Source organism: Lygodium microphyllum, chromosome 22 (genome assembly GCF_053477565.2).
Source record: "Lygodium microphyllum isolate KBCC chromosome 22, Lygodium_microphyllum_v1.1.10, whole genome shotgun sequence".
In the NCBI taxonomy this organism is placed as follows: Eukaryota; Viridiplantae; Streptophyta; class Polypodiopsida; order Schizaeales; family Lygodiaceae; genus Lygodium; species Lygodium microphyllum.
Genome location: NC_141156.1, coordinates 63162324 through 63234412, shown reverse-complemented (window position 1 = coordinate 63234412; position 72089 = coordinate 63162324). Strand labels below are relative to the sequence as shown.

At 40.1% G+C, this 72089-nt stretch overlaps 1 protein-coding gene across 2 annotated transcripts; it reads right to left on the bottom strand.

Annotated features, from left to right (window-relative positions):
- Window positions 1–17272: 17272 nt before the first annotated feature.
- LOC148017221 (ubiquitin fusion degradation protein 1 C-like) lies at window positions 17273–56618 on the bottom strand. Of its 2 annotated transcripts, XM_087662423.1 has the most exons (9): window positions 56417–56618; window positions 56084–56167; window positions 55969–55993; window positions 55863–55895; window positions 39888–40009; window positions 39637–39767; window positions 39050–39276; window positions 38663–38916; window positions 17273–17528 (listed from the first exon to the last, which is right to left on the bottom strand). In XM_087662423.1, exons 1-9 carry the CDS (start codon window positions 56417–56419, stop codon window positions 17433–17435), a joined length of 975 nt encoding a protein of 324 aa, XP_087518549.1. In that variant the 5' UTR covers window positions 56420–56618; the 3' UTR covers window positions 17273–17432. The 2 variants fall into 2 exon arrangements, with proteins under 2 accessions (XP_087518549.1, XP_087518550.1); XM_087662424.1 differs by lacking the exons at window positions 55863–55895; window positions 55969–55993; window positions 56084–56167; window positions 56417–56618 and adding an exon at window positions 55755–55774.
- Window positions 56619–72089: the final 15471 nt, after the last annotated feature.

Here is a 72089-nt window from a genome sequence, read left to right as displayed (position 1 = left end):
CATGGAAGAAGAAAAGCTCTAGGTATTATTGCATGAGGTCTATCAGATGACGTATTAGACCACATCTTTGGCGCATCAGGGATGCAAAGAAGGCATGGGAAGAGCTTGATAGGATCTTTGGTACACAAGTAAAGAACTCAAAGGTAAAATTACTCATGCAGTTTTATAAGTTGGATGTTAAAGATAGTTTCTCTATGACTATACACATCAATAAGTTCAAGAACCTTAAAACTCAGCTTGCAACTCTTAAAAAGAACATTGATGAGGATGAGGCAGTAGTAGTGCTACTTGCTAGTGTTAATCATGAACCATATGAGAATCTTGTGTCTACACTAAGTAATGTTCCCAATCTCTCACTCAAAGACATTGAGCACTCACTGCTTGACAGAGAAAGAAAATTTAAAAGCAAGGATGTAAAAGAAACTAGCTCAAGGGGCAACCTCTCATACACCAAGGGTAGTTCTACAACAAAAGGAAATGGTCGAGGATTCACCACCAATAGCAACAAGGACCGAATTATTTGTCATTATTGTGGCAAGATTGGCCATGCAACCAGTGAATGTTTCCACAAGAAGAGAGCACAACAAGTGCAAGAAGATCACCAACAAAGCCAATTTATCCATGAAGAAGAAGATGATGATAATGCTTCTGCCACCATCAAAAACTCTGACAGATTATTCTAAATAAATTTCCATTTTATTTTTTCCATAGTAGATCATGTTTTTCCCATAGTGTATGTTGTCTTTCCCTTAATGGATTTGTATTGAAAAAAAACCTTGCCAAAAATGTAAAATTTCAAGCTTGACTTGACTAGGCTGCCCATGAGCTAAGTCTCCTGGGCCATGTCATCATGTAGGGGGGGCGAAATCCAACAAGTGTAGGAATTCATCATTTGAGGGGGGGTGTTGGAAAATAGGTCAAATAATGTATGTTGCATGATGAGAAGACTTGTATCCCATAAGCACAGTGAGGAGTGTGGAGAAGCTAGAAAGCTATAAAGGCATGTACTTGGTTCACTTTTCAATATATGCTATTGTACTTTGTACTTCAATGTGAATCCTTGTCATGTCCTACTCGGGATTGTGTTTATGAGTGCAAGCATTCTATCTTGGAACCTAATTCAACCGAGTAATAGTTAGTGTCATTTGCATATGTTGTCATGGTTCTAGTTACTGCATTCCAACCTCCATAGCTACATCAATGCTCTAAATCCATATGTTTCTCATCAACTTGGAAATGAAGTTTTCTCATATGCTAAACTTGCATTATCTATACTTGGGGTTTTATGTCTCAATTCAGCCAAAATGTACATTGCTGACCATGCCTCCAAGTGCCCTTACAAGAAAGCTAAGGTCAAGGTTCATAGCATGTATGTCATGGAAGATTGGCACAATGATGAGAATTATCTACCCACTAACCATGTTGAGCATGTTGAGGATGTGGATCACGAGAAGTTTAATGACCCAGAGGATGGGTTTTGTTTTAACCTAGGCAGCTATCCATCACAAATGCTTGATCTAACATCCCACCCGCCTACCACTTCCCTTTTCTCCATCTCTTTGGATGATTGGACGGGTTCTCAGAGCCCTAGCACCCTACGCAATGAAGATAATATCCATGGGAAGCATGTCTTCATCCTTATGGGCAGTGGTAGCACTCACAGTTTTGTTAATAAATCATCCACTTAACTGTTGAAATGTACCCTTATGGAGTTACACCACCCCTTGAAAGTCCAAGTAGAAAATGGAGAAGAAGAAGTCAATACACATGTATGCCCCACAATCCCCTTATGCTTGGCTGAAAATTATGTGGCATTGGTTGATCTAATTGCCCTAGATATGGGCCCCATTGATGTTATCTTAGGCTATGATTGATTGAAACAATTGGGAAATTTTGCTATGGACTTCTCTCAGCTCTACATGGAGTTTGTGATGCATGGTAAGCTCATTTGCATAGAGGGAGTTCAAAATCATGCTGATTTTCAACTCACTATAGCAAAGCAACTCAAACGGGAGTTTAAGAAATGCTCACATATTTTTGTCTTGCAATTGAATAAGGACAATTCAGGTCAACCCTCTGAAGTATATAAGGATTCATCCTTGCATGCCCTACTTGAGGAGTACAGTGATCTATTTCAAATGCCTACAGCCCTTCCCTCTAAGAGGCAAGTGGACCACCCACTTGATTTAGAGCCCCATTCCAAGCCAGTAAACAAGCCACCTTACAAACTCTCCAAGTGTGAACGTGAAGAGGTTGCAAAGCAAGTCAAGGAGTTGTTAGAGATGGGTTTCATTGAATCGAGTTCTTCCCTTTATGCATCCCCTGTCTATTAGTCAAGAAGAAAGATGGCTCTTTTCGCATGTGCATTGACTATAGAGACTTGAAAAAAATCACAATGATGAACCGCTACCCCATCCCATGAATTGATGACTTGCTAGATGAGTTGAAAGGGGCATGCTTTTTCACTAAGATTGATTTACACTCGGGCTACCATCAGATTCATATGAGGGAGGGAGATGAGATCAAAATGGCCTTTAGGACCGATTGTGGGGTTTATCATTTTCTAATTATGCCTTTTGGGTTGACTAACGCCCCCACCACATTTCAAAGCCTCATGAACAAAATTCTTCAACTCTTTCTACTCAAATTTGTTCTCGTTTTCTTTAATGACATCCTCATTTACAGCAAGTCATCAAAGGAGCTCTTGGCACATGTTAGAAGGGTGTTTGACATATTGAGAGAGCATGATTCTTTGCTAAGGAGAGCAAATGTATCTTTATGCAGACATCTGTGGAGTACATTGTGAGCAAAAATGACATACAAGCTGACCTGAAGAAAGTGCAATGTGTTAGGGGCTAGCTCACTCTGTCCACCACCACTTCATTGCGTAACTTCCTTGGTCTCTCTTCATTATTCTATAGATGCTTCATTAAGCAATATGCCACCATTGCAGCACCTTTGACTGATCGATTCAAAAGGGAATCATTCTTTTGGGATGCCACTTTTGATCATAGCTTCAAGCAGTTAAAGGACGTGCTTACTTCCGCCCCCATCCTTGTCTTCCCTAATTTCTCTAAGATATTTACCATTCATTGTTGTGATGCCAGTGGTAGGGGTATTGGTGCACTATTGCTACAAGAGCATGGTGTGATTGCATTTGAGAGCTACAGGAGAGGTAGATGTAGGTGTATGACCAGGAGATATTGGCCATCCTCTCCATGCTATGAAAAGAAATGGTACCACAATTTGGGCAACCACTTCCAAGTAAAAAGTGACCCCCGCATCCTCTAGTACTTCTTAACTCGGTCCACTTTGACTCTTAAGAAAAGATGATGGGTGGCAACCGTACAAAACTATGACTTTGACATTTCTCACACTCGAGGCAAATATAATATAGTGGTTGATTCAGTCTCTCGGATGTGGGCATATAGAGTATCCTCTATTTCAGAGTTGCATAGTGATTGGATTGAAGAGCTTTAAAAAGCTTATTTGTTAGACAATAACTTCAACCACATCTTCTAGAAATTTTTATAGCATGGGGTCATGGCTGAAAACTCCCAATATCGGCTCAAACATGGCCGCATTTGGTCCCATGGCAAGATAGTCATCCCACACACTTCCCCCTTCACACAGAAGATAATGGAAGAGATGCATTCTTTTCCCACTATTGGTCATTTGGGTGTTTTCAAAACATATGATAGGAGTGCCAAGAGTTTTTATTGGAAAGGCTTATGAAGGGATGTGAAGGACTTGTGACCAAATGTGTCCCATGCCAACAGAACAAGGGTAGCACACTTAGGCCTAATGGCCTCTTACAACCCCTCCCTATCCTTGAAGGGAAATTGACTCATATCATAATGGACTTCATCATTGGCCTCCCCGTGAGGACCAAGAAAGGTTGGAACAGTATCTATGTGGTAGTTGATCGCCTCACCAAAGCTGTCCACTTTATCTCCACTAAGACCCAATATACTGTCTCTCATGTGGCCACTCAGTGTATGGAATATGTATTCAAGTTGCATGGCTTACCACAAGTCATAGTACACGATCCGGATGCTAAGTTTATGAGCAACTTTTGGTAGACAGTTTTCACATCTATGGGTACCAAGCTTGCCCCATCCACTTCATACCACCCTCAGACTGATGGCCAGACTGAAGGAGTAAACAAATGGCTTGAGACATATTTGCCACACTTTTGCCATGATGTACAACACAGTTGGGATACGTGGATCCACTTGGTTGAGTTTGCATATAATAACTCTACCCATTCTAGCATTGGAGTTTCTCCTTTTGAGGCCTTATATGGATATAACATCCCCCTCCCTGTAGTCATATTCAATGATAAGATCAAACTCACATGAAACTCTATGCTGATGAGAAAAGAAGGCATTTGGAATTCCATGAAGGGGAACTGGTCCTCTTGAAAGTGCCCAAGTCCTGCCATTCCACTCTCAAAGATGGTAGCACAGTAACAAGCTGGCCCACCGCTTCTATAGCCCCTATCGAATCCTAAAGAGAGTTAGTGACTTGGCCTACTGATTAGAGATTCCCCCCACTACCAAAATCCACAATGTGTTTCATGTCAACCAGCTGAAACCCTTCATGGGCACCTCAGTGAACTATGTGGAAGAACTTTCTCCCATAGATGAAGAAGGTATCATTCAGTATATCCGTGAGGCAATCATTGGGCAATGAGATAAGCACTTAAGATCTAGATCCATCAAGGAATACCTCATCAAATGGCAATGCCTACCCTTGGAAGAATCCTCCTAATGGCTCCCGGCCACCATTATCAATGAATTTCATCACTTCTCCAAGAGGCCCAATGGACAAAAGACTATAGGTAGTTATGCCTCCTTTGACCACCCCCTTCCTATAGATTGCACATTGTTTTAGAACAATTTTATACTTGCTCAAAACTCAAGAATGTGCATCCTACCTGGGCTGAAAGTACTTTTCATAAACTCCATTTTGACATGTGGCAAGACCCATTTGGTGCCAGCCTATCAAAAGTTATGACAATTTTACCTCATCAGGCATGTCATAGATAGCATACTATCCCTAGTCCTTACCCAACAATTTTCTTTGTAATGTGGCTTAGAATAGTACTTTTCACCCCACTCCCTAAGCTCTCCCATCACTCCCCTCCCAGTTCTCTTCATTTTTTAGGGCAAAAACCTTTTAGGTGGGGATGGATTGTAACAAGAGGGATACATAGAAACTAGGGGTTAGACACCCAGTCACACTAATCGGGGTATATAAGGTGTAAAAGTCTTAGATTAGGGTAACCAGTGATTATCAAGAACATACTCTTCACCCTCATCTTCAGCTTCCATGGATTACTCATTCTTCCTCCCCTCTTTTGTCTTTGTCTCTTCTCTTTTAGTCTTCCTTTCCCTTCTTCCTACTCTCTTTCTCTCTCTTCATCTCTTTCTCCTATTCTCTTAGCTTCATTCATTACAATAACAAATGAATTCCCAAATCTTCTCAATTTTCTCTAAATGCCAATAGTACAATCTTCCACTCTTGACTTAACCTACTCCATATTGGTAAAACATTCTAACATGTGAGTCAAGGTTTCCTCCTATTCAAAATCACCACATGAGGTGCACCTTCAATTAATCATAATTATTTAGCTGCATCCTCAAATTGAAACATCAAAATAAATAGAAATGATAGGAATATCATCAAGCTGAGGTTCAAGAGTTGCCAATGGAGGCCTCAAAAGGGTGTATCCACAATCCACACTGCCTAAGCTTCCATTTAAGTTGATCACAAAAATCAACTACCACCACCACAACATTAAATTAAACATCAATCTTCCTCATCCAACCAACTCATTGCATGGTTATCGAGTGTTAAAATCACTGATAAATAGGAGTTATCCATCAAACACACACTAAACACTCAAAATTGAAACATGTTGATTGAACAAAATACAATGATTGGAAAAGATATTTCATGGAACAAAGGAGACAGCAAGTGCCTACATTTCTAATGGCCAATACATACAAGTGCACATGGACAATAGTTGTCATATAAACACTTGTAACTCTAGAACATTGAAAAAGGAAATGCATTGTGTGGCAAATACACAACACTCCTATTACATGTATTTTTGGTATGGAACCCATCATACTAAGATACAACCTAGATTAGATACACTCCTATTAGATGTATTTTCAATATGGAACCCATCCTACTAAGATACAACCTGGACTAGGTCAAGCCAAGGAACGATTTGCTCATGAGAAATTTCAAGGGTAATTCACCTACACTTGTGCTGCCAACAGAATGGGCTAGACAATTGACATAGGTTGATATTGAATGTCTAGTTTCTCAATATCCACAACCCAATTGTCCACATTTCATGTGTAGGGACTCATTTCAACATTAATTGTATTCCATGCCTCTAACTTCCAAGTAATAATGACAATTGTTAACAAAGCCATGGGTTTGCTCAACACCTTAACTATGAGTATCACTACCTACAACAAATTCCAAACCCAAGAGCGCACACCTACTAATACAACCAGTTGCTATAAAACTTGAGAGATTTAGCCAAATTCACAACATCGTACACATGTATGGAATATGTTTAATGTTGCTTTTGCCACCATCTACATGTGTTGGATTATAAAACAAGAAAAGTACTAGATATTTCCTAAACAATCCAAATTGCTTGTTAACAAGAAATTTATCCATTATGACAACCCAATATCACTCTTCAAATCTATATAGATCACTACCTATGTAAAAGAGAAATTAGCTATTCATTCAAATAGAAACTACACATTCCCCTTTTGAAGGAAAGGATCATCTCAACATTGGGCCTAACCACATCTAAAGTGACAAGATCTTCATTCTCAATAGCTTGCATATTCTATTGCTTTAAGAACCACCACCATTCTCATTTTAAGAGTGCACAAATATGAGCCCACATTACACACCCACAGCATTAAAATCAAACATCAAACTCTCACGCCCAACTGGCTCATTACATTATTAGCAAGTCTTAAAAAACCTACTACCAATTATGAGCTATCCATCCAAGACACTATAAACTCAATGTGGGAACACATTAGATAGGCTAAATACTAAGATTGAAAGTCAAGATATACCATGAAACAAAATAGACAACAAAACTGCAAAAATTTGACATTTCTAATAAGTGCACATGGGAAATAAATAGTCATATAAGCACTAGTAACTCTAGAAATATGCAAAAGATAATGGATTTTGTGGTTGACACATATGCTCCTAAGAGAGTTGATATTTCTTTGCATGAAACCAACCCGACTAAAATACAAAAAAAGGTTAGATCAAACCAAGGATGATTTTGTGAACCTAATAAGAGCACAAGGGACTCTCAAATTGTCCACAAGAATGTTCCACCAGTAATTCACCTACACTTCCCACCAACAATCTATGGGCCAAACAATTGATCTAGGCTAGTTAAACTCAAAGCTCATGTAATAGAGTAAAAGTGCCTAAATGCCTTAGCCAATTTTTAGCCTACCTCCCACCATCTAAGAGAGTGTATACTTTTGGGCACCATAGCTTGGGGTGTATACCATGTTACAACCACTCATCATTTGATTCTCAGCCAACATTGGTAATATCATTTCATGCCTATCCACCTTAACTATGGTTTCTTGGCAATCTAGTCTATTTCTTGTATTTTCAATTTAATGGCTTCATTTAGGAATTAGCTTCTTTACATTGGTATCAGAGCACATCTTTGATCCAATGGGAAGGTCATTTTCATGGTAAATCTGATTACAGTTTAGGCATAGAGTAACTGGAGGACAAGAATTAGTCACAAGATTTGACTCAGTTAAAACCGTGACTAGTTAAGATTTCTGCAGTAAATCATGACTAAATTTGATAGACTTGAAGAATGTCTAAAGAAAGAATGGCGGATTCGTGGTCATTTTGGTGGTTCGTGGTCAATTTGGGACCATTTTGAAGGATCATGGAGTTAATTGAAGCCAAAACATGGTTTAGAGGGTTAAACCGTGGTTACTTTTTGAAGCAAGCTTCTATTTCCTCTTTTCAAGCTTCTTGCTGAAAACTACCATGGAGATCTCTTCTCATTTCTCTCTGCCATGATCATTTCTCTTCAAGTCACCTACTACTGGAGATGATTCCTGATACCCTGAGCAACCTATGGACTACTTATTTGATGGTTCTTCATCAGGATTATCATCGTGATACAGGAGAAGGACGTGGACAATTTGTGCCAATTTTCAGCATGTTGTCCATCTAAATTAGTTCACAACTTTATCCTGAAGATATGCCCTCTCTTGCATTATCAAATGCAGCCCTAACCTGAAGTACTAGTTATCTCTTACTTGATATTTCACTTTCCTTTAGCCCTAAAGCTTCCTTCACAACCCTAGCTATGGCTTAAAATGGATAGCATGAAGGTTTCAGCAGTTTCGTCAAGTTTTGAGTCAATCTTGGTGTCTTTTAGCTTCAAGAAGTGAAAAGCAAGCATCTACAACTAACATTGGGTAAACATTAGAGCTTCCAAGTAAGATTGAAGCATTTTCCTCATCTCAGATTGGGAAAAAATAGGACAGCCATCAATCTTCATCAAATTTTGCTTCCTTGAGGCTTCAATTCATGGGCTTTTGTTCTACATCCTGGGAAGGTCTGATTAAAGGTATTTCATAAAGATTGGTCTTACATTGAAGAATTTCTTCAAGATTGAATGCATTTTCAGCCTCTTGTACATGGCAATGTTTGAAAATTCTTGGAATCTTTGATTCTAACAAGAATTTGCACTCTTCAAAGCTCAAAGGATATTCTCCAACAAGCCATTGTAGACTCCTATCAAATTAGTGGATTCTCTTGATTGCATTGGAGCAATCTTATTGATTGGGAGTTGAAAATTATATGAGAGCATTCATATTGGACAAAGCTTTCTTGAAATTGGCCTTATGATCTTCAATCTTGGTCCATTGATGGTGGTTTATGCTGAATATTAATTGGTTGGATTCATCTACTACTTTTCATCAACATTAAAGAGGTAATTCTATTGCTTTCGGCTTAATCTCTCTTTTCATCCAATTGTTGAACCAGTCCCATTGTTCATAAGAGAGATTGAGTATAATAGAACCTCTTAATTCCCATTGAAGGGCATGCACAATTTAGCCTAGGACTGATTATGATTGCTTGATGAATTTCTTTCTTGCCCATTCAAATGTTAATGCTAAATTGATTGCATAAATGCTACTCACTACCTACTTAACTTGGATTTTTGTTAAATGATTGAACGTTGATGCTATAGGACTGAAATAATGATGAAAATGGTAAGTGGGAATATTGTAAAAGCAGTGACTCACTGCAAAAGGGTAATGCCCTTTCGATTCCGTCATTTTCCAATACCCACTTGCATTTCATTGAAGAATTTAAAGGCTTTGTCAATGCATAGCATCCTTGTTTAATTACCCATTAGAATGTGCTTGCCATGTTGATTTCCGTGAGGAAAAGAAAATTCCAAGCGAGTCAGGAGACAAAAGAGAGGTGACCCTCCCTTTTCGATTATGACCCTGAAGGCGTGCACAACCCAGCTTGACGTGGAACTTTGCACACCTTTCTTGTCTCGAAGCCCATATAATTCTCAAATTTAGATGCAAGTACATTTTCCATTATCAAAGTTTGGTAGTAGTACAATAGTAATCAGCCCTATTCAGGGTACTACTAGTGGTTGAAGGTTCCATTGGAACAAGATTGGAAGATGTGCAAGGTATCTCCTATTTTCAAGATACCTACAGGTGGTGGACAAAGTTTTTATAGGTCATACAGCAGGTACATACCAATATACATGTTATACTTGATCCCTACAAGTGCCCCATAATCCTCTTCTAGTTGCTACGATAGTTTACGAGGGTTTCTTCCACTCAAGGTACTGCCACAAGGTCAAATTGTGTACTTACAAGTGGTGGACAGGGTGTAGGAAACTCCTATTTAGACCTGAAGATTCAATTATAGAAAAAAATTTCTTGGTCCAAATTGAGAACTTGGTTGCATTTGAAGAGGGGATCCTAAGCTTTGATTTGAATCAAAAATTTTGGCGATCCGATATCGGGAGCTCAACTTATTGGTTGATTGTTTTACACTAAGTATAGTGAGACAGCACCTAGACAGCATACAAGGGGACACTATTTGACATTTTTCCACCCAAAGTATCCAACCCAAGTCTATATCTTTTGAAATCAAGTATATCCCCTTATAATAATCTTCCCATAGAGCTATTAAGCATTGGGGTTGGTGCTATATTCTGAGAGAAATAGGGGATTAATTGATCAATTGTCTACTATTACATCATTGTCTCCTAATGGCCAGGAATAAGAAGAAAGACCACATTATTGAAGCATTGAATAATGGTGTTAAGGAATTTCAAGAGGATCAAAATTACACAAATGAACCCCATAATTTTGAACAAATAGATGAAGATTTAAGCATTGAGATTACTTATAGCACACACCAAGAACGGCATGATATACATGAAGTGCATGCAGTGAACAATTACTTTTTATTGTCAAAAGAGTTGGGACGTGTCAATGAAGGCATTTCTAAGGATTTGAAGACTTTGAATGAAGGCTTAATACATATGAATCAAGGTTTGTTGCAAGCAATGGCACAAGTAAACAAGGGAATCTCTAATTTACAGCAAAGCACAACAAGTCTTTATTCCAAGAACTCATCTCAATCACGAAGGAAATTGGGAACAAGCCACAAAGGGAACCTCAAACTATTAAAGATCCACATGCAATTCCTTTTGTTGGTTATCCTTCCCATCCAAACAAAGAGAGTTCTCAACCAGTTATGCACACTTTTGAAAGGGGGAAACCATCTAGAGTGAGGGGCAACCATCACCCTTCACAAATCCATGGCATTCATACCCCAAGGCCCAGTTTAGTAGCCCAAAAGATAATCATAGACATGAAGGGAAACAAGACAACAATCAATGGGATAATGATTATCATGGATGTGACCCCTTCTATAAGACTTTTTATCATTAGGCCTCAAATATACAAAAAGGAAATGCAAACAACAATCAAGTTCATGGAGGTGGAAGGAATGATGAGCAAAGCTCAGCCCATGACATCCCAAACCAAAAGCATGTTTCAAATGGTCAACCCTCATCTCATGGTTTTGGGCCACCTACTTTTAGACAAAACTCATAGAACAAAGATTCATGGAGGCAACATTCTTATGGCCAGCCATCTTACAATGAAAAAGAATATAAGGAAAATATTAATATCACTCATTTCAAAGGGAATAACGCTTCACTTTCAAAATGGGAGGAGTGGATTAATAAGCTTGAATTATACTTCACCCTTTATCTATCCTAGAAGTGAAGAAGCCAAGATTTATTTCTTGGCTCTTCGTCTTGAAGGTTACACCCATACTTGGTGGCATTACATGCACAAGATTGGGCAAAATTTTGTCACTTGGGAGGAGTTTAAGCTAGCAATGATTGATGTCTTTGTTTCTCCTTTGGAAAAAGAAAAGCTCCAAAGAACATGGTATGTATGTGTTCAAAGAGAAATGTCAGTAAGAGACTATTCCAACACCTACTTGAATCTCTCCATATATATTGAAGGCATTTTAGATTTTGCTAAGCTAAATAAATACATTTTTTGTCTTGACCCTTCTCTATCATCGGAGGTAGGAGCTCAACAACCAAAAACACTACATAAGGCCATACAATTGGCTAGAAGATACTCCTTGAAGTACAAGAGAGACGCAAGAAATTTCCAACAAAGGAGTATGGGCAAAAATATTTCCAATCAACCTACAAAATATGGACAAGTTTTCAACCAATTAATAGACTCTTTTAAGCAAGAAAACAAGGGTTATAACGGTCAAAACAATTATAACAGCAGAGTGCCAACTTTTCCCACTATTTATGTCTCTAAATAGGATGGAAATTATGCATAGAAACAGGGGCAAACTTTCAAAAATGTGGTTGAGGTAAGAAGCACTTTTTCAAGAGCTAAAAATGCTCCTAAACTATCCCAAAACAATTCTAACATCAACTTCCTTTCTCATCATAAGCTTAGAGAAATGCATGCAAAAGGATTATACTTCAATTGTGGAGAAAAGTGGTCACAATATGATCAGATGAAGTGAAAAGCTAAGAACTCAAAAATCTGTATGGTGATCACTCAAGTTGTGGAAGTTGAAGAAGAAGAAGAAGATCAAGATGAAAATTTACTACATATTGATGCATACCCAATGGTTGAAGACATTCATGAAGAAGAGCATAAAGATGATGGTGGTTGAAATAAATCCTTATATTCCTCCAATAGATCTTCCAATCTTGGATCCTTTTTCTTTGCAAATATGACAGATTTGATGATTGCTCTTCACCTACTTTCATAAGCAAAATAGTGAAGATATATGACTTGGCATTGATTTCCTTTCACAATTTCTTCATGGAGATAAGTTCTATATATTTATGCCTTTCAATTCTATGTGTTGTCCTTGCCAATTAAATTCCATTTACATTTGCTTCAAGCCTAAAGTGAACTTACCAAGTGTCTTTAACCAATTACATTCAACAAAAATGTCAATAGACCCCATATCCAAAGTGATTAAGTCCACTTATATTCTGCAAGAGGACGATAGTTGAATTGAAGTACATGGACACACTTCTTTACTAGACTCATATGCACCATTGGCAACTTGTATCCGCAAGGAAGAATCCATATCAATGGGTAGCAACTTCAGTCCCTTCAAAGATTTGGTGTTGACAAAGCTATGAGTGTTGCCGTATCCACTAAAATATGTACAACCTTGTCATTAATGAAACCTTTGATTCTAAGTGTACCTTTCCCTTTGCAACTAGTCCATGTATCATGTGAGATGGCACACAAGGAAGCATGAGAATCATGAGTGCCACCCGGATCAAATGGAAATCCATCCATGGGATCATAGAATCCTTCATTAGTACTCCAAAGCGAGAGATTGACCATCCTATTGATTTATTACACAACACAAAGCCCATCAACAAACCTCCCTGTCTCTTGTCCAAGTTTGAAAGGGAAGAAGTGGAGCATCAAGTCAAAGAATTGTTGCAAATGGGTTTAATTTAGCAAAGTCAATCATAGTTTACCTCTCCCATGCTCTTAGTCAAGCTTAAAGATGCAAAGGTCTTCACCAAAATAGATCTTTGATCGGGTTATTATCAAATTCAAATGAAAGAATGAGATCAGTTCAAAACAGCTTTTAGGACTGAAAGAGGGCTATACCACTTCTTGGTTATGCCACTTGGACTTTCCATTGCACCCATTACTTTTCAAGCCCTCATGAATAAAATATTGTAGCCTTTCTTATTCAAAACAATCCTTGTTTTCTTTGATAATATCCTTATCGATAGCAAATCTAAGGATGAGCATTTGAAGCATATACGAGAGGTCTTTGACACATTACGAAGACACACACTCTTTGCCAAGATGACTAAGCGTTCTTTCATGGAAGATGAAGTTAAATACTTAGGTCATATTATGGGAAAGTAAGGCATTAGAGTGGATCCCAACAAGGTGAAATGTGTTAAAGAATAGCCTACTCCTACGAATGCAACTTCTTAGATTATCATCCTTTTATAGGAGGTTCATCAAGAATTATACTCATATGGTAGCACCATTAACAGATAGACTCAAAAAGGATGCTTTCTTTTGAAACTCCATCATCGATTAAAGTTTCAATGAGTTGAAATCTCTCATAATTTCAACACCTATCGTTATATGCCCAGATTTCTCTAAGGAGTTTAGCATATATACGAATGCTAGCAGAAGAGGAATTGGGATTGTTTTATGTCAAGATCATGGAGTCATAGCTTATGAGAGCCGAAAGCTCGTCAATTACATGTTTATAAGCAAGAGATGTTGGCAATATTGAAAAAGTGACATCATTACATCTATGGCAATCATTTCAAGGTCAAAAGCGATCATTGTGTACTGAAATACTTCCTTTTACAACCAAATTTGTCTCTCAAGCAACAAAAATGGGTTAGTTACTCTTCAAGAATATGACTTTGAGATATCTTATATGGCTAGAAAAGACAATATGGTGGCATATACATTATCAAGAATGTGGGCATGTTCTATCTCTACCATTTCAACCGTGCATAAGAATTGGATCCATGACATTCAAGAAGAGTATTTACTTGATGAGCAAGCATCCAAAATGATGAAGGAATTTCAACAAGACAAAGGAGAAGAGTATCCAAATTATAAATGGCATACGTCTTTTATGGTATCAAGGATGGGTTTTCTTGACTTCTCAATTCTCTTTCAAAGACCACATTTTGCAAGAGATGCACTCTTCACCTTAGTGGGACATCATGGTTGTTCAAAACATTTGATAATATTCATAAGAGCTTTTATTGGAAACGGATTTGGAGAGATGTTAAAGACTATGTCATGAGTTGTCTTTCATGTCAACAAAATAAGGATTCCATACTTCTACCCAGTGGTTTACTTCAACTACTACATATTCCTCATGGAAAGTGGACTGATATTAGTATGGATTTCATAATAGGATGCTCAATTTACAGCAAAGAAAGTGGCTCATGAGTTTATGGAATGTGTCTTTAAACTTCATAAAATATCAATGAAGATTATGTCCAATCATGACACCAAGTTTATGGGCAGCTTTTGGAGGAGTTTGTTCTCTTCTATCAGGACTATTTTGACTCCTAGTACAGCTTATCATCCACAAACGAATGGGCAAACTGAAAGAGTCAACAAATGGCTAGAAGTTTATTTGCATCATTATTGCCATGACACAGAAAGCGCATGGGAGCATTGGCTTCATCTTGCAGATTTTGTTATAATAATACTCATCACATGAGTAATGGAAAGTCTCCTTTTGAAGCATTATATAGTTACAAAGTTCAAGTGTCTTTCGCATTGTTTCATGATGATGTAAATCCTAATGATAATAAAGAGTTAGAGAAGATGGAGGCTCTTATGAAGCGATGCAAAGACAACATTGAAAAAGCTCAAGAGACAATGAAAGCCTATGCGGATGAGAAAAAAAAAACATGTGGAGTTTGATAAAGGTGAATGGGTTTTCTTGAAGGTTTCAAAATCTCGTAATGCTTCTCTTAAGGGAGGACATAATAAAGTAGCCCATAAGTACTATAGTCCATACCAAATAGTTAAGAGAGTTGGGAATCTTGCCTATCAACTTGATCTACCTTCAACTACACGCATCTACAATGTCTCTCATGTATCTCAACTCAATAAGTATGTTGGCCCTGAAATCCAAGTTTTTAAAGCATTACCTTCCCTTGATGAAGATGGTTTGATCATTTTTTAACCTAAAAAGATTATTGGTAAACGAGAGAAAGTTCTAAGAAACCGAGTTCTTGTGGAGTATCTTATTAAGTGGAAGGGTTTACCTATGAAAGAATCTTCTTGGCAACATGCTTCATATTTGAAACAGTTTCCATGGCTTCTTCAAGAGGATAGTTCATTCACTGAACAATAATCAACTTGTAATAAATTTTTGTTATAAAGTTAAATGCTTTATCTTTATCAAAACTTGATTTTGATAGCATGACTAGATACTATATATTGTCCTCTACATTTCTATACCTCACGTGAAAATTAAACACTTTTACTTCAAGATATGACCAAATGTATACTACAGTCTATTTTAGACAACCTACAACAATCTGTTCCATTTACATGATCTTTCTTCATTGACTTATTTAGTCTTTTTCAACATGAACTCCTATTTCAATATGACTTCATCTATTCCAAACTATCCATGTACTCATCCTTGTATCATGTTTCCAAATTCAAATTTCAAGACAGCTCTTCTAAGCCTAAATGGCTTATAATAGAGCAAAAGTGTCTAGATGTATTAGCTAATATTTAGCCTACTAGGGTTAAGTATTAAAAGCTAAGTTATAACTAGCCTAACATCTTTTTGTCATTTTACAACATTACATGTTTGAGATCTCAACTTCCCACCATCTAAGAGGGTGCATACTCTTGGCCACCATAGCTTGGGGTGCATACTATACTGCAGCCACTCATCCTTTGATTCTCAACCAACATTGGCAATATCATTTCATGCCTAACCACCTTAGCTATGGTTTCTTGGCAATCAAGTCTATTTCTTATATTTTCAGTTTAATGGCTTCCTGTGAGAATTAGCTTCTTTACACCTCATATGGAATGCGTAGTTTGTTGATACCCTACAAACCATTTGTTAAAGGTTCATATGTAGCAACCCATTTCAACATCAATTACAAGCACAAGTCAACTTCCTCCCTAGTCAAGGATGACCGTGTTTGACAAAGCCATGGGCTTGCTCAACACCTCAACTATAAGATCAGCATCACTTCCTACAACAATTTCCAAGTGCACCAGCCTACTCATACAACCAATGGCTAATAACCTCTAAGAGATTTAGGCAAAATCATAAACACGGTACGTATGTATGGATTTGTCTAATGTTGCTCTTGGCTCTAGTTTCTACATGTTCTAGACTTTAGAACAAGAAAAGTGAGATGGATATCCTAAACGTCCAACTTGCTTGTTAACATCAAGTTGATCCATTACCACAACCCAAGCTCACTCAAACCTTACATGGATCACAACCCAAGCTCACTCCTCGAATCTTACATGGATCACTACTAATGCAGAAGTGCAATTAGCTACTCAATTCAGATACAAAGTAAACAATGAAAACATAAATCCAATCATCAAACCATTGGGCATAAGGACATCATCGAAAGCCAACATGATCCTCATTCTCAATACCTTGCATATCATACTGCATCAACAACAGCCACCAATCTCATTGTTACGAGCACGGTTATGCTAACAAGAACCTAGAATCACATTCAAACCCTCTGCCGTGACCAAAAACAAGGAAGCATGCTGCACAGTAACTGCGTATAGTGTCCACAAGCTCAGGATTGAAATTGGGACTTGAGCCCCTAACCTATGTTGCAGACTGCATAGAAGTTCCACCAACACAATATGTTGCATTGTAACAAATAAATTGCATTGCAATACAGGCACAGAAGGTGTATGTCTAGAAGATTTAACAGAATAAAAAGAGCTTTGCAGGTCATACTATTCTATTATATATAATTGACATGCATATACCATCAAACCCATCAAAATCCAAAACACTGCTGGACAGTAGTTTCTAATCACGGGTGATTCAAAATTACAGTAGCCAATGAAACACCACAGATATACTTCAGAAATCAAATGCCAACCATTATGGGAAATCACTTTTTCGCAAGACCAAGAACTCCAGGTTGAATTGAACGTGCAAGCTTGCACCCATCAAAATTCTTACATTTTCGAGGATGTACATACAATTCTTAGGAGCCAAAAATTATGGTATAAATTTGCAGCTTGTTATATATACAACCATCAAAACAATTAGCCTCTCAATGAGTACTTCTTCCCAGTAAAAGCTTGAAATTTAGGCTGATCTTCTTTTGAAGCCTCCTTTTCGGGTTCTTTAGGTAGTACTGGCTGCATGACAACAAATAAGCATTTTATGGCATACTATCGATACGGTGATTGTTCACAGAATATTCTTATGTCTGAAAAGTAGTGAATGTGATATGCAAAACAGAAAACCGGACACTCATTTAACCCACCAGAAGTTGTGGACATTTAACAGAAACCTCCTAAACTGGAGCTTCCTATATCCCCTCTCCCAGTAATCCACATGGAACAATTTCCCTGTGATCGTTCTCATACAATGTCGAGAGATTCCATAGGACAAGGCATAAATGGCATTCTCCCTTGCATCAAAATGGGGAGATAGGAGATGAAAGCACACATTTATGGATGCTGTTACAAACTATAATGGCCTTGATCATTGCCTAGTGAAGCATGTGTTAGTTAAAACAACGACATTTAGTGTGATGCAGATACAAAAATCACAAATGTAAAGAAAGACTACTTCAAAATGATGTATGCAGCTGCAACAACAAGGAGAGCGCCTTTGATGTCAGGTCTCTTTAGAGGTTACTGCTTTCTTTTCTGTCACAAGCTCTGTGAGGTGCAAGTCTTGCTCAAGCAGCAGCTGCATCAACTCGCTACTTGCCATGAAAAAATCCCTGGACTCCTCTTGGCTGCTGCTGATGGAGCTGAATTTGTTTTCCAGATGATGTCCACAATCAATAAACACTTGTTCAAATGGCTACAATGGAGGGTTCCACACTAGTTTCCAGATAGTGTGCAAACTTCAGCCATTCAGAGAATGGTGTCATAGGGCAACAGGACTGGACTAAGTTGAAGATGGCCCATTCTGTGCTTGAGCACCGAGGGTTATCCCATATCCTTTGGGCTGGAGCAGTTTCTACTGTGGTTCATATGCACAGCAGGTCCCCAAACATTGCCTTGCAGGATATGACTCCATACAAGGCTTTCTTTGGATGAAAGCCTTCTGTTGCCCAGTGTTTTGTGCACATACTGACAAGAAAAAGAGGCAGAAGCTCGATGCAAAATCCAAGCAGCACATGTAGGTGAATCCTCAGGTACTCCTGTTCAAACCCCACCTTCCAAACCACCCGTTGCTTCCAGGTTATCTCTCTGCACTCTCCTTCTTGTATCACCATCCCCTCCCTGTCATCCCTTATCTCTCCCTCTTTCCCCAACTTCTTCCAACTCAGCGTCTTCTTTGAGTATCACTCGGCCTTCAAGGGGGTTCTCCCTTGCATTGATGAGGATCCATCATCAGCTACATGTGAACCACAAGTACCATAGGCTTCTCAACCTCCTTCGCAGGATCAGCAGCCTTATATCATCCCTCGGTGGTTTCAATGGCTGATGCAAGAAGCTGGGGCTACTTGTTTCCCAAAGACAACAGAGGAACCCCATGGATCAGCCAGCTTACAGCACCAGACTGGAATTTTTGGGGAAAATGGCACCTTGGACAAGCATAAGGAAAGGCTAGTTGTGAAGGGTTTCCGGCAAAACCCAGGACTGAACTACTTAAAGACTTTGCTCTGCTTGCCGAAATGTCTATCATTCAAACTATGTTTGCACTTGCAGCTCATCATCATTGGCCCTTGTATCAAATGGATGTGAAGTCCAGAGTCCTCAATAGTTTCTTGCAAAACAAGCTCTATGTTGATCAGCCTCTAGATTTCAGTGTGCCTGGCAAAAAGTATCGTGTATATCACTTGTATAAGTCTCTATGGCTCATAGGGCTTGGTATCATCAAATCAACCACTTCTTCCTCAAGCACAATCTCAAGAGGTCTAGTCATGACCCCAATCTCTACTTTCACTCATCCTCTATGTGGATGATCTTGAAAGGTAGCCATTACCGAGCAAGTGAACGTACATGGGGTGATTTTGAGCAAGGACAAGAGTTTGATATGACCGACCTTGGCCTCCACTTGGTCTATCAACTACCTCAAGGCATCTTCATATCCCTACACTAGTACATAGTCGAGCTTTTGACAGAGTTGGGCATGGCTTCATGTAAGCACATTTCATGCCCAATGGACTACATCAGGGCATCTTAATATCCCAGCATTGGTGCATGACCGAGCTATTGACAGAGTTAGACATGGCTTCATGTAAGCTCATTTCATGCCCCATGGACCCAAAATACAAACTTTCTATTGTAGGTGATTTGTTAGCAAATGCTACCCTTTATCAAAGCCTTGTTGGGTCTATTATATGGTTCAAACTTCACCCACACTCCACCCAACACTATTGTTGATCTTTCTTTGATAGAGGTAAAGTATCGAGCTTTGTGTTCTCCCACTTAGGAGGCAATATGGCTCTGCCACATGCTTGCAAAGATTGGATTCCCATAGGTATGACGACTCAACTAAAATAATATTATGTGCCCTACCATCAATGAAATGAAATAATCGTACAATGTCCTCAAAGTCTTATGGAATGGAAACTGCAATCTGAGCATATAATATCAAAATACAGGCAATTTAAATGAATCCTCCAAACAAAGATTAAACATTGGATAAGTAGGCTCATCAAGATGGCTTAAAAACTCTACAAGGACATCCTTTGAGTAAATGAAATCAGCTACCAACATTTGACTGATACAAGGAACCGCAACAAATGAAGAGCTCAATATTATCAATCACTAACGAATACATGCTGATTAGCCTCTTGAACAACCCCAAAAATGCTTATTTATTGTAAAAACCCTAAAACAGGGAGTAGTTTGAGAGAGTTAAAATGAGGAGAGATTCTAGGCTGTTGAGGCCCGAACTTTCTATAAATAGGCATGCTGCCCTCCATTCAACCCAATCTCGGTTTTGCAGGTCTTATGTGACCTAGCTCCACTGCCCACACCCTGCTCGTGGAGGACATCTCAGCCGAGGCTGCCTGACATTGTCTCTATCCATCTTGCACCTATTTCTAGCCTCCATCACGCAATCTACATTGATTTCTGCTGCATTTGCTGATCAGCCACATCGCCTATAGTTGGCGACCTGCTGAACTGCTACGTTTATGATCTGCTACTACTGTATGGACAGCCACATCATCAAACCTGCATTTTGCTGTCGTCAGCCTGCTGCGTTTGCGGTTTTCTCTCTCTTGCTGCATGTCTGAAACTGATCATGCATCTCCTTTGCTGCACACTTAGACACAGCATTACATTTCACACAGCATGCCAAGGGGTTCCCCACACTTAGGCACAGATTTTAGGATCTCTCATTTCTCTTATCCAACTAGTGTCTCCATGATGGAGGCTTGTCCTTCCACACACACTTTCAGGCTATGCCCCCACAGGGGCAGCATCAAGTATGGAGCATTTGATAGCATAGTTCGCCTCTATGGCTTTACCTAGTGGACCACCTGCTCATTCTATAGTGCTCCAGTCAACATTTGGATAGGGTTTACATATCCCAACGCCTCCACCTCCACTAGCACCTTATGGAAACATTCATATTCTAGTGCCTCTACATCAATTGGCACTCATTCGACGCCCACAACCTATTTCTACCTACCCTCCTCCTCCTCTTTCTTTATCTCCTCCACCTCCATCATTCTATAGTGCTCCAGTCGACATTTGGACAGGGTTTATATATCCCAATGCCTCCACCTCCACTAGCACCTTATGGAAACATTCATATTCTAGTGCCTCTACATCAATTGGCACTCATTCGAATCATGGAGGTGTTTTTTCTAATTTCTAATCCCAACCTCTCCATCATTTTCGAACTCATAATGTTGACAGTGAATCCTGTGTCCACAATAGCATGGTTTACTAATATTCCATGCTACCCTTGGACAATGCTTTTCAACATGTTCAAACCAATCATCTCCTACTCGCACTATTCCCAAGGGGTCAATGATATACCCAGTGTGAATAATCTTCTTAAATTCTTTACACACTCCTGGAGACAACTTAATTAACTATAGGAGGTTTACATCTGGCTTAACTTCATAAAGAGAACTTGCTAAATCCAATTCACGATAGCTAGCAAGAGCTCACTTTTCTCGCCAAACCATTCACTCCTTTGGTCTTTGAACTGGCTTTGGTACCTCTTTCTTGACTTTTGTTAAATCATGTTTCAACAAATCAAAATACTTTTGTTGATTGTCAGACCAATGATACACAACACCTTTCTTTAACAATTTCGTCAACGACAATGCAAGCAATGAAAATTTTCTCACAAATTTTCTATAAAAGCTAGCAAGACCTAAGAAAAAACGTAACTCATGCACATTTTTAGGGATTGGCCAATTCAAAATTGTCTCTATCTTTTTAGGATCAACAAGAATATCATCATAAGAAACTATGTGACCTATTCAATTTGGGTTTGAAAAAATTCACTCTTGTTAGGATTAGCATACAATTGATTCTCTTTCAACAATTGGAAAACTAAAGATAGATTTTCACAATGCTCATTCTCATTCTTACTGAAAACCAATATATCGTCAAAGAAAACAATCACACAATTCCCAAGCACGCATTTAATGATAAGACTAGCTTTAACACATCTAACTATACTACTTGGTCAAATCTAATGAGGCATGCCTTTGACTCCCATAATCTATGGAACATTGTGCAAGGGTTGAAACCCCACCAACCTAATCCCACCCTTGTTCCATACGAGGTTGTGCCCTCATGGAAGGCTAGAAACACCTCTGCTATTATTGAGCCAATGCAAGGCTTATTGCCTAAGTTTCACTCTTTACTTCAATACTTTGACTTAGCATCACAACACTGGGAACACTTGACCCGCTATGCGGCTTGGGATAGGACCCATCGCGTAAACTTGAACCATGAGGTTCAAAAATCATTGTTGGGGATGACCTACATGTCAAGTTGGTAGAGTATCGGAGAGTTCTTGCTGAATTCTCCACTAAGGTGGCTCCTAAGTCCCCCGATGACCATGTCACATTGTTCCTCACTAAGCTATCGAGGAAGTATTTTAACTTTGTGCAGCAGGTGATCTCACATCCCATTGTGCCCACGTTCTATGAATTTGAGTCTCAACTACTACATTACACTTGGCTATTCGATCAATTTCATAGACAGCAAGAGAAGGGTAAGAAAACTGAAAATTCCACTCAAACTCAAAATCAGTCTAGTAAGACCCAAGGGAACACCCAATCATCTCTCAAACTTGGGTGGCAAAATGTACCGAAGAAAATTTGGTATTGTCAACATTGTGAAAAGACTATCCATTTTGATGACGAGTGTCAATCAAAGGCTAGAGACATAACCAAAACCCAAGTCCCAAACCCGCGCTCCTCAATCAGATAAATCCCCAACAAGGGAGGAAGAATAGTCACAACCAATCTCAAGGACAATGGAGAGGTCAAACTCACACTGCCACTAGTCAACCATCACAATCAACAACATTCTCACCACTAGATGGGTTGTCTGATTAATGTGCAAAGGCTCACATCATCTCCAAAGAAACATTTGAGGATACGAGACTCGTCCATATACACAAGTTGTCTCCTAACGAGGTGATTACAAAGCCCCACTCATCACAACCAAGTAATTCAACTAATCCTTGGATTATGGATAGTGGAGCTACTCATCATATGACCCCCCTTTCGAACATTTTCACCTCCTAATCCCCTACAGTCAAGATCATTCGTATCAAGAACAACTTCTCCGTCAAGATTCACACTCACAATCGCATCAATTGTGCCACTGAACAGGGCTTGGATCGTGTTGTGCTAGATGATGTATGTTATGTCCCCCTACTAGGGGGTGAACTTGTTATCCATTCACCAACTTTAACAATTAGGACAAGCACTCTTCTCTACATTGACCAGAGTCAAGGTCATTGACTCTTAAACTGATTTAGTGATTACTCGTTATCAGGCACAACCTAGTGGCATGTAACCTTACAGTTTCTTTCCAAGCCAACAACCGAGGGCTTTTGGGAATGGCTCCCATTTCTTGGTCAAGCCATAAACAGGAAAAGATGGCATCTTCTATGGCCAAGACCGAGTATCATATGTTGTTTGTTGGTACCACTAAGGGCCATCTATCTTAGGAGTCTACTGTCGGTGCTTCATTTCCCATGCAAGTCTTCTACCATTATCTACTGCAACAACCAAATTGTCATTGCCCTTGCGGACAATCCTACCATAACACCAAGAATGTGGCATGTGGGAGTCCACTTCCACTTCACCAAAGAGCAAGGTGAGCTAGGCAGTATACGCCAATGTTACTATATATTCTACCCAAGATCATCTTGGATACACCCTCCCCTACTTTATGTTAACGAGGAGAGTGTACAGTCGTCCAGCTTTCCCTTTCAGTTTGAGAGGAGGTGACTTTCTTCTCTTGGTGGTAACAGGATGGTTTTACAATCTTTGCTTCATATATTTGATATTTTTTCTACTCTTATATTCTCATCTACACTATTAGGATGATGTGATTATAAACGGACATTAAACAATTGAACAATTTTCCTATGAGGACACTATCCAATGGAACTGTTGCGTAGCATTTTGCATAAGTATGATCACATTTGCATTGCCTCTTGCATAACTCCACTACATTGGCATTATGTTCTATAAACATGTATCTGTGCACATTTATCCCTTTTGGTCTTTTGAGTGTCATCAATCGACTCCGAATCTACCATTTTCATAGCATTCCACATGGCAGTTTCCGAGGCAGCCTCCATTGCTTACTTAGCTCATCTAGCTTGCTATCCACACATCTTTTTTGCCTCTCCACATACCCACCATATTTGCTTCACCCACTCTTGGTCCATTTCTTCATCATCAACATCCAATAATGATAGGGTTATATTGGGTCAAACTATTTTTGTTATTAGTCTCCTGTCAGTTTCTTAAGCGACCGCAACCTGTATTTCATAAACAAACACTCCCCAAAAAAAAAGTTCATCGTGGTTCCATTCGCCTTTGCAGGACTTGGTAGGCCACTGGGCAACCAACGTGCACCCTTTATCTGATGCGCTATCCTTGCTAGGATGACCACTTGAACTCCCGTGGTAAGATAACTATCGTCTCTATAGTCTTGGTAGACCATTGGTCAGCCAACGTGTACCCTTTGTTTAATGCCCTGGCTACTTTGGGATGGGAGGCCTTCCTTTCTAGCTCATTTTTGGGCTTGAGGGGGGATACTGAGCTAAAATATGCATTACATGCTGAATAGCCTCTTGAATAGCTCCAAAAACGCTTATATAATGTAAAACATTGAAACAAGAAACAATTTGAGAGAGTTGAAACGGGGAGAGATTTTAGATTGTTGAGGACCCAAAAGTTTCTATAAATAGAAATCCTACCCTCCATTCAGCCCAATCTCGTTTTTGCAAGTTTCAAGTAATCTAGCTTCACTGCCCACACCCCACTCGCAAAGGACATCTCAACCGAGGCTACCCGGCATTGTCTCCATCTCTCCGGCACCTGTTTCCAATATCCATCATGCAATCTACACCAATTTCTATTGTGTTTGCTGATCAGCCACATCCTCTACAACTAACGACCTGCTGAACTGCTGCATTTGTAATCTGGTGTTGTTGTATGGACTATCACATCATCATACCTGCGTTTTTGCTACCATCTGTCAAAAGATGGCGTACCAGCAAGACAGTAGGGTTTGCGGGAAGGAACACGCAGTGAACTCAACAAACATGGAGAGGAGAAGAGAAGAGAGAAGAAACTATGATGAATAGAATGATGAAGTTCTGAATCATGGAGTGAATGTGATACAAGGAAACAAGGGTGCCGTAGCACAAGGAAGATGATGAAGACAGCCACGAACCACGAACCGCAATGTCCTCCTGAAGGGGTGTGAGGGTAGTGGAGAGGCTGGAGAGAAGAGGTGACGGACTGAATGAATCAACCGTAAGGAATGAATGAGAGAGTGGCCTATAAATAAGCATAGTCAGTCTAGGGTGGAGCCTCTTTTTGGGGCTGCAAACCCTAAACGCAAAATGCAGAAACGCAAAAATGCAAACTTCGGGTGAAGGATAAAGGGTTTCTCAACACCCCCTCTCGGGTCCAAAAAGGGGAACAAGAGAAGAGTGAGATGGAGATGCAATGCTACATGCTGAAGAATGATCATACAGCAGGTGCCACTTGGACAGTGTCCCTCGTGGGGAAATTGTTCACTTGCCCAAGCGCCCTAATACATAGATGATAAAAACATGCAATGCATAGAAGGAATGTCAGACTTTGTGTGGTGCCGAGAACCATAAGGATTTGCCCGTACTCGATCTCAGGAGGTGGCTTTATGTTGACCAAGTGACCAAGGCAAGAAGAGAAGAGGAGGACGAAGATGTAGAGGATCCCTAAGATCCAAGATTTCCACCGGAAAGGGAACCTGCAGTAAAGACCAGTAGACAGAGTGAACTGGAGAACCCAAAACACAACCTCAAAAGAGAAGCCACTAGCTCAGTGCATCCATGCTAGAAGAAATACGAAGGCCTCGTCACCAAGTCGCGGCTGAACCTCCGAGGTCCCGATCTAGGGGGTACCTGAAGATCGTGGGTATCAGTAGAAGAGATGACTGGTCGAAGACAGCCACCCCAAGAAAGTAGAGAATGGGTGAAGACCTTCATGTGGAGTAGGTTTCCCCTTTGAGGTGGGAGGTGGAGAGGCCCCCATTGAAGTTGAAGAAGAAGTAGATACTCCCTCTGAGGGCAAAGAAATAACATCCCTCTCTGAAGTAGATGGGGAATCCAAAAACTCATGAATCACGAACTCTGAAATGTCTGATGACGAAGGAAGTGCCGCCGGTTGTGTCGAAGAAGGTATCTAGGATGTCGAAGAGCTCCCAGAGGTAGCCTCTCGAACCTAAGTAGTTGAGGGTGGGGAAGGGTAGGGCTCAGAATGAGCAAGAGGTGGGCAACAGTCGTCGTCTTTCAATGGAGCGGACTGGGTAGCCGAAGAAGAGAAAGGAGTCGAGCAGCCACTGTCTCTCGAAGGAGCAGACTGACGAGGAGACAATATCAAACAATCATTGTCTCTCAATGGAGCGGACTGCAGATCCGTAGGTCGTGGAAGCCACTATACCAAAAAATAAGTGGGAGAAGACTACGGCTGGCATTGCGACGATCACCAGGAGGTCGTAGCGCCAATCGATCCTCCATGTGCTCGAAAGAACTGAGTGCGCATCAAATGCGTCTAATTGCCTTGACCTGATAGCCGATGCAAAACGATCTCTGTGGCCCAAAAAAGAGAGGTGGCACAAGGAGTACCTAGTGAAAGACGCATATACTCCGGGGGGTGGAGAGCAAAGGTCGAAGTCGGCAAGCATCGGTGGTGTGTCCGGTGATGCCACAGTAGGAACCCCCAATAGTCTGGACATCTGTTGGTAAAGAAGCCATAAATACCAGTGTACCTTGCTAAAGAAGGAAGAGGTCAGCCACCATGAACCACAAACTGTAATATCCGCCTCAAGGGGTGTGAGGGCAGTGTGAAGCATGAATCGCAATGTCCACCTCAAGGGGTGGGAGGATAGTGGAAGGGCTGGAAGTAAGTTGCCAGTGGAAGGAGGATACGACCAGCACTATGAGGTTGCAACCAGTAGAAAAACGCAGGCGTGGAGAGAGAAAGACTAAACACGCAGGCAAGACAGCTTGCAGAAGAGAAAAAGACTAAAAACGCAAGCAGCACGATTGTGATGACGTGGCAAACTGTACGGCAGCAGGTCTGCACAGGAACAGCAGTCGCCTGGCTGAAATCAACTCCAAACTGCGTGAAGAGGGCTGAAAATCAGGCACCAACTGATGAAGACAGCAATGGACAGCTTCGACTAAGATATTCTCCGCGAACGGGGTGTGAGCAACAAGTTGAAACACCTAAAATCTGCAAAAACGAGATTTTGATGCAATGGAAGAAAAAGAGAAGTGGAGGCCGAACCCACCACCGATCTTTGCCTTCACTGGAGTAGAGGATCTTTGCCGCCGTTTGAGCAGATCCAGCTCTGATACCATGTCAAAAGATGACATACCAGCGACACAGTAGGATTTGCGAGGAGAAACACGGAGTAAACTCGACAAACATGGAGAGGAGAAGAGAAGAGAGAAGAAACTCTGATGAATGGAATGATGAAGTTCTGAATCATGGAGCGAATGTGATACAAGGGAACAAGGGAACAAGGAAACAAGGGTGCCATAGCACAAGAAAGATGATGAAAACAGCCACGAACCACGAGCCACCATGTCCTCCTGAAGAGGTATGAGGGTAATGGAGACAGTAGGGTTTGCGAGGAGTAGGGTTTGCGAGACAATAGGGTTTACGAGGAGGAACACGGAGTGAACTCGGCAAACATGGAGAGGAGAGGAGAAGAGACAAAAAACTCTGATGAATAGAATGATGAAGTTCTGAATCATGGAGTGAATGTGATACAAGGGAACAAGGAAACAAGGGTGCCATAGCACAAGAAAGATGATGAAGACAGCCACGAACCACGAGCCACCATGTCCTCCTAAAGAGGTGTGAGGGTGGTGGAGAGGTTGGAGAGAAGAGGTGACGGACTGAATGAATCAACCATAAGGAATGAATGAGAGAGTGACCTATAAATAAGCATAGTCAACCTAGGATGGCGCCTCTTTTTGGGGCTGCAAACCCTAAACGCAAAACGCAAACTACGGATGAAGGGTGAAGGGTTTCTCAACACCATCAACCTACCATGTCATCGAACCTGCGTTTTTACTATTGTCAGCCTGTCTCAAAGATTATCATAGAATCAATTTTTAGTCTCAACAACTAGGACTAGAAGAATGGCTACTATGGACACAAAGTAGTATCTAGTTGATCCAACCTAGTTGTTGTACTTCTAGCTGTTGCAACCCAAGTACATGCCTTGCCACAAACAGGCCAAAGCAAGAAACTTTTTTTCTTGTGCTTGACCAACCACACCTACGTTTGACTCTGGGTCATTAGTTCACCACATCCCTTGACTTGTGTAAAGTGGCTTGCTATGCTTGTATTCTTTTTACTACATCCATTGCACACTTGCACCAAAACAAACTTTCAATCTTGCAATGCCACCTCATACTCCATCACAATCAACTCTGCTTCTTGTGGTCTCATACCATGAAAAAAAATCTAAGACCCCAAAAGATGTGTGGGTAAGGAGAACACTCTTACAGTTTGGAGAGAGAATACAAAATACATACGAACACAAAGTGTACGATGAAGGAATGATTCAATGAACTAAATAACACAATGTATATCCAAAGAGCAAAGAAAAACTCAAATCATTGTCTCTTGAGGAGTAGATTAAGACAAGGAAGTTGAGGGAGATGGCCTCCAAAACATCTTGAAGCAGCACACTATCAAAGCTCGGATGTTGGAGAATGCTATGCAATTAGAGGTGAAGAAATCGCAGTTATAGATGGCCTGGAGGAGTCATCAGCAGCAAACAACACCTCTAGAGAAGAAACCACAACTGAAGGACAGTTCTTAGATGCCAAGCAATAGCAAATGTAATGAAAACGCAGCCAGCGGTCTATTGCTGATGACAATACTGGCCAAGGCAGCCAAAACAGCAACAAACACAGCTATTTGTATTATTGTAATTTGGAGCTTTTCATGCTGGCACCCACCTCCATCAAACCAAAGCCTTGAAAACTGCTCGTGGCCATCATTTTTGACATCATGAAATGAATCACCAAGCGTCCAATGCTTGGCGACATTGTCATAAGCATTTAGTATCCATTGCATTGTCCTTGACATTGAATCCCATTAATAACATTTTTAATAATAATAATAATAATTTGAAAATGGATTGGAATTAAACATGCCATGCTCATGTATAAGCTAAGAACTTTCCATCGCTTATTAAATAATTGCAAGGGGTACTCTGCACCAGAATTTTTATCCAAAAATATATAATTTTTTCTTTTTTATTATTGATTCTATTAGGAGTTATGTTTTGGAGCAGTTGCAACCAATTTTTGCATGACCTCTAAGTTGAGCCTGAAAGCTATACCACGGTATTTGGCCTTTGGTCATATGCCCAATGCCTCTCAAACATGGTCATGACAAGACCATGCTCACATTGCATCTCTCTCATTTATGTATCTCATCTTTAGAATCCATCATACAAGTTTAGACACTCTATTTGAGGTAAGGCCTTCCCATCATTGTTTTTCTTCTATTCCATGCCCTAGTGTTTAATCAACATGACCCAAAGGGGGGCTTTGTTTTTTATATTTGTTGTCTCCATGTATGAACACACATCAATGTATTTTAGCATGTGAACACACCTTACTGCATGTAAATTTAGGATTAGGATTTGAAGTCATCCCTAATCCTACAAAAAAGTCTCTCTCTCTCTCTCTCTCTCTCTCTCTCTCTCTCTCTCTCTCTCTCTCATGAGCTCCATCCACCACTGTCCATATTTGCAAACTTCTCCACCCAACATCAAATGGATCAAGCATGCAAAGGATGATGAGGCCAGCTCTCACAGGAGTCTCCACAATGCAAATGCATGTGTAGACAATTGTAACGTTTTCAATCAATTAGAGAGTAAGGAATGATATTGCCATTTGTTGCACACCCTCTTAGACAGCAAAACACGAATATAAACTAGCTAAAACTAGTTACAATCTACTTGATGGAGTCATCAATCTAGCAAAATGCAAAGCAATGAGGATGTCATGGACAATAAGGAGACCTCCTAGGGACCAAAATACAGCAAGACTAGTCGCCAACTAAGTGGAACCACCGCAAGGCTATTGGAAGTGAGTGCCTAATTGGCACATCAAAAGTTAATGTAGTTTGTACGTGCAAGCCGTAGTCTCACAATAGCTTTGATACCATGTAAGTAAACACTCCCCTGGATAAAATCAATCTTCCTTCTCAGATAGGATAGTGATTAACTTGATTAAACAGCAATTAGTGCAAGTAATATTGGCACCCCTATAGTATTCCACCAAATTTGTAGTACATGGATATTTTGACTAATCTCTCTACAAATTTTCAAACAATGGGCTATCACAAATGACCAGCTACATCAAGACTCAATTTGCCCCTTGATTTCGAATACAATTGGATGTAAAATGGACAAAAACACTTGTATGTGATCTGCCAACAAGCTGTTGATAGACAGCCACTTCAAATCTACTTTACTTTTCACAAATTACACCAAAGTCTTCTACCAACGAGCTTCTATATGTGGGCATACTTCACAAGGTGGCTGAGAAATCCTAATTACAGCAATAATCGTGTTTAGAAACAACATGATAGTGCTCATTTGCTTCAGATTTGCTGTGTCCGTGAGAGAGAGAGAGAGAGAGAGAGAGAGAGAGAGAGTCACAAGGAGAGACAGCTTCTAAAATAAAGATTGTGAAGAACCGAAAATCCTTGTCACTGCCCATCCACAATTTAATGTGCTAAACCATTTGAAAGATTTTGGTCTAGTGAAGAGAATTATGGCTGCAAATAAATGTTTCATTTGTGAGCAAGAAGGGCATATGGCGAGGACCTATCCTAACAAACAAGTAGATAGGGCTGAAAATAAAGAGGATGTAAAGGGTAAGAAGCCCAAAACATCAACTAGTTTGGTGCTTGATGTGGTCAGTGATCAACCTAATGATGATTCTACTAAGCTTTGTAGAACATGGGGAAAAGTTAGGGATCAACATATACTAATATTCTTTGACAATGGAGCACGAGCCAATTTTATCTCCACTCACATGGCAACCTATCTAGGCATTAAAAAGGATGAAATGGGACCCATGGAAGAAATTGAATGGCATGGAAGGGCCATGCAAATCCTGTCACACCACTCATTGGGAAGCTTTGTTTACACATTCAAAGTTCTATGGGCAACGAAGAGTTCTTTATTGCACCACTTGAGGATTGTGATGTATTGCTTGGTATGCCTTGGTATAATAGAGGGCATGCAATCATTGACTCCCATGACAAAGTGATCAACATTCAGCATAAGGGCAAGACCCATACCCTTTATGTAAAGCTTAAAGGGGAATCAGTCCCAATTGAGTCTACTTTTTTTGTTTCAAAAAGTAATGAAAAACCATCTTTCAGTGTATTTGGTTTTTGTCAAAGAGAGAGATGATAATATTTATGAGGTGAATGTGACTAATTGGATAAAGATCACATATCAATGCTTTTGTTGGTCACTTCCGTGGCAACTACTACCTGAAAGCTTGAGGGCCATGCCATAGATGTGATCTTGGCAGTAGCCCTCCGAATCGGCCACCATATAGGGTGAGTGCGATCCAACAGGCAAAGATAATGGGTCAAATAAATGAGCTGTTAGAAAAAGGGTTAATTCAACCTAGCTCATCTCTTTTTAACTCCCCGATGCTTTTAGTACGACAAAAGATGGTTCGTGGTATATGTGCACTGATTATCATGCTTTAAATAAAATCACAATCACGACTCAGTTTTTGACCCCATGGATCAATAACATTTTGGATAGATTGCAAGAGGCAGCCATATTCAGCTGCATTGAGTGTGCTCCAAGAAGTGGATTTCATACAAGAAAAACCCACTTTTCTTATCATTGATAACCAATTCATGCTTATGTAACTCATTGGACACTATGACCGAGTGTTTCCTATGCTTTGCCTCATCCTTTGAAAAGGCACTCATATCATAAAATAAAGTTCCCACAAATGTTCTATGTGGTCTAAAGATGTGATCCATCATCTCATTTAACTGTAATAGCAGCAAAGGCATGACAAGAAACTCATATAAGCCAAAAGATGACTTGAAAGCTTTCTTAAACACATCCTTTGGTCTAATATATATCCAATGATACCTACTTTTCAAAATTGTATCAACTGATGGAACACACATAGATCTTGCAAAGGTTGAGGTAACACACTCATGGCCACATTTGAGGAGTGTACACAAGGTCCATAGTTTTATGATTCTATATTCCTATTACAAAAAGTGTGTGCGTAACTTTGCTGAAATTGCATCTCTATTGAATGCTTTGCAGAAAAAGGTTGTGCCATTAAGTGGACAAAGGTGGAAATTTCAGTCATTGATAAGTCAAAGGAAAAGATGACTCCAAATCCAATGCTTGTGTTGCTCGATCTAAGGAAGTCATTTGCTGTTCAGCATGATACATGTGGAAACAGCATTGTGACTGTTTTAATGTAAGACAACCAAGTGGTAGCATATGAAAGTCATATTCTCCATGGTACAAAGAAGAATTTGCAGGTCTATGAGAAGGAACTTTTGCCTGTAATTCGTGCACTTTCTACACAAAAACACCACCTATTAGGGGCTGATTTCATAGTGCAAATAGATCATCAAATATTGCAATACTTTTTTACTTAGACTAAGTTGTCTGAGAAACATATAAGATGGATGAATTTCCTCTCTCTGTTTTACTTTTAAATTGTGCACATAGACGGCAAACAAATGTAGTGGCTAATGCACTGTCTCATAAGCCTCAGATGTTGGCTGTCATTCTTATTTATCACACTGAGTTGGATGCCATAAAGAATCAAATGCTTAATTCGGACTTTGGTAATGTATATGATCAGCTTTGCAATTGTCATGAGGACATGTATTTTTGAAACCTCACTTAGCATGTGGATTAATTTTTTATCGCATGGTTAAGTAAATGTTGCACATGTGAGGTGTAACTAGGGTTAGAGTAAATTTACGAGCCCGGGACCCAAGGAAATCACAAGATGTCAAAGGCAAAAGTTGTTATAAGTTATGTCGCACAGATATTTGGTGGTATCTAGTGGCAGTTATTGGCCTAGGTTATTCATTTGGCCATAAGTGTCAATTGTTTGTGACACTACGGAAGTGGCGCTTAATGATACCTAATGCCAATCTCATGGCCAAAGATGGCATGGAGACACTCGAAAATGGAAGTTGACTAGCCAATTTACTTATTGGCTTGTCATATTATTTTTCAGGGCACCGAAATAATTATCATATAAAATTTAAAGACTGAAAATTAATATGTAATTATAAATAATGCTGAAAAAATCATTTGAAAAGGCTACCACTTGCCAAAACTGCCCATGCAAGACTAAAAAACGTATTTAGAAGTTGAAGAGGGGCATTTTTTGTGTATTCAACCTACAAAAGAGAGGGAGGAGATACTGCTAGTCTAATTTGTAGCCATTGGAGGACCCACTGAGGCAACCAAGGGTAGGAGAAGACCAATCAACAACAGGTGACAGCATCTATAGGTTGTTGAGACAGGACAGCAGCACTAAATAACTGTTTTTCTTCAATTCTTTGCATCTATAAACTATTGAGACAGAGCAACAACAATAAATGACAGATTTTCTTCAGTTCTTCGTGAAGAAAGTCTGAATTTTCTCTCTCCTCAGCATTCTCTCTCATCTCCTAGCCTTTCTATAGCCTTGCTCCGAAAATTACAGCATTGAGATTACCAAAGACAGAAATTTCAGATTTCTCTACTGTAAACCCTAATTTGCAACAGAAATTAGGGTTTAGCAAGAACCTCGAGAAGAGTACCGAAAATTGGAAGCTCCAAGACTTGGATTCAACAGGGCTGAAGCTATTTTTAGTCTATTCAAGTGGAGGGACCAGCAAATCATTGAATTTGGGGCATTTTCCATCTCCATCAAAGCAAGTGAAGGCCAATTGACTGCCTAAATCAAGGGGCAAATCAATTTGAAGACTTGCTGGTCATTTTGGACAGCAAGGGAAGTTAAAATACCGAAAGGGATTGGAAGAATCCCATTGTACATCAACTTCTTCTTCAATTAAGTTAAATAAATACCGAAAGAGGTGCCACTTTTGGAGCCAATAGGGTATCCAATATCCAAGATTATATGGTAAAGTGTGCATTTCACTTTTGTGAATTTGTTAATTGCTGTAAATAGTGCTTAATCAAGTTATTTACCACCTTATCCAAGGAGGAAGACTGGTTACAGCAATGGCCAAAGGTATAAGCACTATGTGCTTAGAGATGGCTTTCTAATTATGCATGGACAACTATGCATGACAAAGCAATTGAGACCTAAGTGCTGAAAGTCATGCTCCTCCTTATGTATGGCATAGAGGTATAGATGCTACCATTAAGGCAATGAAGCAATTTTTCTACTGGTCTACTCTAAGGCACAATATTGAGCAATTTGTCAATGCCAAAAGACTAAATATAATAGGCAAGAGATGTCAAAATTATTGCAGCCCTTGCTCATACTTGATAAGCCTTAGTAGAGCATTGCAATGGATTTCATTGTATATCTTTCTAGGACTACTATAGGAAATGATGGGATATGGACTATCATTTGTACATTCAGTAAGCATGCCCATTTCATTTTGGTGAGGAAGAAAATAAAGGCCAACCATATGGCAAAATTATTTATGGAACATGTGCCTAAGTATCATGGCATGCCAAGATCGATCATCAATGATCAAGATCCTAGAATGGCCTGTTTGTTTCGAAGGCGTTGATTGAAAACATGGGTACTGCACTGAAATTTTCTTCATTTTTCCATCCACAAACAAATGGTCAATTTAAAGAAGCTAATTCCACAGTGTTAGATCTTTTGAGGTTCTATATCTCAAATCATAAGACACAAATAGAAGTAATACTTGCCTTTGGTTGAGATAGCATATAGCAATACAATTTTCATGAGAGCTTACTAAGGCCTTTTTATAGTGATGTATAAAAGGATGTATCTATTGAAATTCAGCCAGAGGTTGAGAAGCTACATAAGATATTGATATCCGAGTACATTTTAACACATAAAGAGAGAAAGATCACAAGTAAAGTTTCCACAAAATATTTGGTAAAATTTCAGAATTATTCACCAATGGATGCTACATGGATGAAAGAGGATAACTTGGCAGAACATCCTTAGTTGTTACAACTTTGCCTCGATACTTTTCAACTAGAGCCAACTATGGATCGAGCTCAATTAGAATCAACAAAGGATAGTCCAAAGTATTGCTTGATACTCAAGGGATAGGTAGCACTTCACTCCTCTAGTGATCAATAGCTCTAGTGTATAGTGAATCTCAAATTTACTAAGCATGCATCCAAGGTACTATTGCTCACAATATGTCTACCACGAGGCCACTATTCAATATACTAGTCACTACAATTGGTATGCATTTGGATATAGTTTTTACCAGCTCTAAAACTATACATTTTTATCCATTTACAATCATCAAAGGTTCATTAGATGTGCTGGTTTGTAAAGAATGGTCATTAGTTTTTAGTGGTATTCAGTTGGTTTCACGGACAACAGTGTAGTTGGTGAATGCCATTGAAATTCAGCTATGATTGGAAGACAATTGCAAGGATTTCAAGGGGAGGTCTATCACAAGGACATAAAATTTTGATGCTTTGCTTAGCATTTGATTAAGTTATTAATCAAGTGTACAAATGTGAGGTGCACATGTGATATGCAAGTTAATTAATTCACAATGTCAAGCCAAGGACTCCAAGAAGTCATTGGTGGCTGTCAAAGACAAAAGTTGTGATAAGTTGTACAGGCCAAGGACTAAAAGGCACTTGGTGATGACTATTGATCTAAGATAGTTTATTAACCATTAATGCCAATGGTGACATAAGAACTAGGCATTAATTGATTAATTAGTGCCAATTCTGGGGCTAATAAAAGCTTAGGACAACTTGGGTGTCAAATTGGCCTAGTTGAATCTAATTATTGGCAAGCTTTAAAAAATTCATCGGTACACGTTTTAAATATTAAGTAGTTTTCAGAAGTAATGTTCTGAATATTAATTCATTGGGCTGAAAATTAGATAAAGAAGGCTTTCACTCAGCAAAACTTCCCATTCCAAGGATGGAAATGCTGATTTGTCTCAAAAAAGACAGGAAAAAGTTGTTTTTTGCATCATGACCTATCGAGGGAGAGAGGTTTTGAGTACTAGCACCTACTCCTGGGGCTGTTTCCTAGCCATTGGAGGCCTTTTTGATGGAAGGTGACTGCATTATTCTTGACCTTGGAAAGTTGGAAATTGTGGGAATGCACTTTCTCCTAAAGGTTACAACCTCTGATGCTCCAATTGCTGCTGGTGAATCCATTTGGGGATGGAAAACAAGGACAACAGCTCAATTTCACCAATTTCTTGCAACAAATCTCCGAATTTTCTCTCTCTACAGCTTCCTCTCTATTCTCTCAGCCATTTCACAGCTTGCCTCAAAGGATCTCAAACAAACTAGGACTTGGAATTCAATCACTGTATTTGAAGAATTTAAAGAATTCCAAGAGGCCTACCAAACAAATTGAATTGGGCACTAATTTCTTGCCCAAGCAGCCAAGGAGCAAATTGGAGGCCAATCCCCTTAACAATCAAGGGGCAAATTGAATTAAGAACTTGTTGTCTATCCTGACAGCAAAGGGAATCGGAAATTGAAGGAGATTGGAGAGCAATCTTGGTGTACTTCAATTAATTTCAATTCAAGCTAAAGAAATACAGTAAGGAGTGCCAATTTTTAGGGCCAAATCAGGTGTCCATTGTCCAAGATTGATCGGTAACAATTTCCTTTCAGTTTATATGAATTTCATGCTCAATGTAATTAGTGTTTAATCAGGTCATTACCAACCTTTCCCCAAAAGGAAGGCTGGTTTTAGTGTGGGACATCAAAACAAACTATTGTATGTATGGTTTTGTAGATTGATTTGAATAAGCAATTTCGCATCTAATTTTGTGTGTGTGCATGCATGTGTAAGTGTGCGCAGACATTGTGACACAAGTTAGTGATGTGGAAAATGGGCTCTGACAGTAGGGTGTAACTACAGGATGGATAGAAGAATCAGAGTTAGACATGTTTTGGGTCTTGGAGGGAAATAGTTTTTAGCAGAGTTTTCAAGACCTAAGAGTTCATTGTTTCTTAGGACAGTGTGCTAAAAGTTTTTCACGCTTGACTGTTGGGATCTTACCTGGAGCACTAATTATCTATGGAAGTATTGAGGAGTTTTAGATGCTACTGGAAGTCCCAGCTTTTGGTAATGCTCCAGAGGCTAATTTTAGGATAAAAACGTTTGTTTACATCATGAACAAGGCATGAAGGTCTCAGAATGATGCCATAGACAACTGCATTATGACAGGGTATCAGATTTCATTGCATCCTAGCCCATAGTTTAACATACTGGTTTACTTTGCTGTTATTTGCCATATTTGATAAAACAGCCCATGAGTCAGATCCAAAATACTGTCATACATCACGAGTGCAGAGGGCCATAGAATGAAAAAGGGAAATACTTGTTTTGCTTGCAATTTCGATGCAAAAAAAGCATTCACTACTTGAATAGAGCCAATTGACAGCTCACATTGAAAACCCCAGAAGAAAACTTCTCAAAGAAAGGGTTTGTATGGGATCTAAAACTGCTTATTTGTACAAAATTAAGGGTATTCATGAGGGAGGCAGTGAACAGTACTCACACAAAGCAGTGAGAACATTTAAACTAGATGAAACCATATGGACACCATGATCAAGTTTAAGCATGTGAGGACACATTTACTTCATAAGAGTTCATATTGTGTTGGTTGTCATTTTGCTCCTTTCTTTCTGGACAGGAAAATTTTGTACCATCTATCCCTTCTAGAAACAGTGATCTCAAAGGGAAATACAGCCAGGCTTAAAGTAGCACCACTAGTGAATTCTGGTGTCATGCAGTAGGAGAGATGATTTTTCTTGGGAAGCGAGGAAGGCTTAAAGTAGCACCACTAGCGAATTCTGGTGTCGTACAGTAGGAGAGAGGATTTTTCTTGGGAAGGGGGGAAAAGCTGATAAGTTAGCCAATGATCATAATGTAAACCTCTGTGAACTGGAGACCTCTAATCCCTCTGTACTTAGCTGTGTGGAAACTTAATGACCAGGGTCTCAACTCTCATTTGCCAGGCAAACAACATAGCTTGGCTGCGCCATGACAGGCACACCCACCAACACAACAACCAGGCATCCATCAAAGCCTCCACCATTGCAGAAGCTTTGTGGCAGCTCCAAAACAAGGATATTGCATGCACATTTTAAAGACCTGAATAGTCGTTCTAGTCTAACAGACATTTCTGACATTTTTACTTCATACTGCTGCTTCAAAAACATGATGACATTGACAATTACTTTGCCACTGTACACCAATGTTTCTTATAAAACTTTGCACTTACATTTTTCCCCATGTACAATTCAAAGACTAATGCAAGAAATCATACCACATCTGAAAAGGCACGACAAATTTACCCTTTCACACTGTGTGGGAGATTCATGAAAAAGAGTACCTTCTGAGGTCTATCAGCATTGCTGCTACCTGCTCCAAACACCAACTTTCCTTGTAGCCGATTAGCCCCACTTGCAGTTGATGATGCAGCAGGTGAAGATGTATTTACATTTGAAGCTTGTCCTGAAGAAGACGAAGATGTCGAAGCATTTTCTGGTGATACTGAATACTTCAATGGTTTCCCATCAAGACGCCTGCCTACTCCAGTGAAAGCATTGAACTTTGGCTCATCCATCTGTTCAGGTTCCTTTGAACCTTGATATCACAAAAACGATATTAAATTTTTCAAAAACAGCCATGACACAAGACAGAATCTGATATTGCTTATGCCCAAACTCCCCTGGTTAGTATTGTAGCCATAGTACTTAAATTTTATTGAAGGCCACACCTTGAGAAGCATTCCCATTATTAGGTTGAGCTTTAGCTTGAGGTGGCTCTGGCTCTTTGTAGTCAAGTGGTGGTGCAAAGTCAACTTCACAATCAGTTTCAATAATGGAGATAGCTGAAGATGGCTTTGCTTCAACAATGTCAATGTAGTATTTCTTATTGTTGTATGCTACCATAATGTTATCTCCCACCGTCAAACAGGAGAAATTTCTAAGAGTGGTTTCTAATCTGAAAGCACCACAAGGGAAACAGAGCCTGCATTAGAAGGGTACAACGAAAATTGAGAGCAAGAACTTTCCAAACATTACAATTTGCCTGCAGATGGAGTAAAGTAGACACTAGAAATATCTTGTTACAATGGCTCAAACTTTGCAAATAATCATCCTGGAAACAAGCAAATGCATGAACAATGCACGGATGAATCTTCTCTGGATGTTTCTACAGTATGTCTTTTCTCTCTGACAACAAAGTTCAACAAAATGATTGGTGTGATGTATCCCATGAATGCTTTACAAGTCAATCAAAGTTTTGGTCCTCCAAGTTATTAAGAAAGGTATTTAAATCTTCACAAATGAAACCAGGACTTACACAGCCTTTGGGTTTGATATATCCAAAAAGTCTTTAGTATGCGGCTGCAACTTCACATATGTTCCCTTGGGTAAGGTAGCACTCTTTACTCTCACAATATCTCCCTCTGAAAGAAGCATGTTCTCCATCATCTGACATATTAAAAATCGAAGGAAATCCAAGAAATATTATGGAGTTTTCGTCACAAACATCTGAAACTGACTACAACGAAAAGTGCAAAATATGGTTTGTTATGATGGACAACATATTACCCAGTAGGGCATATAGATCATTCCTTCTTCTGCAACAAACTCCAAGACTCCACAATGTGATGTGCGGCTTGTAGCAGGATTGTGCAACTCAAACAGCATGGGATAATCTATCCGAAGTGATGCTGTCAACAGAAATACAGAAAATATCAAGATAACCACAGCCAGAAGAAATAAAATATCACATTTGCCACACATCTTTTGATCTGTAAATGCTCTTTAAACTCACTTTGTTTCTTCTGAACCTTACTGGATCCTGATTGCACACCCAAAAAAAACCAAAACGAAACCAAAAAGGTAAAAAGAAAAAAAACCACCCAAACAAAGAATGCCAAAATTGTCACACATCAACCTTTTTCTTAAACCTTTTGACAGCAATAAGCATTCTACTCAAACATGCAGAGCCTCCTTCAAAACTCCTTTAGCCCTGAGCCTGAACCACACATTCTGCCACTAGCCAAGAATCCTTCACATACATGGGATTATGAGTGAACAAATCAAAGGCATAACAGAAGGACAGTGAACAGCGACGGAGACAAAAGAATGTAAAGGCAGAATGTGAAGCAAGGGCCCCAAAGCAAGATGCAAAAAATACCAAATGGAATGTGCCATGATGTACAAGGAAGCTTGTAAATAGGCAAATGTGTGAAAATCTGGCCAACCTATAGGACAATTATGGTCCAACTGAAAAAAGGGAAGAAATGTGGTCCGCTGACCTAAAATGGACCATCTTGGAGCATGTAAAAAAATCTGACAGCAAAATCCTGAATATTGTGCACCTTGATATGGAATTGGACATCCCAACACCCCTCTCAATGACATGTTGGGGAACAAGAATGTAGATGAGCTGGAGGAGTCACACATGAATAAGTACACGAGGGGAGTAATGAACAGAGGTGGCCCCCTCTGGAACATGAATGAAATTGCAATCACCCCCTCAAAGACCAAGAAGGATCAATAGGTGTAAAGGTATACTTTGATACCATGTAAAGAAACCTTAAGTTTTGCAAGAGGAACTCAAACTGTGTACAATAAACAGGTGATACAAAACTCAAAAACATAGAAAATAAATGAAATAGCGAATCATGACCAGTGCTGATACAATGGAGTAAGACTCAGGGTTTCATGCCTCTGGAACCAGTACTGAGGTGAGTAAAGTTTAGACGACGATGCCGATTAGAGCCTGGAGCTGCACTGTCCTAGCTGATTAGATGGCAGCACCTGTTGATGAGGATGCTTTGTGAAGGGGGAGCAAAACATTTTAAAGTAGCCCTCCAGACAGCAGATGTTGAAGAAGACACCAGGTGATGATGGACAACAGTAAAGGGAGAGAAACACAGTCCTTAAGAGCTGTATCACACGAGAACGATGATTGCTATCAAAACAACTGCTAGGCAAACAATTGGAGGAGAAAACTGAAAGAATTTTGCTACCAAAGAACAGTTGTCCACCAAACATTGTACACTATAAGAATGATGTCATCAGGCGTCAAGAAGCCTTCCAAATGCAAAACACAAGTCTCGGTCAGCTAGAGAACAACTATTGATGATATCACCTGCTGAACACCCTCGGACTCAGCAAAACGCAAACAAAGCCTTTTTGGGGCTGTTAATATAGAGACCAAAATTAAGGTATTAATGCATACAATTAAATGCTAATGCATCTAATGACTGGAATCTATAAAGCACACTCTGGACTGGAAAGAGCCCACTCTAGACTTTGAGTTTCTCTTTGTGAGAGAAAAATGTGTGAACACATCAACCTACAAACCAAGAGTCCAAGAGTGATGATCACACAATAATGTGCACAATAGCGCCTTGAGTCCTATAAATAGGACTCAGCTATCCTAACCCTAATGTGTCCCTATTGCATTCGCACTGGGTCACTTTATGACCACTATGACCAATGCTGCTAGCAACCATCCTGGTGTCCAAGGATGTGACACTAGCACCCATCCGGATGTTCAAGGATCTAACAATTATCCCATTCCAATACCTTTTCTTCTATACTTGCTATTTCTCAATCTCTATCTAGCAAGATCTTTCCCCCTTGGTTTAAGCCATTTATCTTGATTTTGACTCACTTGATCTTTCAATGCATCTGCTTTCACTTCTCACACTTCTCCCTTAGTTTCTTCATACACTTATTATTTATTCTCTCTCAATATGTTATTTGGGATGCTTTTGTGAATCTTGATCCAATGGTTGACATTCTAAACATTGATGATATGTTAGAGGAGAATGTTTAATCATATCCCAATACACTACTAGCTCCCAAGCTCGAGGGTGAGCCTGTTAGCAGACATTTGTGTGATGCACAGTCTCATCTCCTACCTATGAGCCTCGATTTGATTTAGGCGCAGATGTACGGAGCTTTGACATTTTTTCTTTCTGTCATTTTATGTGATTTGACAGAGGTGACAACCTTGCATTTCAGTTTTAGACTGCTTCGCTATGTGTTCACACTGGCTGCATGTTATTTAGACCAGTTTAGTCCAGTTTTTAGCCTGCCCATTGCCTATGTTCACACCATGTAGCAGGCAATATGGCAATCCTTTTTCTTTTCGACGGTTGGACCAGCTGAGAGACTCGGAGTTTATGCAGTAGGTCGGCCAGTTTTTGGCTAGGTTGCCTGTTTAAGGCAGCCCCTAGATTTAGTCATCATCATTCTTCTTGCAGATTTGCAGTACTATCCATCACAATGGAGCCTCTCTCTAACATAATGATAATGAACCCCAATGTGCTTAGTGCGAGTATGAAATATTGGATTCCTCACAAACACCATGGCACTCTAACTATCAATATAGATAAGAGTGGGTGACTGTTATCCCATGCTAAGATCAACCAATAGATGTAAGCCATAGACATTCCCATGTAGCTACAAATGTTACCTAACGCCAGAACAGTCTACAGTATCAAATCTTCTCTTCCCTACTATCCTAGTCAAATTGGTGCTTGCACAACTGCGCTTTTGTTGCAAGTTTGTTCATATTGTTGTTGCCCTACTCTTGGAGACCTCCATCACCACATCACACACTCCAACTAGTAGTTATATCCCTTAAGACCCATCTCCAATGGATGTCACTCTCCAACTACTCCTTCAACTTGCTCCCACAAGTCATCGGTTGTTGGACAACTCTGCCTTTGAGCATCTTCTACACTCATTCATTTATTTATAGCATTCATTCATTTACTTCACAGTCATCTTTCTTGTTTGCTTGTGTTTTTGTCTAACTTATTATGTTTTATTAGTGTTCGTACATTCTATGTTTTCTCCATGCAAACCCTAGCATATCTTCACAGGGATGATTGAGGCCAATCACGATCCGAAACATGTTCTAATCATCAATCCCTATCGAATTACTTATCTCTACTTGATCGCTGATCCTATCTTCGTTATTCTTCTTGTTAATCCTCACGATCTTCTCACATGCAACAGACATTGTGACAATCTTCCCAACATTCTTGTCACAATCATCATGATCACAGTCTAGGCTTTGTCAATACTCACGGTCCTCATCAAAAGTGTCATGCTAATTATTTCGGTTTGCCATCTATTCTTCTTAAGTATCTACACAAACATAGACACACAAAAAAGATGCTATATTGTGATGTCAAGCTGCTTCTGATCTTGAAGGTGTCAGCTAGAAAGGTTGCTTTTGCAATAAAACGACCTCTAGATGCTCCATCTACCCTGAAACAATCAAATTCATAGCAAGAAAATGTCTATTTTATGGTCATCCGCAATTAGAAACAGCAGCCACCCAACCTTCTGGAGCAATCACCAAGCCTTCAAGGGCTGGAAAATGAAAATGCAAGTTTCTAGCAAAACAACACAACAACCTGGATGTGGTCTCATCCTTGGGGCAACTCCAAGTCCTCTCCTTTGGTGACGATACCATGTGGCACAATGCACACTACATAGATGTTTGTGGTTCCATCTTCTCATATACTCAAAGAAGAATGCTTCATTTGATATTGGTGTCAAAAGTGCATGCAGTGATGGAAGCATGGAAAACTATTGTAATAGACTGCTAAACACAAGAGACAAAGAAAAGAGAAACACTGCAAAAGAAAAGAGATATGCACAAAGAACTCAAAAGCAAAAAGATGTTGGGGAAATGGAATCCATATACCAAGATATGAGACAGTACAAAACCAATGTGAGTCACTACCTGTGAAGGCACTGGCACCATCTCCCTCTCTCTACCAAAACCAATCAAATGATAAATGAATGAGGAAGAGAGACTGACAATAAATAGGCCAAATATCAGCCATAAATGTGGGCTGGTTGGCCAACATTAAATGCTGGCCAACTGGCATAAAATGCCATAAATAGATAAAAGGCTAAATAAAATTCCTAGTGCCCTAGCCCACTAAATCACATGCACAAACTCAGCCATGAACACACATATCTGCTAACAATTGGAAGGCGGCATATTTAAGGGCATGCAAACTATATTTAATATAAGATAGTTGATAAAGTATGGCATTGATGACTAAAATTGCATCAAGGTTAAACTCACATGCTTAAAGAATTAATGTCTTAGAGTATGGGCTAGACCTTCTAGAACTTAACAATTACAATTAATAAGATGGCATGATTATGAAAGTTTGTATGAGGTACATGTATATTTAAAAATGCTTATAACTTTGCATTAAAGTATCAATTTGGAATTCTAATACTATCTTATATTGAGCTTGCATTTAATACACCATAATATGAATCCTTTAAATTTAGGGGGATGTAGCCATCCACTGAAATAGATGCAAACAAAATTATGTATGATATAGCGATTCTCCTCTATCACTAAAAATAAGATTTCTTTCCTCCTGCTAATGAGTTTGCTTCATATTTATGAACACCAACTCATCAAATAAGAGCCACTATGAAAGTAGCTCAATAAAAGAAGCCAATCAACAAATGGCAAGTGCATGTGGCTTTGGAAAGTGAAATATAGGGTAAAGGAGCCAGTTTATTGATAGCTACCCGGTCCCCCTTTGGATTGCCATGGATTCAAGTCAAATGACTATAGTGAACACAACTAGTGTCGCAACATATAGGTGAACTGCCAGAAAAAAGTCTGGACTCTCCAATTCACCTCACACCCTTGGATGGTTGCCAACATGAATTGTAGTGTTGCAAAAACTGCCCACAGATATGTGACAATGGACAGCCTTGAAGAAAAAGCATTAGCATCCCAATTCTATGACGGCCATTGACCACTCTTTGACCAATCACAAGACTCCATTTCATCGCTTTTTGAAAAAACAATGTTTGCAAGCATTTTAAAATCAGTTTGCTCATGACACTTCAACTTGTCACTAATTTGGGGGCCATCATTTTATCAGCCCCCTTACCTTATGTCTTGCAAAAAGCTGGCATGATAGGCCAAAACTGGTTCTGAGCAAAGTTCCTCTTTCCCAAACTTGTCCAATAAATAGTTTTGACCCTTCAAAGCAATTTACAAAAAGAATGGAGTTTCTAACAAGCTTGAGCTTCCAATGCATTGGAAAAATACATAACGACTTCAACATAAGCTCACTTAACTTCTATATGGGACCAATGACCACAGATGGCCTTTTTGACTCAAAAGATTTTTGCTAAAATTCAAAGATTTACCGAACCCACTTTATGGGTAGAAAAATCATGATACATAAGCTTTTTAGCTGAGAGTACATGAATAAAAGGCAAAGCAATGTCACAATTAAAACCCTCTCAAAAAAAAACCATATCCTTACAAGACATGCATCTTCTTTAGTGAAACTTTATTTGTTTTCCTTGAAATCAAAAATATGTAGATAAGAGTGGTGCACTAAAGCTGGCATCAATGAGTGATCATAGATTAAGTGAATCTACACAATGGCTTAAAACAAAGGAAAAACACACTTCCACCTATCAGACAGTGTGGGCTAGATCTACTAAAACAAACATTTGCAGTCATTAAAATTACATGATCATGAATATTTATTCAAGGTGCATATGTAGGCTGCTTAAAAAAGTACCTTTTGTAGAAATGTTAAATGGGGAATGTGCGATTGTCTTTGTCTTACAGAGACTTCTAGAAGATTCAAGAAAGTAGAAGAGCTTTCGCTTGATACCTATACTAGGGAATTCCTAAATTTAAAGAGACTCGGATTGGTCTAGAAACACTAATCCTCAAAAATAGGGATGATAAAAGTCCATGTTAGGCACATGTCATTCAAGCTTCCAAGTCTCCCTTTACTTGTCCCAATTCAATGATATGTAGTCGTACACTCAATTTAAGATAGGCCTAAGGGCCACACCTCATCACAACCATTCCCTTCTTATGTTCCACCTCTCATAATTGAATTGCTTTACTCTCTCTGATTAACATTTTTCAGAGCATATAGCTTCAACTTCAAGCCCTTCCTTTAAACATTTCAGCTTCTTTGTTCTACTCTTAGTAATACTCTCTTTTTTTTTTGTAATAGGTAATTGTATTAATTACCAAAAAAAAAAATACAAGATTACAAAATGCAAGATGGCTCTAGGCCATCATGCATAAACCAAATACAACTAACTCAACAGATGCTCTCTATGCAAAAGTTAGATATGGAAAAAGAATTCTCTCTCTCTCTCTCTCTCTCTCTCTCTCTCTCTCTCTCTCTCTCTCTCTCTCTCTCTCTGTGAAGATAATTGAATTAAGTAGCAATATTTACATCAGACTATCAAGTCAGCTAAGAAAAACAGACACAAATGAAAGGCTACCAAGACTCTTAACACACAAATATCGCGCAAAAAGGACAGCTAGTGTGGAGTGAACAATATCCAACCACGGAGCAGCAATGTCAGGAAGAACCAAATCAGCTGAAACCATAGAGGAGATCTACCATAACACTAAACCACGAACACAGGCCACATGACCATGGATGCCCGAGGCTGAAATAAAGGCATTCTGAGTATGCCAAATATGCCACAAAGCTGTCCATCTAAGGAAATGGAAGAGACAAGAATAATCTGAATGCAAAGAAGACATAGAAGTCATCTTTCCCATAATCCACGAATGAGCTGATATCCATTGCTAAGTCACTGAGAACCACACACTAGAAACAAAACTCCAAATCTGTCGAGCAATAGGGCAAGAGACAAAAAGATGAAGCAATGTCTCATTACATGTATTGCAAAATACACAACCACCACCAAAGATCTTGCGAGCACGCTACACGTCCCCAATTGGAAGACCCCCAATAAGCAACCTCCACATGAACACTTTGCCCTAACAAGGAACCCTCTCTCTCTCTCTCTCTCTCTCTCTCTCTCTCTCTCTCTCAAGTTGACTATATGGAGTTCAACCATAAGAAACTTGGGTTCAACAAAAATACATTTTTTTGAGGGATTGCCCATCTTCAACTCTTTTTTCCAAATTATCTCCAATTGATTTATGTATCTACATGGCACCATCATTTCTTGACATTTGTATCTCAAAATACAAGAATTTGTTCTTTCAAATTCATTGAATTGCTCCTTGCAAAATACCAATTCATGATGAGGGCCTATTTATAGGTTGGGCTTCTTCCTCCTCATCAATTGGCGTCATTCACCGCACACATGCATGTAGGTCTTGTTGGAGAGAGGAAGCCGATGCTAGTGCCACATGGCTGTTGACTCATTAATGTTTCTATGCCAGCTCATCTTGGTATATGGATTCCATTTCCTGAGCATTCTCCTTCTAAGTTCTTTTGCAGTGTTCATTCTTTTATTTGCAATCTCTTCTCTCTTACATTGTGCAGGCAATTAGAGCAAATTCACAAGCTTCCATCATTGCATCCACTTCTAACATGGTATCAAACATTCATGTTAGGTCATGTGGTGCTGATTTCTTCTGCTGCTGATCTATGTTTTCCGCTATCTACTGCTGATCTACCCCTTTCACAACTGCTCCAACTATTTCTCAGCCTAGACAACCCTTCTAGCAGCCAAAATGTCCTATTTCCGCCCCCGTCGCCTGCATTTTTGCTCAACAGTCTACAGTTAGTCATGTGCAATAGTCATCTTGTTCTCTACTTCTGCTCCTATGTAGGGGTGAGAGACAATGTTTTCAGGCTGGTTTTTATCTCTCGTGGCTGGAAATTTTGTGTTTTGCACTTTCCCGGCTGCATTTTGGTTATTCTACACCTATTTGATCTGATTTTTTATTATGTGCAACAGTCATCTTGTTTTGTGATAAGATTTTGTGATTCACTGCTCACCTTAGAGAGGGTTCTTGTGTAAATGGTTGCCATGTTTCCATCCACCACACTATGTATTGTTGAACCATTCTTTATGTGCTTTCTTTACTACTTGTACTCTTGAACTGTTGTGAGTCTATTATCTTGGCACACACCTATCCCTCACTTTCCCTTGCCTTGTTTCATCTTATCTATAACTCACTTAGCATGGCTCCACCAAGTTTTTCTACTAATGACAAGCATGAAGATATTGTTTACTCATCTACGAGTGTTCTACTAGAGATTTGTTGTGTTAACATTTCGGTTTCAATGAGGATGTATGTTGTCTCTAGGTGCTCTTGATGTTCAAGCTTCAAAGAGGGCTGATCTACAGAAGAAGAAGGTTCCGTGCTATTATTATGGCAAGAAGGGACATCTCCAAAAGGAATACAAAACATTAGCTACGTTGCAAAAGGAGTGGACAAAGTAGAAGGATAATGGTTCCATCGACAAGTCTTCATCCTCTACAAGTCCACATTCAAGCTTCAGCCATGTGGCCCTATCATTGGCTGCATGGGCCTCCTTTCCAACTTGCTAATAAAGGTGACGTAGGTCATCCCTCACAACTCCCCAATGCCAGAGAGGAGTGAGAGAGAGTAGTGGAGGTAGGGTAATTAAGCCTCATCTATAAATTCTATACATATGCAAAGGACCGAGACAGATTGTCCTTATGATTGACTAGCATCTCGTAGATTGAAATCCTCAAGCTAGGATTGACTTCTAGGTGCATGTAGACCTATTTAGCACACAGCGGGATTAGCTCCTGACCGAAGGTCACATGTGAGGACACTTTGGTAGTCTCAACAAACAAGAGGAATCCATGGTCATTTATACACTGCAGTATTGGTGACAAGATCACATATACTACTACAAAGGCATTGTTAACCAACATAGAGAGCTACTATGATTCCATTCTATTTATAATAGCCGGTATGATCAACATCAATGTTAGGTTTTCTCCAAGGCACCTCGCTAGTGGATCGACCACCCACTATTTGGATATGCATAGTCTTATCTGTGAGAGTGTGCAACGGAAGTAGGAACACAAACACAGAGAGAGAGAGAGAGAGAGAGAGAGAAGAAGCAGAAAATGAAGGAAGAAAGACTGCACTGAATGAAATGAATGCTGGATATAAAGCTGTGGACTGATCAGTTCCTGCATGCAGCCTGGAGTGTCAATGAGGGCACCAGATCATCAGGCTGGAAAATATGGCAGCACCAATGTCAGAGAGGAGAGGGAGCAGTGTGTGCTGAATCTGCAAGAAGAAAAGAGTGAGAATGAATAAGGGGCTGCTATATATAGCCCCCAACCTCTAGATTTGGCCGACCTGCTGGCAGCAGCCCTAAAACTGGCCGACTAAACAAGAAATGGGCCAACTGCATAGAAAATGCCCTAAATGGGCAGACTACCGCCCAAAAAAGAAATGCATACTAAAATAGCAATACCCTAGACTGACAGAGCTCCTCTGTCTCCTGCCACACTCTAACAAGAGCTCACAACCAGGAGATGACAGGCTGACATACAAAATAGGGCAGGCTAACACCCCCTCTCAGATCCTGGGAGGGTCTGAAGACCCAACAAGCACATGTTATGAAGCAAAGAAGCCTGAGACAAAGGCTTTGTGAAGAGATCAGCCACATTTCGCATTGTCCACTATGGGACAGTAGACCACTGCCAGCTCCGAATCCACGATCCGCTCGCGAACATACTGGTACTAAACCTCAATGTGCTTTGTGCGAGCATGAAACACCAAGTTCTTTGCCAAAGCAAGGGCACCCTCGTTGTCCACATGAAGCTCCGTAGGTCCTGGTCTGGGGAAAGCTAATCTCCACCAACATACGATGGAGCCAAACTGCCTCTATAGCGGTTGAACATAAGGCCCGATACTCAACCTCTGTAGAAGAAAGAGCCACAGTAGGCTGCTTCTTGCTGCTCCAAGAGACGGCTCCTAATCCAAGAGAAAATGCATAACCTATAGTGGATCGTCTCAAAGTCACATCACCTACCCAATCGGAATCACTCCATCCAAAAAGAGTGACCCCCTCTCCATACATGATCCCATAGGATCAAGTCCCTTGCAAATACCAAAGGACACGCAAGGCAGCCCTCCAGTGATCCTGTGTAGGAGTTTACATAAAAGAAGACAACAAAGCCATCACAAAAGAGACATCCAGCCAAGAAGGGAGGCAGAAGGGATAGTAGAACACCACAAAGAAGAAGTCGCATCCGTCAAAGGCAGAAGGGAAGCCAAAGTGGAGAGTAAAGGAGGAGGAGGGGAAGGAGGGGAAGGAGCCAAGGACAACAAAGGAGTGCCGAGAGAGGCAACCTAGAAGGAAGAAGAGGGATAGAGGGTGGGGAAGGGTCAGTCGATGACAAAGTATCACCTATAAGAGAACCATCAATAGGATCCTCGGAAGCCACAACCTCATCGAAGATCACATCCATGATCACCTCAATCTTCTATGTCATGGGGTCGTAGAGCCAATAGCCCTTCGTGGTCGTGCTATAGCCCACAAAGATAAGCCTCTACGACTTCAAGTCCAGCTTCGTCTGCCTCTTCTTCTTGTCCACATGGACATAGGGATCACATCCAAAGATGCAAAAGTGAGACACAGAAGGCTTCCACCCAAAGAAAGCCTCACAGGGAGTCATGTCATGTAAGGCCGAAGTTGGAGAACGGTTGCAGATGTGAATCACAGTAGCCACCGCCTCACCCAAAAGGGAATGAGGAAGACTCCTAAGGTCCAACATCAATCGGGCCATCTCCACCATGGTCCGATTTGCACGCTTCACCACAACATTCTCTAATGGTGTGTTTAGATGGGAATACTCCACCCGAATACCGTGATCCCTGCAAAACTCAAAGAAGAGGTGAGAATTAAACTCGCCACTGTGATCAACTAAAACATCACGAACTTTGGAAGTAATTTGCATCTTGGCAAACACCTTCCACTCGCACAATCAAGAATACGCATCGCTCTTGTACTCCAAAAAATATGGCCACACATGACGACTGAAGTTGTCAACAATCAGCATCAGATACTTGGCCTTCCCTAGGGAGGCCATGCCCATAGGTCCATAAAGATCGGTATGAACCAACTCCAGTGGAGAAGAAGCCCTCCTGGAAGCAACTTGTGGGTGAGGCTGCCTATGATGCTTGCCCGCCAAGCAGTTGGGGCATAAAGCGTGAAGAGGAGGGAAATCAAGAAGGACAGACGAGAGGTTAAAACCCAAATCAGGTACATAAAGAACTTTGGCAGAAGAAGACCACCTATCTGAGAACAAAGGTAAAGTCCCCACACCTCGAATAGGAACAGTAGAATTGTCACCAATGGTGACAAAGCTCCCTCTGGAACATACATCCTGAAGACAATCCTTCCTAAAGGTCATGTGAGAAGATGCGCAGCTGTCCACAAGCCAAGGCTTCTCCTGAGTGGTAGAAGCTAGGAATGTGTCCTCCACCTCAAATAAATGTACGAAGGCAAACTCTGTGGAAGTGGGGATAGCCTTCGAATCCTTCTCCTTTGGCTTCAAATGAAGGTACTTCTGCCAACACTTCTCTTCAGGGTGAAAACCCTTCCCACACTACGGGCACTTGGGCTTCTCCTTCAAATCCTTCTGGTCCTCTTACTTCTTGTCCTTGTCCTTCTCCTTCTACTTCTACTTCTTCTTCTTCCCACCACTTGTACCTGTAGTAAAAGCCTTGGTGAAGCCAGAACCACTAGCCCCCACCTCTCTAAGTCACTCGTCATGCTCCAAGACAAGCAGTGAAAGCTCCTCCCATAAGAGTTTCTCGTAGGTCCTACAGGTGATAAGGCTGGTGTAGAAGACATCGAACCGAGGAGATGGCAACTAAGTCAAAAGAATCATAGCCATGTCTTCAGAGGAGATCTTCCGTCCAAGAGAGGCAAGCTCACCCCTCATATCCTCCCATCTTCGTAATGTGCTCCTTCATAGAAGAAGAAACGTCAAGACTGAGCATCCGCGACTTCTTCTCAAGAGGAGATCTTGTGGGCAAACGTCTTATGTTGATACAAAGACGCAAGCTTGCCCACACTTCCGCCGCAATCGGCAACCTACAAACATGTACAAGAACTGAATCCTATAGACTCATAAAGAGAGAGAAACGGGCTCGAGAGTTGAGTCAATCCCATAAGGCGACACGGTCCACGGAGACCTCATCATTAGGGTCCTCCTTGGGACAAGGAATAGGTGAAGAAACAAGTGCCCATAGATCGAAAGTGTCGAGGATGCACTCCACCTTGCACGACCATAGGGAATAGTTGGAACCATCCAAGTTGTCTTCCTCGGGAAAGGAAGGGAGAATGGGTACCTGTATAGAGGGAATCAGGGAAGGCATGCGTACATCCGATGGATGCTTCTCCGACGGTACCTTCACACTAGATGGAACCCTCTGAGATACATGGATAGAAGGACGGGTGCAAGGAGACTCATCCCATCTGCAAGCACAAGACTCCCGATAGTCACGTCTCCATTCAGAGGAGTGGCGAGAAAGAAGCCCCTCTTCCAGTCATCAAAGCCTGAAAACTAGTAAGACATCCTTCAAATCTATAATCACCAAGCAAACAGCAACAAAAGACAAGCAAAATGGGCCCTCTAACCAAACGAGACCACAATAAATGTTGTTGCCTACACAAGGAGAGAGAAAAATCTGCCGACTAGAGAGAGAAACTGCCGCCTGGCCTCCAAAAGAAGTCACCACCTTGTCAACTGCTGTTGCAGACCCCCAGAGGACTGCGTTTGATGAAAGCGCAGACTACACCCACCTGGAAAGCTGTCGCCGCCACCTGGAGGAGAACCAAAACAGAAAAACACAGGTTGAGCAGGCTGCGTTTCAGCCTGGGGCTGCACTGCCTGGGCTGCAAGGGGTGGAGAGAGAGGGCTGACTGGCTGGTGGGTGTCCTTTGCAATGGAAGCTCTCCTCCGTGCTCTCAGTTAGGCAATGATACCATGTGAGAGTGCGCAACAGAAGCAGGAATAGGAACACAAAGAGAGAGAGAGTAGAAAATGAAGGTTCAAAGAAGAAAGACTGCACTGACTGAAATGAATGTTGGATACAAAGCTATGGACTGATTAGTCCCTGCACGCAGCCCCGAGCGTCAGTGAGGGCACTAGATCAGGCTGGAAAAGATGGCAGCACCAATGTCGGAGAGGAGAGGGAGCAGTGTGTGCTAAATCTGCAAGAAGAAGTGAGTTAGAATGAATAGGAGGGCTGCTATATATAGCCCCCAACCTCTAGATCTGGCCAACCTGCTAGCAGCAGCCCTAAAACTGGCCAACTGCCCAAGAAATGGGCCGATTGCATAGAAAATGCCCTAAATGGGCAGACTGCCACCCAAAAAAAGAAATGCATACAAGAATAGCAATACCCTAGACCAACAGAGCTCCTTTGTCTCCTACCAGACTCTAACACGAGCTCACAACCAGGAGACAACAAGCTGACATACAAAATAGGGCAGGCTAACACTATCTAAGTGTCATTGTTGTATACATTATGATGAGCCATTATCATTGTATGTTGTACTATATCAGATCACCCATGATCTGAGAGAGGGTGTTAGCACATATTGTCACTTCATGAGAGAGCCTATGCATATCTCATTGGGTTGGGCATTTATTATCAATCATGACGTGATCAATCTTTATAAGGTGCCTGATTTTATGGCCACTTAGTCATTATTTATATTGATCAACCTACATTCTTGCGACCCTAAATTTATGGCCAACCACTTCATGATGAGGACCTATTTATAGACTAGGCTTCCTCCTCCTCAATTCTCATCATTCAACATACACCTACATGTATATCTGGTTGGAGAGAGGGAGCTAGTGCCAGTACCCACACAATCGATGAGTCACTATTATTTTTGTGCCGCCTCATCTTGGTATATGGATTGCATTTTCTAAGCATTTTGCTTCTGAGTTCTTTTGCAGTATTCGTTCTTTTCTTTGCAATCTCTTTCTTCTCTCTTGTATTGTGCAATCTCTTACGGCAGATTCACACACTTCTATCTTATCTAGTTCTAACACAAAGTACATCTAAGATCCACTATATAATCCAAGAGTCCATGACTAAGGGAGTGGAGGTGCTACCACCTCCTTGAGCATTAAGCAATACTCTAGAACCTCTTGCTCTACTAAGCCTAGATGAGCTTGATGCACTATCAAGCTCCATGTGAAATATATCAAGGTAAAGTGCAACATTGAGGACAATCTCCTAGGTCACCCTCCTCTATCCTCTTGGATCCATACTATGAAACAATCCTAAAATTTCACATAGTGCATGAAAACTTTACCTCTAACCTTGCTTGCTCCAAAACCCACACTAGCTTCACCAAAATCGTTAGAACTTTAAGATTATTGTAAAAACTAAACATTTCTTGCAATTCCACCTTGATCAGCATTCTACATTGCATCTAGTTGACTAGCTCCAATCTCATTCATGTGCACCAAACAAACCATGAGCACCAGATGCATTGCCAAACATGCCTATTTGCATATCAAGGACCATTTCAATGTGATTATGCATGGGATTATGTATTCTATCAACCAATCATGAATATTTTTGCCCATGCATTCCATGCACCATCTAGCTGGGTATCAAAAAATTCATATCACGTATAGCGAAAGGATCAATACTATGACCCCCCATATTATGAAATACAGATCCTACTCCAAAGTACCCTAAATATCCAACATTTGAATGCCTACCTTGCTGTCCAAAACACGTAGTGTTTGCACTTCCAAGATTCCCATGCATGCATTGTCTTTGCCCAAATCAAACATTTGCATTTGCTCATTCATTACATTGGATGCATTTAGAGGTAGTGACACATTCAGATTAGGAGATTCATGATGTACCAAAACATTAGAAGGTGACTTATCCTTTTTAACTTTGCTGGCTTACCTCGATGACTACATGAATTGAGCATCCATATCCTCACATCCTTAATGATTTCCAACATTATGTCCCTCCTTGTTCACTCCTCACCTATATCGTTTCTATCAAAGAATTCTTGCAAGAAAATGCAAAGATCTAGAACAAAAATGACTCCCCATTGCCTCTATCTCTACCAAGGTCCTCTGGAACAATTGGAGAGAAGCTCCAATGGTCGTCAATCCATCTCACAATCTTCTATTCCCAATCTACACTCCTTTTGATCTACTCTTCATGAGGCACCACGAGCAAGAGGTATCCATGTGAAAACAAGCACTCAAGGGAAGAGAGAGGGATGGCCTTACACTCTCTCTCTAAAGCCTCACTCTCAAGGAAAATTTTAAAACTCACTCAACCTCAAGATCAAGCTCAAATTATGGAAGACAAAAGAAAGGAAAAAAGGGAGAAAGGTAGCCAAAAGCTGGCACGCACAAGTAGATCTGATGGCCAAAACCAGTTACTACCAGCTAAACGTGCTTTAACTTCAATCTCTGAAACCTTTGCATAGTGCTGCAGGGAAAGCTTTTGTCAAAGGAAAAAAGGATGTTATCTTACAGCCTAGTAAGAGTACCTGGAAATTAGTGCACGATTAAACAGGAATTGTCTATGAACGGATATTGATAACGAGTTCTTTAGATTGCAATGGTCAAAAGCTTGAGATATTGATTTTGATTTCTTACAGCAAAACGCTTATAGGAGCAAACAGGTGCTTCTGTACTGTTAATACGGATTCACAACTTGTAAATTCAGAACTTGTGATTTAGCATAAGGCAAGTTCCAGGACTTGCCTAGACGATCCAGAGCTGATGGAGGCATGATGACTGCAAGACATAGGAAGACAAGTTACAAAGGTCCCAATACATATTTCATCAGCCCTAAAAGGAAAGGAGCTACCTTTGTCACCATTCTCCAATTGAGGCTGCAAATTACACGATTACTTCAGTTATGATCACATTGAAACAAAACAACCATGCTCCTTCATCAAGTAGGATAGAATTCAGAAACATACTTTGTCGATAAAAGACATAGGATAGCAGCGGTAATTCTGCTCAAAAGGCGTATTAGGGTAACCCAACCCATACCCTCCATAGAACTGCAAATGTAGACGAAATATGCCTTAATCAATCCGTCAGGTTATAATGCTTCCTGAACAAATCTTGGAACTATGAAAACATGTGCCCCTTCCAACATGTCAATCTGTGAATACTATCAAAAGGATCACCTTCATTACTTATACTCCAAAGAAGTACTGTCAAGGTACCACAATGATAAAAAGCCTGTATTGGTAACTGTCTGAGAGATGCTGTACAATTGTCTTTCTGCCAAATGAATGTCTTCTTACCATTGCGAAAGGATCAACGTTTTGGGGATAGGGATCTGCCAGCTTTCTACAGCTGCAAAGAGCCTGCGGAGTTCTTTGAACCGCGACTTGAAACGTTCAGATCAAGCCCAGCCCACACGCTTCAGAGAGCTCCTGACGTTACAGTCGTATTCCAAAACTCCTGTGAAATAGGCTCCTTCGATATCCAGTAACCTCCCTTTTTGTTGCACGTAAAGAAACTCGAAGGTTTGTTTTTTAAAAGAAAATGCGTTAAATTGTAGTAAAAGGTCAAAAAGGATATACATATATGAGAGGGGGAGGAGGAGCTCTGCCCATTCCATAACCTTCAAAAAAAGTGAAGTGTGCAGGTTAGGAACTCGAAGTGTTTTATTTTTCACCTAGCAGCGTTTAGAGCAACCAACAATATATCACTCTCTATTGCGTTATAAGCCAGTTTCGATCCACGCTTACGCCATGCAAAGCATGGTACCGTGAGAATGGAGTGCACACTTCAAATTCCACATTCATCATACTTTGTTATTGCACCCTCACGCTAAAAGACACTTTATATTCCATAATTTAACTTTTTGGAAAACTCCTAGATGTTTGTCTTGGTATTTCAAGGTAAATCATAAAGGCTATTTGATATTGTGTGCAATATCCGAGAAAGCATAAAATATTGCTAGAGAAAGCATTGATAATGTGTTGCAAATAAGAGGAGGTACAAGTAGAGGAAGGAGGAAGGGGAGGAGTATGATGTGAGAGAGACATGGCCAAAGAAGCCAAAGTGGGGCGAGGGGGAGGGGGGTGCATGATTGTCTCACCATCCACCAAGTGATTTTCTCCATTCTCTTTTTTTGAAATGTGCTTAATCATGAGGAACTCAAGATATGAATAAATGAAAATAAGAATGAGTGTTGAGAGCCATCACACACGTGCATGCATGTGTGTGTAGGTGTGCATGCTTGCGAGTCGGAGGGTGGGATATGCAGTTGTCTAATGGAGTTGGTGGTTTTTTCCATTTGTTAGCTCGCAATTAGTGCATAGATGCGCCTCACTTGGTGCTCGAGAGGTCCCCTTCGTGGAAGTAAGTATGCAAAGCTTACTAGTAGGGATACCATTGAATGGCTTCATATTAACAAGAAGGCCAATGTGAGAGACAATCGAGTAAGGAGAGGGATGAGGAAATTGTTAGGGGTGCATAAAGGCCCATGGCTAAAAGGCTTTACATATTTAGGTAAGGGTATCCACAAATGAAGCAAGCTAATATGGATGCAATGCAAGCCATGAAAGGTGTGCAAGAAGGGGGGGTGCATCATCCTTTGAGTACAAAAGGTTGATGAAGTATTGGAGGGTCATCACTGTGCTTATAGAGCATGGGCTTCATGGGTGGGGTGTGTAGTTAGGAGATAGTGGACTCTAGGATCATGTGACTTAACAAACAAAGAGATAGAGAGCTTTGGCCAAACAAAAGGCTTGTTGCCTTGGCAATAGACTACCCCAACAGACTACCCAATACAAGGAAGAAAGTGAAAGTACCCCCTACATACACATGGAAAGGAGACCCCACTTGGAAGCCAACCTTCTCTTCCTATCAAAGTAGAGTCAAAGCCATGGCCCATCTAGTAGGTTCCATTCTTTGAAAGGTGCAACATGCAATGTAAAACTCTTGTGAAATGGCATTGCAAGATATACTTGGGCTTTATCATAGCATAAAACTCATTTGAAACACTATTGCAATATACATTAGGGTTGCTTGTAATAGCAGGGCATGATTGCATCATGACATGGCCATTGTGCTCGTTGCATGCTTAGGTGACCTATTTCAAAGATTATAGAGGAGATTGTGTGTGTGTGTGTGTGTGTGTGTGTGTGTGTGTGTGTGTGTGTGTGTGTGTGTGTGTGTGTGTGTGTGTGTGTGTGTGTGTGTGTGTGTGTGTGTGTGGGGGGGGGGGAAGGGGGGATGACCAAGATGTATTTCAATGTATTTGAAGTGTCACCATCTACATTGGCCCCAAGCCATCAAAATAGAGAGGGCTTGATAGTACTAATGTAAACTTACCTTTTCTACATGTTATAGGGGTTGCATTAACTCTTGAAGATATGTTGCTCTTAGGACTTGCTAATCTACAACCCATCTCCAACAACACCATTTTAGGTGTTTGACTCTCACCATTCAACCCTTTTTAAATATTCTATATGATGGTCATCATAGATGGACCATTCAAAAAAATTTATATAGTGATAATCATGATGACGAGAACTTGTCATAGATCTTCTTACACATTCATGTTTCATCTATATGTTGAGCCTAAGCAAGGCAAGTCAAAATTAATATGAAAACTAGCTTCTTTTGCGACATCTCTAGCAAAGGTGTTTGTTATAGCTGAGTAACACCCTTCGTCTTAATACATCCAATGTATCATTAGTTAGTATCTACAATGAATGGACTAAACATTTCTAAAATAAAACCTTATACCATACATCTTTGCAATTTTCTCATACATTATCATGCATTTTATTTTGGTGTCAAGCTAAATGCTTTAAATTGAATGTAAGGTTGCCCCTTTAAACCCTTCAAATGCCACTTTTGGTACAACTCATGTTTGTCACAACCGTTCTCTCCAATGTTTCAATCACGTACAATCCACATTGAGAATATCCATATGGTAGATGCAATAGGCCTTCCTACCTATTTTATTGTGTTACCATAGAGGATGTCAATTACTATCAAAAGAAAACAGATCTTACAATGTCTCTTGGGCCTTCCCGAAATGCTTTCAAGGTGAAGCCCCTTGCAATTGGCAAACATCCATCCAAAATAAAGAAGCCTCCTATAGACTCCAAAATATTATTATCGTTAGACTCGATGATAGCAAATCACCTATGCGTGTGCGTGTGGCTACATGCATGGATGCATGGGGATGTGTGTGTGATGCATACACACACCCCTCTCTCTCTACAAATCGGGCCCTTCAAAAGAGGGAGGTCATGCATAGGGTTTTTAGACATAAGCATAGGGTAATGTATTGAGGTATTTATTGGCTTCATTTGAGCTCAAATAGCTAAGTTTGTGCAAAGTTTTGCTATTTTATATTGTTTGTTTGACATAGCATAAAGACATGAAGATGCTATGATGTACTCATCATCTGACTCTGGCTACACTACATTTATCTCTTTAGTCTTTACATTGGACTTACTAGGAATAATGTTGTGATCATCAGACTTTTCATGCACTTTGCCCTTGCCTTTATCTTAGCACTTATCATTGTGCATCTTATGGCATTGAGGCCAAATATGACCTTGCTTCCCACAGTAATGACACGTCTGAGATGACTTATGACTATGGGACTTACTACGAGACTACGCTCGAGACTGAGACCTCTGCGAGTCTTTACCACGATAGACATTACTACTCTTACCATCATGTCTGCCCCTAATAATCAATGCATGAGAAGTAGGGGAGGCATCTACATTCTTTCTATTTGTCTCCTCTATGAATAAGACACCCTCAACATCCTAGAGTTTCAAGCTATCTTTAGGAGTATTGGCACACATGGCTATATGAAAAGTATCCCATGACTTGGGAAGTATTACAAGCAAGAACAAGGGAGATAGATTATCCTTGAACTTAATGCCATGTGAAGTCAATTAGCTAAAAATCGAATGAAACTCATTCACGTGACTGAATATAGAAGTTCCTTCCTTCATGCGAAGGTCCATAAGCTATTTCAACCAATACATCTATGATGCAATACTTTACTTGTCATAAAGTTTGCATATCTTTTCTCATAACTTATCTTCAAGTACCACAACATTAAAATAAACCTATTTAGATAATGAAAAGATAAGTGTGGATTTGCATTGCTCATCCAATTCATCCCAATCATCATGATCTATGCCTTCAAACTTGACACTCTTCGTTTTCAATGGCTTAATTTGATGCTCCTACACCAATAGCCATATTTGCATGTTTCAATAAGAAAAAATTGTGCCATCAAGTTTGAGTACTATCATTCGAAGAGCACCCCATAATAACAGTATACCACTATATAATACAAGAGAATGGGCCATTATAAATGATTGCAAATCAATCCCAAAACAAGGACAAAACAAGAGGAAATACCAATATATAGAGTTGTCCACCAACTGCAAGCAATAGACTACCAAAGTAAAATTCTCAAGCTCCCACTACTAGGAATATCCAAGTAACAACCAGGATATGTAAAGGCAACTATCAGTGAATAGGCATGTAACTAATATTAAAGTTTGTCATAAACTCAAGGGTAGTTGATAGATACTTCATCTACATATTCTCAATGTTGGCTGCTTGACTTTGGGGCTTATGTTCATATTATCCCATATAGGGATTGGTTTTAGTCTTGGCTTATGTTCATATTCTCAGTGTTGGCTGCTTGACTTTGGGGCTTATGTTCATATTATCCCATATAGGGATTGGTTTTAGTCTTATTGCAACACGATAGGTTCTCTGCAATTGGGAAATGACTTGACATTGGATATTATTAGCATGGGGGATGTAAGGCTACATTTTTTCTCAAGCAACTCCTTTACTTTGCATAATGTATATCATGTACCAACTTTGACTAAAAGCCTTCTATTTGTGAGACAATTGGATATTGCAGGATATTATGTATCTTTTGGTGATTCCACATGGAAGATTTCCCATGGGAATCTTGTCTTTACTCAAGGTGCCAAGGTTGGCAGTATCTATTATTTATTTGTGTCTAGATCTTTTGACCATGTTTTGGCTATGGCTAACATACCACATGTATCTTGGTGGCATCATTGCCTTGGACATATGTCCTTAAAAAGAATGAAAATGCTTACGGGTTTGCAATATCTTTTGCCTCTTGATTACAAATATTTTGATTATTGTGACTATTCTCATACGAATTCTAGCATTGCATGCATAGGTGAGTCTCTAGTTGTTGTGTATTTTGATGTATGTAATTCCATGCCTTGTCAGTCATTGGGTGGCACAAAGTACACTGTTATATTCATTGATGATTATTTGCATAAGGTCTGAGCATATCCTATTAAGCAAAAATCGGATGTCTTATCTACCTTTTAGCATTAATATGCTCTTATTGAGAATCAATCTGGGTATCGGCTAAAATACCTAAGGTCTAATAATAGGGGTGAGTATGCCTCTAAAGCATTTGAATAGCTTTATGATGAGAGGGGTATTAAGCATTAATTAACCGCCCTATATAGCCCACCTAGAGTGGTATTGTTGAGTGCATGAATATGACCATTTAGGAAAGAGTCGAAAGTATGCTTAGTCAGGTAGGCTTACCATAACATTTTTGGGCTAAGACAGTTACTGCTACATATGATATATATATCCCCATGCACTGCTATTGGTTGTCAGGTTACAAATGAGTTATGGTTTGGAAAACCTCCCTCATATGTGCAACTTAGAGTATTTGGGTGTGAGGCTTTCTACCACGTACCCAATGACAAACACAATAAGCTAGATCCTAAGTTAGTGAAATGCATCTTCTTGGTTATGGGGATGTAGGTGAGATGGGCTATTGCCAATGGGATCCGCATGCTCAGAAGGTCATCCATAGTCATAATGTTGTTTTCCATGAGGGGAATATGTATAAATAGCTTGAGCAGGTGTTTGAGATATGTAGGGTGATCTTTTAGGAGGAGCCTACTATTATCGTACATCCCACTAGATAGCTTACAACAGTCGTTTTAGTGACCCGTGATCATAATGTCAAGATATGATGTATAGGCCTCACAGCCTAACTATCTACTAGAAATAGACATCAACTTGATGGAATATGTTATGGTGATAGATTCTGATGAGCCCTTTAATTATGAGGAGGCCATGTGTAGAGGTGATAGTCACTCTTGGGAGAGGGCCATGTAGTCTAAGTTTGATTCACTGCAAAAAAAGCCCAATGGAAAACATGCATTGCCATGCAAGTGGGTGTACAAGTTGCCCCAAGGTAGCACATAAGGCTAGATTGGTTGCTTAGGGTTTTAAGTAAGAGCATGGTGTTAACTTTGATGAAGTCTTTTCTGCTATAGTTGAGATGACTACCCTACAGTTTGTTTTGGCCTTGGTTGCACAATTAGATTCGAACCTTTATCAGATGGATGTAAATATGGCTTTTCTAAATGGGGACTTGCATAAGGATATATATATATGTGACAATTTAAGGGCTTTATGGAAAAGAGCAGGGAACATCTAATGTGCAAACAAAGAATGAGCCTTTATGGCTTTAAGTAGGCACTGGCTAAGGAATGGTATCATAAGTTCAATGCTTTTATGAATTCATAGGGATATACTCATGGTGATATGGATTAGTGTTTATACACGAAGAAGGCCCATGATGGTAGCCTTATTATCTTGTTGTTTTATGTTGATGATATGTTGATTGTTAGGAGAGCTCATGATGAGCTAGATGCTTTGAAGACTTAGCTCAAGAAGAGCTTTGAGATGAAGGACATGGGGCATGCCTCACATATTCTTAGTACGCACATCATGTGCAATTGCTCCGAGGGGCTCCTTTACTTGTCACAGCTATGCATACGTACAACACGTGCTTGAGTGATTTCATATGTAAGATGTTAAGCCTATTGGCTATCCTTTACCTTTCCATGTGAAGGTCAATCACGCCAATTGTCTTCGATGAGATGAGAAAAAATCCAAGATGGCCAAGATTCCTTATATATATATCCATAATGGGTAGTTTGATGTATGCCATGATAGCCACTTACCTTGACATAGCATTTACAATGGGGGTTGTGACACACTATATGGCTACACCTTGCTAGCATCACTGGGATGCCATGAAGGATACCATGAGATACCTAAAAGGCACCACAAATAAGTGCATTTGCTATGGTGGCCATGATACTACAATCGTGGGTTACACAAACTCTAACTATTCATGACATACAAATAGTAGGAAGTCCACCTATGGGTATGCCTTTGCTTTAGTTAGGGGTGCTGTTTCTTGGGTGTCCAAGGTGCAAAACATTGTCTACTATTGAGCCTGAGTATATTGTAGCCACTAAGGCTTGCAAGGAAGCTCTATGGCTACGGTGTAGAACACTCCTACATTGCATTTGAGTTCTATGAGTGCTATTCTAGTAGCCAAGAATCTGGTTTTTCATGCGAAGACAAACCACATTGAGATGTACTATCACTTCATCAAGAAGGTAGTAGAGGACAGGTTTGTTGATCTTGTCAAGATCTCGATTAACAAGAATCTTCTAGATCTTTTCACAAAAATTGTCTTGGTGGAACATTTTGTCCTTAAGAAGATGATTGGCATAGGATGAGATGATGTCTATTCCTCATCCTATTGTACTTTATGTACATTTGTACTTTGTCACTTTTCTCTTGTTCTCTCCTTACTTGCGGCACATTTTCCTTTAAGTGGGAGGTTATTAGGGGTAATGCACTTGTGCTAATGCCACCCTGTATTTACTACACACATTGTGACCACACACCTGTATACTGCAAGTGGCGAGTGCCCATCCACCTTTTACATGTGGATTTCTTCAATGATTTGTGGGTCATTAAAGTTAAGTTAATGGGTGAGGATGGCATGGTAGCATTCGATCATCTATACGATACCATGATGATTCCCAAAGATTTGAGACTTAAGATAAAGCTTCACCAAAATCAAGATCCCAAAAAATGATCCTCTATCTCCTCAAACTCCCCACAAAAAGGTAGGCCATATGAGTGGGTCTATGTGTTGAAAGGGTGGTGGCTAATAGAAAGGCCAATCAAGAGGGAAATGTAGGTCAAAAGGTGACAGTGGCCAGAAAAATAGAGGTGACCAAATGAGCAAAGATTGCTAGTTGGTGGAGATGTTCAAGAGAGTGAAGAGGCCAATGGTGGCCAAGACAATGGCCCAAGTGCTAGACTAAGTGATCCCTCAAATCCCTAGCTCCATTTTTCATTCCTTGGAGGCTAGGGAAACCCTACTCTAAGCACTAGGAAGTAGCCCATAATTTGTAGCACAAATTGTGATGCTGCCCTTTCCCTCCTCCTACCTTCTGCTCTAGCTACTGGCAACTCTCTTGGCCTTCCTGGTCCCTTGGGGGGCAAGTGGCTGAACCCTCCTTGAGCAAGATTGGTACCTCTCCCTCTAACATTGAGCTCCCAAATATGAACCCTTGTTGTACACTATTTGTGGGCAGCCATTAAAGCTCAGCCCAAGCTCTTAATTCAGCCTACAACCTCTAGAAGCTCATCCCTCAAGAGATCCCTCACCGCTTTTGCCTCCTTCTAAATCTGATTGACAACATGGAGCTTAGCATGCATGGGATTCTTGTGGGCAGCCATGAAAGCTCCATTTGAAGCTTTCCATCTTTGAAGTTCAAGCTCGGGAACAAACACGAGAGCCCCCATTATTAGTGGAAGCATTTGAATGCTTGAAGTCTTCATCCATTGGAGTGCTCCAACAACTAACCGAACTTGCTTGATGAAGCAAATTGGCATCACGATGGGCTTTGCTTCAACCATCTTCCCCAAACATTGAAGAGGTATGTCAATCTGATCTTAATCTCTCATATTTATCCACTTGCTGAGCTTAATCCTTTTGTTTGAGAGATTAAAGATTGCATGGGCTTTACTAGTTCAATCCCTCGTTGTATGCATGTGTCCATTGAAAGTCAATATCCCATTTGCCTCCTATTGCATCGCAACTAATCCTAAATCAATTGTAATTGTTGACATTAACCTCTCTTTATCTTGTGTGCCTTGGATAAATCTCAAGTGAGTCATAGACCTTGGTAAATGGGTAAGTAGTAGCCAGTGAGTCATTGGACTGCCAAGGTAATCCCTATCCAATCAGCCTGCATCTCATGAAACGACCCAATGTTTCCTTTCCAATGCATCTCATGCTGATTTCTTAAAAAAAATGTCTGCCATGTATACTCCAATTGAGGAAAAAGGCCGATGCTAGGTGAGGTGGTAAGACAAAAGAGAGATGACCCTTCCTTACCACTTGAGACCCTGAAGGGATGTACTACCCGACCTAGGGGAAACTTTTCCCACCTCCCAATGATCCAGATCCTGATACTTGTATGCACATGTAGGTACTCTCCCATGATCACTAGCTCTCCTGATGAAATGATCCCCCTAGACACCCTTTCAGTGCTGATGGTATCCATGTATGACACTTGAAGTGCATGTACTTAGAAGAGATGTACGGCAGTAAGCCTCACTTATGCAATGATGATAGAGCATATGGACATGTAATTATGCTTGGGATAGTGATCAGTATGCTCAAGATGTTATTCATGTGGTTGTTCATGCCTCTAAGTATATGAATCATTCATATAGTGCTTTTGCATTAAGGGACAGACAATGTTTATAGTCATAGTCAAGCATGACAATCATAAAGATCCAATTGCAAAAAAATTTGTATTGCACCTGGGAGTAAACCCTATAGCTTGTCGTCTTGAAGAGGGCTTTTTCCCCTCTAGTTTGAATCAAAAATCTCCCTAATCGAAGCTACGATCTAAAAGTTATGCCCATTTTTGTGCACTAGGGTCAATGTGGACAGGGTTTAGACCACTCCAAGACAAACATAGAAATCCCAATGCAGAATACTTTGACCATTTTCTATCACAAATCTTAATAGCACATCTCGAAGAGGGCTTTGTCCCCTCCGATCTGAATCAAAAATCTCACCAATCAGAGTTCTCTACCAAAAGTTACACCTAGTTTACTAACAGCAGGTTCTATGAGCTGCATCTAGATGACTGGCCAGAAAGGCAAAAGTAAGGCCCATGAAGAACTCCAGAGGGAGATTAGAGACTCCAAGACCTCCATGAATGATGAACCAATCTCGACACAAGATTACCATGGTGATATGCACATGAGCAAATGTTGGACATACGAATTCCTACAGCCTGCTCAACCACACCTTATGTCAGCATGAGCTTCGTCACATGGAACGACATAATGACATGGTCACTAACCATCACCAAATAGCATCCAAGTTTGATGAAGCAATTGAGAAAATGGCCCTCTCAAACTCCAGAACTCAACAAACCTTGGAGCAGCTCACCACTCTTATTGCTCAGCTAGCTATAGCTTTACCCAAGAGAAGGCAAATGAATCTAAGCACGAATCTAGACGATCGCCACCACAGGAGCCACTGCATGGCCCATAGGGCATCCTTGGAGCTAAGGGAATTCCCCCTTCTACCTATGAGGTTGGTTAACCCTCTCATGTGCAGCATGACGAGCCCTTATTGAGCTCCCCCATCAACCATGTAGCCAACCCCCCATTGAGGCCCTCTCTGTAAAGAAGAACTAATCTGACAATGGAAATGAACAGGAAATCAAAAATACTCTAAGCCACAAATGACTAAACTGAGATTCCAGCATGGCCATGCCATGGAACAACTTCCATTACCATAGCACAATGTAGCCATGGACTGTCATCCAAGTACAAGAAAAATGTGAGAGACAAGAAGGATGAAATTTTTTATAATGCCAAAGAATCATGCTACATTAGCACTTCTTACCTTTTATACTAAAACCTAAGTCCTCTTTTCTAGGCTCAAATATTTACAAAGTTTTATACTTGGAATAGGCTTTAACTCTCGTGTTGATAATTTGCTTCATTACAAATCATCCTCTCCTAGAGATGTTTTGTCCTCAAAACTAAAGATATTGAGTAGTAGGCAAGTTTATAATGAAGCAAATTATGTCAATGAAGATCCATAAGCATGTGGAAGCACTTTGTGTGAAGAAACAATATAATGAACTTGAAACAATGAATTGACTGCTTGCTGTCCAAACAGGGTTGCGTCAGTAGATTTGCCATAAATTTTGACTGGAGTGTTCAAATTCAGTGTTTGAAGAGTAGAAATGAAGTACACACCCTGAGGCATCATCCATACCATCAAGATCACTTTTGATGTCGTTAAGGCAATTTAATCAATAACAATATTTTAAAACAGTAAGCTATCCCTGCACAGATTATGATCATTCATCTTGCAAAAGCCATGAAAAAGCATCCAAATAAGAAGAGGGTTGCCAAGTGGACTCTTCCATAGGTAGCCCCTTCCATTTGATCAGGAATTTAGTGAGAGTTTGGTTCCTAAGAACATTTTCACGCTTCCTAATAATATTTTCAGGTTCATAGACAATCAATCCATCTTCATCAAGTGGTGGAAGCTCTTCAAGAACTTTTACATTCTGCCCAATATACTTCTTCAATTGTGATACATGAAAAACATCATGTATGCAAGTAGATGAGGGTAATTGGAGCTCCAATCTTTTCCAAAACCAAATATGGGCCATAAAATCTGTGAGCTAACTTGTTATTTCCACCCTTAAGGGATGCATAATGAGTCTTGGGCACCTTCAAGAAGACCCAATCTCCAACATCAAACTCCATGTGCCTCCACCTATCATCAGCATAGGACTTCATAACATCTTGTGCCTTTCGTATGTTTTCTTTACATTGCTTCATAAGCATCTCCATTCTTTCTAACTCATCCTTCGCTTGTGGATTCATGTCTTCATGAAACATGGCTGAAGGAATTTGAACCTTGTATCCATAAAGTGCTTCAAAAGGAGCCATCCCAATGCTCATATGATATGTGTTATTGTAGCAAAATTCAGCAAAAGGAGCCATCCCAATGCTCATATGATATGTGTTATTGTAGCAAAATTCAGCAAGATGCAACCAATCATCCCAAGTTGATTGCATGTCATGACAAAAATGCCTTAAGTAGTACGTGAGTAGTACACTTCCACCCATCGATTAACCCTTTTGTTTTGACCATCGGTTTGAGGGTGGTAAGCCGTACTAGGGGTAAGAGTAGTGCCCATGGAAGTAAATAAACCCTTCCAAAAATTTCCCATGAATCTAATGTCTCTATCCGACACTGTCCTCAAAGGCATACCATCTAACTTGAACACTCCTTCCATGAATTGATCGGATACTTGCTTTGTTGAAAATTGTATCTTGGTTGGAATAAAATGGGTTGATTTGGTAAGTCTATCCACCACAACAAAAATGCTATTCCAACCATGCCTTGTGGTAGGAAGGCCCGTAATGAAGTCCATTGAAATGTTGGTCAATTTTCCTTGAGGGATAGGTAATGGTTGAAGGAGACCGGCTGGTAATAAAGAAGAATCTTTATTTTGTTGACATTCCAAGCAATGAGAAATATACTCCTTCACATCCCGCCATAAACCTTTCCAATAGAAACTCTTATGCACTTTGTCAAAAGTCTTAAAGAGACCAAGATGGCCAGCAAGGGCAAAGAATGCATCTCTTGAAGGACTTTCAGCTTAAAACTGCTTTGAGGGATCAAATAGACCTTTCCTTTATACCATAAAAGTTCATTATGCCATTTGAAATTTGGATATTCTTCATTTTCCCCTTGTTGTAATTTTTGCATTATTGTGGCAGCATGCTCCTCCATCATATATTCCTCTTGTATATCATTTATCCAATCTTTATATATAGTGGAGACGATAGATACATTACATGCCCACATCCTAGAGAGTGCATCCGCCACTACATTGTCTTTTCCAGCCGTATATGCTATCTCAAAATCATATGTATTGTCCCCTTTTCTTGTTAGTAGGGGAGGGTTACCTCTCTTTTGTCCTACCAACTCGCCCGGCATCCAGTTTTCCTCGTGGGTAGAGACATGGCAGGTCAATGCTAGATTAAGAAAACAACATGAAATGCATGTATTGGAAAGGATTTGATTGTCATTACATGATATACATGATAATGGAAGAAGTTGAACTAAAGATGAAGTGGGATTAGGTAAAGAATACCTGCAACAGTGACTCACTGCTTTACAATTGTATTTCACTTACCATTGGGAAACTTTTTTTTAAATTCAAGGCAAAGAGACAAAAGGAAATCAGCTCAATGTTAAGTTAGAGAAGAATGGGTGAGAATTTGAAGCATTGGAAGTGGTTATTTTCAATGAATGTAAGTGATCAATCAGAAATTAATCACTAGGATTGCTAAATGGATTATTCTGAAGTGCTTTTAATAGAATAGTGGGAATTCTGAATCATTTTAATCCCTCAGTCTTCATAAATTGGATTAGCTCAGCAGTTGGATTTAGAAGGGAAAGATTAAAGATGATTTAAAATACCTCATATGCTTGTGATTGATGAATGTAGTTGATGTAGAGTCCTCACACAAAAATAGACTGTCTTCAGCTATAAAGATCCACAAAATCCCCAATTTCAGCAAGCTTCAATGTAAGAAAAGCTCCTAGCTTCATATGGACTCCATTGTTGCCACATGCTTCAATGATGGTTGATGAAGGAGCAATCTTCTTCTATTTGATGAAGAACTTGGAGGATAGTAGAGAATGACTCCAATATAAGCTGAAAACTCCAATTATTGGCAAGAGAACCAAGAATTTTACTGACATTGAAGATACAAGCTGTCCAAAGCTTCCGTAGATTAGAATAAACCCAAAGATGCTTCAATGTTGCTTCAATGTTGACAATGGATTGAAGCCACGTGCATAAGCAAGCTCCAGGAGTGATTTGCCACCAATACCCCCTTCATTTGCTTCAAGAAATCAGAGATTTTCAATTGCTGTCCAAAACTGTCAATAATAGGGTTCCATGGGAGAGAGGAGAGTCCACAATAGAGAGAAATCTTGCCAAAGCTTGAAGGAGTGCACTTGGCAAATGCTTTAGAGCCTTAATCAGGAGTGACTTGAGCTCCATAGCTCATTTTGTCATGAAATAGGCCTGAATATGCAGCAGGTGCAATTCACGCTGCTACCTACTGCTGGATTCCAAGACAACAATGAGGCATATTATGCCAAACCACCATTCCACAGGAAACTTAAGAGATGGAGAACAAGGCTATGAATTGCTTTTGCATGATAGAGATTACCGGCAAGAGATGTTGTTCAGCCTTTGGCCATGGATTCTTGAGAGAAGCTTGAAAGAAAAGGGAAGAAACCCCTATTCTTGAAAAGTAGCTCAAGTTTGAACCAAACTAAGTCTTGTAACCTTCATTTTGTCCAACTTGCCCCAATTTTTGGTCCAAAACTTGGTCACGAGTTGCCAAATTGGTTAGAGCCCGCCATTGTCCACTGGTTCATGCCAAGAACCTCCATTTTAGTCACGGTTTGTGAGAGATCTCCATGTCAGACCACGGTTATGGAAGAACTAACTCCTATGACTGAATTTTAATTGCGGTTTTCACTCCCTAGTCATTGCAACTAAATCTATTGCATGAAAGTGACTTCTGATAGGATCTAAACTAATGCTTTGATACCAATGTAAAGAAGGAATAATCTAACAATGGAAATGAACAGGAAATAAAAAATACTCTAAGCTACAAATGACTAGAAATGAACTAAACTGAGATTCCAGTATGGCCATGCCATGGAACAACTTCCATTACCATAGTACAATGTAGCCATGGCTGCCATCCAAGTACGAGAAAAATGTGAGAGACAAGAAGGATGAAATTTTTGATAATGCCAAAGAATCATGCTACATTAGCACTTCTTGCCTTTTATACTAAAACCTAAGTCCTCTTTTCTAGGCTCAAGTATTTACAAAGTTTTATACTTGGAATAGGCTTTAACTCTCATGTTGATAATTTGCTTCATTACACTCTCCCACCCTTGGTAGAAGCTCCCCCACTCTCCCTAGGAGCCCCCATGCAACCTATATGAATCAGTCCCATTGTGGACAATATGGTGCTAATGGCTAACATGGCAATCATGGGCATCATGGCTATAATGGGCAGCATGGGATAAATGCACCACATGGTATGTATGGGCAACAAGGTATATATGGACAGCAAGGGTTTCATAGGAAGCAAGGCCCTCATGATCTATGTGACAAGATTCTCCTCATTAAGTACAATGGGCAATCTCCCTCACCATCAGACTTGGAGGAATAGACGTCCAAGTTGGAGTCCTACTTCAATATCTACCCCCGCACTGATGATCACAAAATTATATTTGCTTCTGTCCACTTGGAAGGATTTTCCCACACATGGTGCGCTATATCAATCGAGAGAATCATTTGTTCATTGATTGGGAAGACTTTAAAATGCATATGGTTTAAGTATTTGTGTTCCATGTGGAAAAAGAGCGGTTGACAAGACGATATACACTCTTGACCAACATAATCTCATTGTGCGTGAGTACACAAATAAGTTTATGAACTTGACCATGTATGTGGAGAGCATTAGCGATGATGCCAAATTGCATAAGTATATTTATGAATTGGAACCGAGTCTATCGACAGATGTCATAGCCCAAAAGCCTACCACACTCTTTGAAGCAATTGAATTGGCTGAGAGATATGCAAGAAAGTATCGTAAGAATGAAAATTTTTAGCAAGGTTCTGGACATCCCCGTACCCCTTCAAGATCAGTCCCATATGGAGGTGGTTTCCGAGGCAATTCTATGCCTAATAATAGCCCCAAAATACCCACTTACCCCACCTTCCATGCTGAAAGAAGACATGGCACTTTTGGGACAACATTTGGCTCTAATGTTGAGAGTAAGTATGCTGAAAATAAATAGTTCACTGTATCACCTTCCCATGGCTCCAGTGGTTGGTCAACGTTTCATTTCACTAGATATTGTGCAAGAACGGAAGGAAAAAGGCCTATTCTTTAAATGTGGGGATAAGTACATGGTCGGGGCGAAGATGCCCCATTCAA

What these genes read in the sequence shown, in the direction of transcription:
- LOC148017221 (XM_087662423.1), bottom strand. An exon ending in ATTGGAGAATGGTGACAAAG is followed by an intron (nt 55,896 to 55,968) that starts GTAGCTCCTTTC and finishes TATGTCTTGCAG; the next exon opens with TCATCATGCCTCCATCAGCT. An exon ending in ATGCTGATAGACCTCAGAAG is followed by an intron (nt 17,529 to 38,662) that starts GTACTCTTTTTC and finishes GTTGTCATGCAG; the next exon opens with CCAGTACTACCTAAAGAACC.